Consider the following 72,089-nt stretch of genomic DNA (forward strand, 5'->3'; position numbering starts at 1 on the left):
AGGGAAGTTCTGTATTTTTATTTTTTTTTGCTATGGGGCCCCATGAATCCTAGCTACACCCCTGCACAACTGTCTAATGTGTCTGCTGGACTCCCCCAGTAACTGCCATGGAAGAGAAGGTTCAGGATTATTAATTTCCAGTGCCTAAACATTTTGTTTTTGGGGGGAAGTTCATGGAAGTATTTTGACTGTAAATGATAGTTGCAGTACTCTATATACCATAATTGTTTTATATTAAGCCTTATGCACCAAACTATATTGTGAATGTTAAATGCTGTGCTGTCATTTTTCTTGCCACAGTCTGTGTGCTGACAGCATTAGAGGCCAGCAGAAAATCAACATCAGCATTTCTGGTGTTTTCGTAGATTTTGGTGCTGATCTAGGGATTTGGGGATGACTAGGCAATTTTTTTGTCAGAAAGTAGAAAATCCCCAAGACCTGCAGATTGATGTCAGATTTCATCTTCTTGAATAAAATGCAATGAATCTGGTTCTGCAGTATGATGTGGAGATTTTTTTTTATAAATACACAGCAAATACTGCCCGTGTGACACTACCCTAGGAGTATGGGCAAAATGAGCGTTTTATGTTGTAATAAATTTGAATCTAATATTCACATATCTAAAATGTGAATTTGCCAGAGGTTTGATGCGGATTCGATTTACTTGCAGCTTAAGGCTACAGGTATGTTCCAACTATGGCTGCTACAAATGATCATGATTTGCATAATTTTCCCCTTAGTGGGAACATAGCCCAAAGCGAAATCCGCGCTGGAAAATTCTGTCAAATTTATCTAACTGGTGTAAAGAGAAACTGGCTCAGTTGCCCCAAGCAACCAATCAGATTCCACCTTTTATTTTTCAAAGAATCTGTGAGGAATGAAAATTGGAATCTGATTGGTTGCTAGGGGCAACTAAGACAATTCTACATTAGACCAGTTTCATAAATCTCCCCCTATGTGTCCACCTAACAGTCAATTTCCCATTGAAGTCAATGGAAATCAGATTTTACACAGACTTCACAATGATTTAACATGGAATATCTGCATCCAGATCTGTTGTGTATGAGTCCATGTATTTAACCCCTAGCCGCACCAGGACGTTATTGTACGTCCTGGCAGGAGGTTACTTTCCGCACCAGGACGTACAATAACTTCCCGGCTCCCGGTGCTCACTGTTTACACAAACAGTGACCGGGAGCCGAAACTAAACTGTCAGCTGATAGGTGTAGCTGCTGCTGGACCCCCTGAAGGTAACGATCGGTAACGATCCACTGTTGCCGGTGAAGCAAGCGGTAAATCCCCGGTCCCGGCCATCCCCCTCCCCTGATGGTATGTCCTCTGTTTCCCCTCCCCTGATGGCGTGTCCTCCGTTCCCCCTCCCCTGATGGCGTGTCCTCCGTCCTCCGTCTGCCCCCACCCCCTCTGATGCGGTGTCCTCCGTCTGCCCCCCCCCTCTGATGCCGTGTCCTCCGTCCCCCCCCCTCCTCTGATGCCGTGTCCTCCCCGATCCTCCCCCTGCTGCTGTGCCATCTCTCCCCCCGATCGCCGCCGCCGCTCCTCTGCCGGTACTCACCGGAGGGCCACAGTCAAGGTCGCTCCTTCCCCCTCCTCCTGGCAGCAGCACTGGCTCGCCGGATCCCGGAGCTCAGAGTGAGTTCCGGACCGGGGAGCCAGTGCTGCGAGGAGGTGGGGGAAGGAGCGATCTCTGCTGTGACCCACTCCTGCTGCAGCAGCATGTACCAGTGCCTGTGTAATGACGCTGGTACATGCTGCTATATACTGTGATTGGCAGCTCTGTGATCAGAGCTGTCAATCACAGTATCTGATCATGGATGCAGGTTCTGATCCCTGACTTTGTGAGCCTGCATCCATATAGTGTAAAACACACACACACACTAAAAAGTGCCCCCTCCCCTGTGATCTCCCAGTAATAAGGGAGATCTTACTTAGTGTCCGTCAGTCAGCGTCCGTTAGTATGCGTCAGTCAGCGTTCGTTAGTAAGCATCAGTCAGCGTCCGTTAGTATGCGTCAGTCAGCGTCCGTTAGTATGCGTCAGTCAGCGTCCGTTAGTAAGCGTCAGTGTCAGTCAGTGTCCGTCAGTATCAGTCAACGTCCGTTAGTAAGCATCGGTGTCAGTCAGTGTCCGTTAGTAAGCGTCAGTATCAGTCAATGTCCATTAGTAAGAGTCAGTCAGCGTCCATTAGCAGGTGTCAGCAAGCGTCGGTCCCCTTCCGTAAGTAAGTGTCAGCCAGCATCAGTCAGCGTCCGTTAGTAAGAGTTGGTCAGTGTCCGTTATTGAGCATCAATCAGCCTCCGTTAGTAATCGTCAGTCAGCATCTGTAAGTAAGCTTCAGTCAGCGTCCATTAGTAAGTGTACGTAAGCGTCAGTCAGTGTCCATTACTAAGCATCAGTGTCCGTTAGTTATTGTCAGTCAGCATCCATAAGTAAGTGTGAGTAAGCATCAGTCAATGTCCGTTAGTAAGTGTCAGTAAATGTCCGTGCATTTACTGCTAGAGCAGGAGAGCACACACAGACAGAGGTGCTCCTTCTCTTCTGAGCCCTGTTGCGCGCCCATACAATACTTTATGTTCACTAATGGGGTATTTCTGTGCTCAGGAGAAATTGTTTTACAAATATCGGGGGGCTTTTTCTCCTCCAAGTGTTTTGAAATTTGAAAAATTTGGGGTTTCACCAATGTATAAGTGTGAAAAATGTGATTTTTCATTTTCACGGCCCACTTTTGCAAAAAACTGTGAAAAACCTGTAGGGTCCAAATGCCCACTGTACCCCTTGTTACATTCCTTATGGGGTGAAGTTTTCAAAATGGGGTCACTTGTGGGGGGTTCCCACTGTCTCAGCACTAGGGGGGGCTCTGTAACTGTAACATGGTCTCCTACATTTATTCCAGCCAAATCCACACTCCAAAATTTAAAGGGGGCTCCTTCTCTTCTGAGCCATGTTGTGCGCCTGCACAACACTTTACGTCCACAAATGGGGTATTTGTAAAAACTGCAGATTCAGAGGAATAAATGTTTTATTGCATTTCACTTTTTATAGCTGTGCGGTATGAAAGAAATAGGATTGAATTGGAATATCTGCCAAGAAAATGGAAATTTTTACTTTTCACGCTTACTTTGCAGTTATTCCTGTGAAATGCCTAAAGAGTTAAAAACTGTTTTAAATGTCAATTTGAATACTACAAAGGGTGAAGAGTTCAAAATGGGGTGAATTATGGGGGTTTCTTGTATACAGGCCTCTAGAATATGCTTCAGAACTGAACTGGACCCTAAAAAATTCTGAGTTTAAATTTACACAAATTGCTACTAAACAATAACGGCCTCTAAAATCCTAAAAAAGTTAAAACATATTCACCAAATGCTGCCAACATAAAGTAGACATGTTCTAGATATGAATTAATCAATATCCTTTGTGGTAGAACTATCTTCCTTAATGGCAGAGACTTTCAAATTTAGAGAAATGCAATTTTTTTCAATTTTTCACAACATTTTAGAGTTTTTCACAAAAAAAGTTCAAGGTATCGGCCCAAATGTACCACTTACATAAAGTAGAACATGTCACGAAAAAACAATCTTGGAACCACAAGGATCAGTAAAAGCATTCCAGAGTTATTAATATATAAAGTGACACATGTCATATTTGGAAAATTTGGCCGTGTCATAAACACCAAAACTGGCTGTGTCCCCTAAGGGTTAAAAGTATCATTGTCATTATAGAAAACCTTTGGCATGTCATAGGTATGTCAAAAGTTTTGATTGGTTCGGGTCTGAGTGTTTAGACCCGTACCGATCGTGAGAAGAGCGCACTAGGTGAGGTTCTCTCCAGACTCGGTGTCACGTGATTAGCTCATAATGTAAGTCTATGGAGCCTGATTATGCTGACACAGAGCGGGGAGCGGACGCATTGCAGTGGTGGTCCTCCCTCCGCTTGTTCTCCCGATTGGTACAGGTCTGAACACCCGGACCGATCAAAACTTTTGACATGTCAAAAGTTTTCTCTGATGACAGTGGCACTTTAAAGTTTCGCTTTTACCCTAAAGTAAAAAATTTTCGCCATTTCATTACACTAGACTACCTGTGATATGATCCACCCCATGCTAGGCAGAAAGTAATAAGTAAATGTTAGTGTTCCTGAGCTCTTTTTAGGTCAACCCTGTAAGTAGAGATGGGTGAAATTACATTAAGTGCTCGGCATTTGACTCCAGGTGGCTGAGACAGCCCTAGGTCTGCATCCATTGGGAGTCAAATGTCGAGCATCTGGCATTTCATTAAAAGGCCTTTACTGTAGTCTTGCCCACTTCTGTCTGTAAGCATGGATGCAGGTCCTTTTTTTCACTGATACCCTGTGTACAGTAGCGAAATTTGATGGGGGGCAGAGGGGGCGGCCGCCCCCGGGCCCACTCTGGCAGGGGCCCACTGTGATCTCCAGAGATTTTTGGCCCAGCCAGTGAGATTATAATTTGACGCCGCTGTCCGCCATTGGATGGGTGAGTGCAGCCCCCCCCATGTCACTCCGCCGCGGCCGCCGCCATCTTAAGCTGATCAGGTGCACTGAGGTTGCGTATGGCCTCAGCGCACCACTGCTGGTACATGCGCCGCCCACCTGTCAATCACCTCCGGCGCCGCGCTGTCCCTCTGGGTTCCCTCTCCCGCGCTCGCACCAGGTCAGTCACTTGCTGAACAGCATAGGAGCCGGACGGCCGCCTATGACTGCTGCTGCTGCACACAGAACAGGGGAAGGCCGACCTGGACATGTGGAAAACAGGGGGTGAGGCTGGACATGTGGAAAACAGAGGTGTGCTGGACATGTGGAAAAGGGGGGGTGGTGCTGGACATGTGGAAAAGGGGGGGGTTGCTGGACATGTGGAAAAGGGGGGTTGTTGGAAATGTGGAAGGGGGGGTGCTGAACATGTGGAAAAGGGGGGAGCTGAACATGTGGAAACAGGGGGAGCTGGACATGTGGAAACAGGGGGAGCTGGACATGTGGAAACAGGGGGAGCTGGACATGTGGAAAACTGGGGGAGCTGGACCTGTGGAAACAGGGGGAGCTGGACATGTGGAAACTGGGGGAGCTGGACATGTGGAAAACTGGGGAAGCTGAACATGTGTAAATTGGGGGAGCTGGACATGTGGAAAACTGGGGGAGCTGAACATGTGGAAACTGGGAGAGCTGGACATGTGGAAAACGGGGGAGCTGAACATGTGGAAACTGGGGGAGCTGGACATGTGGAAACTGAGGGAGCTGAACATGTGGAAACTGGGGGAGCTGGACATGTGGAAAACTGGGGGAGCTGAACATGTGGAAACTGGGGGAGCTGGACATGTGGAAAACTGGGGGAGCTGAACATGTGGAAACTGGAGGAGCTGGACATGTGGAAACGGGGAGCTGAACATGTGGAAACATGTGGAAAGCAACCGAGCTTCAATACCACACACACACACAAGATAAAGGCAGGGGTGGTGTTTTTTTTTTTTCTAGAAGAGAGCAATCATGTTTTTCTTATCCTGAAGAACCTCTTTCATTTTATGTGTCTATATATGTAAATGTAGAAGCCTCTAACACTGCTCTTTATCTTAATTCACTATGAGTAATGGAGCAGAATATACCCTTTATTATTTAGAAAGCATTGTTGTTAAGTGAGGTTCCCTTTGGGTAACATAATCGGTTGGGGGCCCACTCAGACTTGCTCGCCCCCCCTAGGCTGAACCCCTAGCTACGCCCCTGCCTGTGTATATTTGGAAACTTGATCTGATTTTTTTTAAATTATTTAATAATGTTACAGTATAATATAAAAATATATTTTATTACAATAAATATCACAACATATACAGATGTTCAATATATTTATCCTTATACTCTCCCTGTCCTCATAAAACCACAATGACTCTTCACAACCGGTCCACGCTCCCTGCCTTGTAGGTGTAGTTAGATATTCCTCTGTCTTCCAGGTTGGATTCTGTCTTCATCTTGTTTTGCTTTCTTCTCAAAAGAAAGTACGCCAGGATGAACAATAATCCTGCCACCGCTGTTAGCCCTACACCGATTGCTATATATAGTGACTGCATGGTGGTTTGAACAGTCTTGCAAGGAGCAGCTGGTCGGTCCTCTACCTCACCAACCTGACTTTCTCCTGCCTCATTGAATGCTACCACACACACTGTATAGAGAGTACCAGGATTAAGTCTGTCAATGGTGTATGAACGAAAAGAGGTGTTTAGGTCTGGTCCTTTCTCCAGTGTTTTTCCTGGTTCTCCATGCAGTACTCTGTAACCATGTACAGTAGATGACGGGGAACACCAGTTTAAGGTCACCTGTGAATCCCCAGGCAGGACCTCTTTAAGGGGTGGAGAGTCAGGGGTAGATTTTGGACCATCAATTCCTGGACATAGACATTTGCCACCAGAATTCAAACGAATCTCCTCGCATGTGGATGCCAGGTGCTTGCACCCATCGTACTGGCAGGGAACTGTAGCAACAGGGAAAGTGGGAGCAACTGTTAACGTTTCATCATCATCGTAATCATATTCTTCCTCTGACCCTCCATAGATGAACTCAATCCTGCTCCTGGTGCTCTTTTGTGTGGTAAGTTGGGTCACAGATGTTTGGTTCTTGTCTAAGAATGGAGCAGCGGTGGTGAGAGAGCTGACGTTGCCGCCTGTTTGTGCTGAACCTGTTGTTAGAGCTAAGAAAGGCAGAGATAGCAAGAAGATAGCAAGTGGCGCCATCTGAAGGCAGAAATTATAAGTCACAGAGAAAAAAGAAATTAGGTGGAATGGGAGAAGCAAGAGGTAGTAAAAAATGTTATTATTTATTAGTTGTCATGGTTCATATTTTTTATTCTCATTTAAATAAACCTTTGACATGTCGCACAGACATGTCATTTATTTATATCAGTTAGGGTCTCAGTGCCTGGACCACCTGACATAGACAGGTGAAGCATATGGTAGCTGTGGGGCCAGTCTCCTTCAATCCGTCAACACACGCATCTAGCCAGGGAGTCACCTGGCTATAGCTAACAATGTGAGGAGTCTCAGCACTGACATCCCAACCAATCTAAACTAAACATTTATTTAAATGGCAGTAAAATCTTTAGTAGTGATCATCATCACACTGTGCCTTTCCTTAAATACATACATTTTCCATGCAGGGAGTGTGAATCTTTATCTTTGACACATTCTGTTAGGAATTTATTTTCCACTTCCTTAGTTGTACCCTACACTCTACATTTGGAGGATCTGCTTTCTCTAGAATATTGTATTCTATAGCCCGGTGGTGTTTAAGGAACAAACAATTACCACTGATGGCTCATTTACTAAATATAATCTATCAACAACCACAAGACCATGAAGACTTGTGCTGACTTTTTTTTTTACGTGTTATTGTCATTCAATAAAACTTTTGACATGCCATAAAGGCACATCAAAAGTTTTGATCAGTTAGAGCCCATTTACATTGAGTAAAACAGGCAGAAATCCCAAGCGGAATCACGCCTGCCTCTGTGTCTCAATGTAATGTGTTACATAACTCTACTCTCAGTTCAAAGAATTGACGTGTGAATGCTTTGAGCGGAGAGCGCAACACATTGCACAGAGACAGGTGAAATTTCTGCCTGTTTTACTCAGTGTGAACATAGCCTTAGGGTCCTATTACATTGAGCGGTTTTTAACCATTAACGACTAACGATAAACGATCGCAAACGAGCTTGCTTATCATTAACCTGAAATTGTTCACCATACTACACAGAACGATGGTCGTTGGTTACGATCGTTACTATGATTGTTATTGCGATTGCTATTACACTGAACGATTAGTGAAAAAACGAGGAACTTGAGTGAACGATCGTGGAATTACACCGAACGATTAACGATAATTTTAGGTTCAGATCTAAATAAACGATCGACATCCGAGCGGTTTTTCGATCATTGCCTGCAATTACACAGAACGATTATCGTTTAAATTTGAACGATTTAACTATTTTTTGCACGATTATCGTCCCGTGTAATAGGGCACTTAGGGCCCTTTTCCACCGGACGATTATCGATCGCATAATCATTAACGATAATCAATCCAAAGGACCGCTATTACGAAAGACCTGAAAAGACCTGAGATAATCGTTACTTATGATCGTTCTTGCGGTCGTCTTGACGTCGCTATTGCGTTCATCACTACTGCGAACGACTTCTTATTCAATGCGAACGATTTGCGAACGAGCAACGATAAAAATAGGTCCAGGTCTTATTAAACGATCATTTCTCATTTGGTCGTTAACTGCTATTCAAACGAATGATTATCGTTTAGATTCGAATGATTTAATGATAATCTGAACGATAATCGTCCGGTGGAATAGGGCCCTTAGTGTTAAGTGTTCAGACTCACACCAATCGCTAGAACAAGTGAGGAAAAGCATGTGGTTGAGCACTTCACTCCCCAGCTCGCTACTCTGTTTCCCTACAGAAGACGGGTCTATAGTAACTGCACAAAGGAGAACAGAAACTATTTTTCCATTCATTTGGGAGACAACTGACCTCCCTTCTTGTGATCAGTGATCGTCCCAGTGGTTGTACTCCACCAGTCAGTTATCCCCTTCGATTCATAGGATTTTTTTACCTCATGGCACAACTATATATATGTATTTTAAAGTCAGATTATATTCATTGGAATATGAGAGGAAATAATCATTGGTAATAATTCTGGTTATTTTACAGTTATAGGATCAGTAATGACCATGTGGCAATGATCAGATCACTGTGCTTAGCAGGTCTAGATCACATTATTCACACTTCCTGCATATGACCATATACACTGACGTTGCCTTGTAACATGTCCTGACAGAATTCAGGCATTCCTTGCTTTGGTAACAAAGATAAGCTGAGAGATAAGATGAGCGAACCAGGTTCGGGTTCGAGTCGATCCGAACCCGAATGTTCGACATTTGATTAGCTGGGGCTGCTGAAATTGGATAAAACTCTAAGGTTGTCTGGAAAACATGGATACAGCCAATGACTATATCCATGTTTTCCACATAGCCTTAGGGCTCTATCCAAGTTCAGCAGCCACCACTAATCAAATGCTGAACGTTCGGGTTCGGATCGACTCGAGCATGCTTGAGGTTCGCTCATCTCTAAAGATAAACCAAGCTGTTGTAAAGCAGTTAGAGATGTAGCAGAGCTGAGCATGTCACATGAGAATGTGTTATGCGTCACCTTACACAGGACTGCATGTGCATTTAAAAGGCATTATCTAAGAGACTTATCATAACATACAAGCAATATAGGCCAGGAGATTCAAATGACAAATTCAGCTTTGTCACATCTGATATACTACTATTACAATACTTGTTACTGTATGGTCATTCTAAAGCTCATGAGTAGTAAATCACACATAGCTTTTGCTCAGTATTTTTTAGCAAACAACTGGAGACGATCCAAAACCCTTAACAGGTGCAGATCCCCCAATATAATTCAACATTATAATACAATGCACCTATACAGTATGCTAAACTAGCGATATAGGTATTTTAACAGAAAACCTAGAGACCACTAGATACTGTACTACCTCTCCCACTATGCTCAGCGACAGCAGGTGCAGTTAACCAGAGCAACACCACTTGTATTACACCATGTGGTGCTGCACCTATTGTGTAACTATAATTTCTATCCCCAGGCTATCAAAATATACTGGGAGTTGTAGTTAAGCAATAACTAGGGAGCTCAGGTTACAACCTCATAACTTTTGCACTGGACTCCTTCTAAAGCTTCGACTGTCCAGTCCTGAGCTATGATGCAGAATACAGAACAGCCATGTCACTTACCTTACAGCGCACCACAAGCTTTTCCACAATGGATTGTGCTCCTTGTATATTTTAGCTGTGTGTGTTCTTGACAAGTCCTGTGTCTTTATATTAACAATAGTTGTGATGTCATTCCTGAATCACAGGCTGGGTATGTGGGAGTGGAGAATGACTGGAAGGTGAACGGGATGGACGTGATAGGAGAGGAATAAGGTACAAGTTGGAGAAAACAGATTCCAGGTCTATAGCACCTTGTGACGTGTGTGTATAAAGTAATGTGATCCTACAGAATGTTCAGGGTGTGTCCTCTGTTGTTTGTTCCCTTAGGATATCACTAAATATGTCGGGAGGTTTACCTGCAGGTCCACATTCATCACACTATCACAGGTTAATTTGTGGAGAACTACAGGAATGGAGGAAAGGGGCCCCCACCGGGCACAGTTCCAATAAATCTCATAGGAGGGGCCTGATATTTGTTTCACCCCTCCCCATATCTAGAAACAATGGACGAACAGGTTTACAACAGGAGAATGGACCAACTTGAACTGAATATTCTTCTTTAATATTATTATATGACCCAGTTATTATTCATCTTTATTATTCTGAATGACCCAGTTAGGACAATGCAGCTCAGACAATAAGTTTGCCATAAGCCACAATCCAATCCTAACAAACATGCATTGGAGAACAGATCTCTATAATGTAAATCTTGTCTCAGCCAGGCAACGATTCTAAACAGAAAAAGTATAAGTTCACTGAAAGCAACCCTAATGAATTGGCTGGCATTTTCTTTAGTCTTATAAAAATACTGTAGCTCTGCCTTCTGAGAGCCTAAATTCCTCAAAGTAGTCTGGACCAAGACTCTAGAACCAAAACACGTGGATAGAACATCTTGTACAAGGCTAAATGAACAGACAGTAAATTCTTTAGATTCAGGTCTCAGTGTAGATGAAATACATAGGATTCTAAAAATGTGATGCAATGACTGCCTAAACGTACAAAAGTACAATAAATAGAAAAAAAAAGTTGTATATGGCATGTGGTCAATAGAAACAGTCAATGGAAGTTCCAGGTGCAGCTTTTGCCCTCGTGCCCAGACTATCTGAGCTATGCCTCTACATGCGAAGTAAACATTACATGACAAATTCTCTCAAAGTCCTGGCTTGTTGCAACACTTACTGGCGTGTCATTTCCAGGCAGATTTGGCAAAAAAATTCCCAGTTACATAAGCTGCATGTTATGAATTGATTTCTTGCCGTACTATTTATATTTTTCAGCAGTTTTTCTTTTTTTCTTTTTTGAGCAGGGGGTCCACAAGCCACTGTAGTTTTTAAGTCAGAAGTGGATCCAGCAGGAAGGAGGGGTATAAGTCCATTCCTTTAGAATCAGGGCTGTGAAGTCAGAGCTCTGAATCCTGAACTTTATCAGGGACCAACTCCAGCTCCTTCATAAATGGCCAAACACCAGGGGAGTTATATATCTGGCTCAGCAGCTTCTTCCTAATATCCTTCATGATCCTGGGGTGACTTCTGAGTGAATAAGGCAAAGATATGAAGCAGATTCTCCTGTAAGCAGTGGATGCTGCCAGTCTCCAGCCATGTCCTGAAGAACTCAAAACTAGATTAGATGGACCAGGTGCTCTTTTTCTGCTGACAATCTTTTGTGTGTCTAATTAAATATTCACCATACACAAATAAAAGACTGCTAACAATGTCAGATTGCCATCATACCTTACCTTTTTGGGGTAAGAATATTTTGGGGGTAAAAATAGGGACCAAATAGTATAAAAATACTGCATGTAAGCCCAGCCGTAAGTTACGTTCCCATGTGATTTCAGCACAGAATTCATATTCAAATACAACACAATCTGGAACCAATGCATTCAAAGAGAGATTTCCACTATCCAATTCACACACAATAGAAAGTGTACTGACAAACAGCAAAATTGGCGCCTGATGTCTAGCTAACATGTATGGACCTTTATTCTCCTCTGCTGAATGATAGGCCCACTGTAAAACAGTAAGAAAAGAACCGATGTCAATAGCACATGCAAAATAGACAGGGATGGTGCAAAGTTTTCAAGAAACAGCACAAAGAGCTGACATTCACTCAAGCAGGTTTATTAGTGGTTTTCAGTAGTATCTACTGTTCACTGTATCGTGAATTCACAGTTTTATTTGTTTTCCGAAAGCAACATTTACTTATATAGTAACAATTCTATCTGGTCTGTGCATTCGTTTAGGAATGTTTTTATGTATATAGAGACGTTCTTCTATGTAGTGTACATATAGAGATCACAGTGAGCAGTTAATATTACGGTATGTATATTTGTGCTAAGATAGACTCGATATTACACTAAATGGTATTGCTAGGGTCTGCATATAAATATCTGTTATTTTAGCAGTTTACAGACCTAATGGTAGTCCCGGTTGAACTACAAGAGCTGTCATTTACCTGAAAAAAACCTACAAAAAAAAACACTGGTTACAACTATAAACTGTAACTATGGCTGATTCACCAAGTGAACCTGCATTAAAAGGGACACTATAGACGAGAAACAAAAACACATGTATCACTAGGTAGATGTCCTACAGACATTTAACAGAAAAAATAGAGCTCCAACCCTGTGAACTTCCATCTTCAGCTGGGTGTAACAGAAGCAGAGATGTAGATAAAATTGATGTCTTTCCACCTGTGGGCTTATAATATATGATTGTCTCCTGAGCTAGAAAAGTGGAGAAATCTCTTTAAGTGCCCCTCTAAGTTAATACAATTCCTGTGAACAGTGTAAATAAGCCTATATAGCCTATGAACAGACAAAACAGACACTAGACGCATTCTCAGGCATGTCATTGTCTTGTCTGGACACATTCTATATGTACCACTACATACCAGATCACTAAGGTGTGTTTGAATGGCTGCCAAATCGGAGAAAGTTGAAGTGATGGTAATAAGGAGGAGACTTCCTCTGTATGGAATGTGCTGCTGTGTAAGTGTTTGTTCATCTTAAGATTAATCACTTCATGAAATATTCTTCTGTGTGCTGGTGCAAGATAAGCTCGTAAAATCCACATAAAAAGGTGTGTGTTTTGGTGAGGGGGGTAAAAAGCTGTACGAAGTCCATAGCAAATATTAAAGGAAAAGAAAAGGGGAATATGTCAGAAACCTTGGTGGGTTGCGTAAACTTGCCCCCCTAAAAAAATGATGATGTTGCAGTGTGTTCATGTAAACTGCGGATAAGAAAGCCTATAACCGCCACCATAAAGCAGAAGTAAACAAGAAGCACATTTCAGCTTCAAGGGACAGTGTTTAGATTCTGTTCTACTACTCAATAACCTATGGGACACAGCTGTCAGGACATGCTGGGTGGTGTAGTCTGACAACAGATGAAAAGTCATAGGTTCCAGACCACTGCGGTAAGCTGTGGCACTAAGGCCGTGTAATATCAATACCTTGTAACAGAACAAGCTGAGAACAGTAGCCAGACTGTTACAATAGTGCCATATCTTATCAGCATCAGCTCTGCTACTCCAACGCTGCCAACACTCTGGAAGGATGTGGGTCAGTAAGTGCTATGTGCGAGTCATCAGTGGGCACTGCACTGAGTAATCCTCTGCCGCAGCATCAAACCAGTCCGAGTCTCATCCATAGAGTCGACAGCTTCAGACACGTCTATGTCCTCAGGTAAACTTATATCGAACTCCTCCTGGTCATAAGTCTCTTCTGTCACTCCTATAGTCCGAGGGGATGCACATAAACCTAAGAGAAACAACACTGCTCAAGAATCATATGTGCTAAACAATTTACAGAGAGACATGAACAGAAATAACCAGTGTTACTATCATTTACTATGCCAGTATTAACCACGGACAATGAACAGAAACTTGCAATAGTAAGATGAAAATAATAAACAAGAGTGTATGTTAGGTATTAGGGGATTATAATAAAGAACTTTTGTTATACATAAAGGTGTGGTCAAGCTCTGTTGTACAGTAGATGTGAGACGGAAATATGAAATCAGCTTTTTAGTGCATTATTATGGGAGCAGCCATCTTGCTTTAGGCTGGGTTCACACTATGTATATTTGAGGCTGTATTTGGTCCTCATGTCAGGTCCTCATAGCAACCAAAACCAGGAGTGGATTGAAAACACAGAAAGGATCTGTTCACACAATGTTGAAATTGAGTGGATGGCCGCCATATAACAGTAAATAACGGCCATTATTTCAATACCACAGCCGTTGTTTTAAAATAACAGCAAATATTTGCCATTAAATGATGGCCATCCACTCAATTACAACATTATGTGAACAGAGCCTTTCTGTATTTTCAATCCACTCCTGGTTTTGGTTGCTATACAGCCTCACAAATACAGCCTCAAATATACATAGTGTGAACCCAGCCTTAGGGTGCGTTCACACGTACAGGATCCGCAGCAGATTTCATATCAATGTAACTAAATAACTGAACACAGCATCAAATCTGCGCCATCAAATCTGCTGCAGGTACTGTACATGTGAACGCACTTTTAAAAAATATCTCCATGGACTTAGGCACAGACAATATTTCTAGGTCCTATTCTTTGTAGGGAACAGATTGCAAGCATGCTCTGTGACCTCTGTGCATTCTAGAAGGAAGTCAGGGCTGAACTCTTTTTGTCAAAAGATTCTTAAAAAGATGTTTAACAAAAACACAAATGTGATATATAGGTGTTTTCTTGGTTAAAGTAGTGTGTAAAAGGTGGGCCAATTGACTTCCCTAGTCATGGACTTCTACTAGGCTGTAAAATATGCATCCTTATTGCTGGACTGCATTGCTGATGGAAGCAAATAAAACCGGCCAGGAATGAGGAGAACGGCTGATTTGCTTCGGCAGCTTTGTGCAGTCATGCTATAAATTACCATGTTTAATCACATCATCTTTACCTAAACCATCTGGGTTATAAAACACCATAATCTGGTTGGAGAACACATCATGTGACATGGTCACAGTGTAACTTGTACACAGATATAAATCGGTGGTTCTCTAAAATGTGACAACCCCCTAAAGTGCTGCAGTAATAACTGCAGAACATAAAGGTTCTTACCAGAGTCAATTGAAGGGTCTTCCCTCGTGTTCTCACCCTGACCAAGAGTCTCTGTGGCTGGTGCCTCATCGCCCTCTGGGAAGAGAAACATTTTAGTTAGGACCATTGTTACGAATCATAAATAATACTGTGTGCAGCAGGGATTACACCTTCTAGGACATTACAAAAATTCTAATGTGAAGGCTTGGGTAGTGGAGCTTCACCTTCCCAAAGAATACTGCCTAAAGTGGGGAACCAGGCTACAAAAACTAAACAAAACCTAAAGGAATATTGTCTCATGAAGGCAAGCACTGTCTCTATGTTCTCAAAAGAAAACTCGCATAGGACTGATTTTTTAGGAGCCTGAAAGTGCGCAAGTTAGGTGCCACTTCTAGGAGAAAGCAGCCAGCCTAAGTCTGGATAACCCCTTATCCAGGCCATGAAGCTGCCAAACTCAGCAGCTCCCCTGGGATGTCAGCCAGAAGGCAGATTGGGCAGTAACGAAGGAATGCCGCTTCTGTGCTCCAGCAGCTTGTATTTAAAGCGACTCTGTACCCACAATCTGACCCCCCCAAACCACTTGTACCTTCGGATAGCTGCTTTGAATCCAAGATCTGTCCTGCGGTCCGTTCGGCAGGTAATGCAGTTATTGTCCTAAAAAACAACTTTTAATCCGGCAGCGCCGGGGCTTACATTTGTATATGCATTAGGCTGCCACAACCTCTCTGTCCTTCCTCCCCACCATTAGGAATGATCCAGGAACATTTACTGCTGTTTAAGCATTGCAACGATCCAGCCCATGTTCATTATGCACGCAGCTGAGGAATAGGAAGCAATCTGCCTGGATCATTCCTAATACTGAGGAGGGTGGGGAGGAAGGGCAGAGAGGGTGTGCCAGCCTAATGCATATACAAATGTAAGCCCCGGCCGTTAGACACAGCGCTGCCGGATTAAACATAGTTTTTATGACAATAACTGCATCCCCTGCCGAACGGACCCCAGGACAGATCTTGGATTAAAAGCAGAATGTTCCAGTGGCATTCCTAATGATGAGGAGGGTGGGGAGGAGGGACAGAGGGGTGGTGCAAAGTTAGGGGACAGATACTCCCGTTTGGCACGGGCTTCAAGTTTAAAAGTTGTTTTTTAGGAAATAACTGCATCGCCTGCCGAACGGACCGCAGGACAGATCTTGGATTAAAAGCAGCTATTTGAAGGTACAAGTGGTGGGGGGGGGGAGGTCGGGGGGTCAGATTGTGTGTACAGAGTCGCTTTAAGGCTTGGGTTCAACAGCAGCAGGACCAGCAGGTGGGTTACCTATCTGTGATTTACTACACTGAACAAACAGCCCCTTCCGCAGCACCCCGCTCGATGTCTGGGCTTGTAATAGCAGACAGCTAGCCAGAAACTAGGAGGAAGTGAGCGTTGCGCTTTAATACTGGGCCATGTAATAGGGCCCCAACAACATTGTACCTCAGCTTAGTAACTATATTTCCCAAACATACTTCTAATTCTTAGCCATCGTTAGCCAGATGAAGTGTAGCTAGTCCACACAAAACGATCGTCGCTACCCACTGTATGTCCGTGTGTACGTCCTCCCATTCACCCCCGTAACTTTTTGTACAAGACTGTTCCATCAATAAAGAAGAATTTGCTACAGAACGGTGAGTTGCCGCAGTTTCTCCTTTACTTCACTGGATTTTGTTTGATACTTCTAATTCTCCTTGTACAATCCCCATACTCCAAGAGTGCATTGGGGATCCCATATAGGGTACATGGGGCTTCTATTTTACCATGAGGCACACAGGGCTATTAAAGGCAATCCTAATGCGGCATGTTACAAAAGGGTATATCGTCCCTTACGATGGAGCCTCTCTGTGCTATTTATATAAAGGCCCTATTTCACGGAACGATCATCGTCCGTATTCGGCAGATATCGGCCGCTACGGGCGATAATCGTCCCGTGGAATAGAGTGCAACGATCAGCCGACATCGTTCATGTCGGCTGATCGTTGCAGTCGCTTGTTTTTCAACATGTTGAAAAACAAGCGATTGATATAGCAGCAATCTGCTGCAGTCGCGCCGTTGAATAGGAGCATCGGCAGCAGACGCTGCTATATCCTATGGGTTGCCTGGGCGATCAGCGATCCTCCGAGCAGCCCCCCCGCAGCTCCCCGCGAGTTCCAGTTCTTAAAGACCCGTGCAATAGGCCCTTAAATATTTTAGTAATATGCTAATTAGATCATTCAGTTCACACTGCAAGCTGTACTTTACCCCTAAGTGCACTGAAAGGGCTTATCTAGCAAAACCTCAGCTTCTCAGAGTAAATCATAGCATCCCGTCACTTCCGCCTGCATCACCCATTTCAGCTGAAACCTGCTGCTTGGAACAACCTATTATTTTCTATGGGAATACATGCTGCAGTTCACACTGAATTGTCATTTTTCTTTTTGTGTGCAAATGTGAAATATGCTGGAAGAAGTGACACATCACATACGAGAGTGATGAGTGTGTTCCCTGGGAATTGGCCCCACTGAATGGGACTAATCGACATCTATGACTGCAATTAAAAATGCAAAGTGCAAATAGTCACAGTACATGGCAGAAAGCCAGGGCTACTATATCTGCTGCATATTACACTGTCTAACTACCCCTCAGGAAAAATACATTGTGTGAGCCCACTGTGCCGATATCACCAAAGGTCCCCCATGGTGGCGAAAGAATGGGGTCAGATGAAGATGATACAGTGAACCAACCTCCTACATAAAGTATTCTCATTCATTCCATACATGCTGGAGATGTGACTCACATATGATTGACCTGCTTTACTCTAGATAACATGAAAATGCAGCCTCAGCTCCACAAGTTTTAATTGCAGATACATTATAAATATATATACATTTTATTCTGCAGCATTGGGAAACAGCCCTATGTAATAAACTAGCTGGTTCTCCATTGGTAAAAACATGTATCATACTTCCCAATGTTTCTGAGCAGTCAGTATTATGACAATCCTCTTTCCTATTGTCTGCTCCTGTGAACAAGCGCTGACAAGGAGGCAAAGTCATACAGACATTTACTGTCATAAGTTTGCATGCACAATATTCCTACACTAGAAATGTTATTTCACTGACCGCTCAAAACCCCGTTGTAGGACATGCTAGGTTTTTTCATAAATTTTTGTAACATACGGATGTAAATTCAGCCTTAACCCCTTCATGACGGAAGGTCATTGATGCACGGATGTCCGGGTCAAATTGAAGCAACATCACTCCTCGCTTTCTAAGAGCCATAACACTTTTTTTTTCCACCTACAGGGCTGGTTGGGGTGTCATTTTTTGAGCCATGATCTCTAGCTTTTCTTAGTATCATATTGGTGTAAAAGAATATTTTTGATCGCTTTTTATTAATTTTATTGTGATATATTATTTTAGAAAATCAGCAATCTTGTTTCCCCCCCCCCCCCCCCCCCCGTTTACGCCATTCACCGTGAGGGAACAATTTTGATATATTTTAATAGATCGGGCAATTCCACATGCTACGATGTATAATTTTTACTTTACATATGTTTTACAAATTTTTATAATGGGCAAGGAGGTCTTTTAAACTTTTATTGGGGGGAGGGGTTATAAGTGGTTTTTAATAATTTTGAAAACTTTTTTAAATTACACTTTTATTTTACCGTTAGCCTGGGTTCACACTACTTTTTTTTTTTCAACCGCTTTTGCAAAAAACGGATGGAAAAACAGATGCAATTGTGTGCATCCGTTTTTCCATTGACTTTCATAAAAAAAAAAATGCATCCTTTTTTAACGTACATAATAACGTACTTGATCTTATTTTCGTGTACAAATTTTTTTTTTTTTATAATGGAAGTCAATGGGAAAACAGATCAAAATGGATGCACACAAAAAAAGAATTGCAAAAATGTAGTGTGAACCCAGCATTAAATATGCAGTCACTAGTTTACATATACTAATACTGATGGCATAGCATAGATCAGTACTATCGGCAATCTGTACATAAAGTCTACCTGAGAGCATACTGAGATCGCCCATCTGACAGGACAGAAGTAAGTTTCTTACCCCTGCCTCTTGGTACAAGTGATCGGGACCATGCTGCGGGGATCCTGATCAGTTAGTGACAGGTGCTTAACCCGTCACTCACTTTCTTAAACGCCGGGGTCACAGCTGCCTGTCACTATCCCTGACACTGATGTGTGCAGGGGGTGCTCACACTGCAGCAGTCCCGCACACATCAAAAACCCCTGACCATCAGGAACGTATATGAATCAGCAGCAGGAAGGTATGTGTGTGTGTGTGTATATTATATATATATATATATATATATATATATATATATATATATATATATATATATATATATATATATATATATATACACACACACACATATACCGTATTTTTCGCTTTATAAGATGCCCTTTTTTCTTCCCAAAGTGGGAGGAAAAACCAAGTGCGTCCTATAAAGCAAAGACGGCTCCCAAGCAGTGCCGAGCACCGCAAGGAAGCCGCCCCGCCCGCCCCCTCTGTTGCCGCTCACTATGCATATGCATAGTGAGCGGCCCTGAGCGACCCCCTCTGCCTGCCCAGCCCGCTCCTTCTATCGCCGCTCAGCTGACAACCGATCAGAAGCCCTGTGCCGGAAGTGTTCTACAGCCTCTGTCATTCATGATAGAGGCTGCAGGACACTTCCGGCACAGGTAGTCTCTCTGTCCCCCGCTGTCTGCGCCGGAGGATGACGAGAGACAGGATGACGCGCTGCCAGGAGAGGAGCTGCTGGGGCCGGCGGACAGGTGAGTTACTGGTTTATTGTTTTTCTGGTCGGGGGCATTGGCTACTATGGGGGCACTATATGGGGGCATTGGCTACTATGGGGGCACTATATAGAGGAATTGGCTACTATGGGGGCACTATGTGGGGGAATTGGCTACTAATGTGGGCACTATATGGGGGATTGGCTACTATGTGAGGCACTATATGGGGGGATTGGCTACTATGTGAGGCACTATATGGGGGGATTGGCTACTATGTGAGGCACTATATGGGGGATTGGATACTATGTGGGGCACTATATGGGGGGATTGGCACCGATCACACTGCTGCTATCTCTAAACTGTGACAATGAGCAAAATATTTTTTTTTTCTATTTTTCTCCCCTAAAATCAGGAGTGCGTCTTATCAAAAGGTGCGTCCTATAAAGCGAAAAATACGGTATATATATATATATCTATGTATTGCTGATGCAAAGGGGTTAAACAAAATACATGGACCCACAATATAAACTAGTAGAGGGCAACAGTGTATCGTAGACAGCAGGGGCGGATAAAGGGTACCATGGGCCCCGGGCAGTCCAGAAATTGTGGGCCCCCTGCTAGCCACGCCCCAACTAAGGAAAAATGGCAGAGCAATGTCCTCTGCAGTCCTCTGCAATGTCCTCTGATTATCTTTAGGAGATGAGATTGAGGGGGCCTGGATGCCATAGACACAAATCCTAAAAGATTCTGTACTGAACACTATAGAAACCAAATCATCAACCTGACCAGATTACTTAGTATATTAGGAAACACATCTATTTAATACAATTATAACATAACTTTGTCTGGCTGTAGTTACTCTATGATTCCATTCAATACCCTTTGAATTGCATCTGCACCATGCAGACTGTACCCCAAACATCTCTATACATGTGCACAGAGCGCACAGGGGATATCCCATAGACCAGTGATTTTCAACTAGTGTGCCGCGACACATGGTCGGGTGTGCCGCGGGGAAAGTTCCCCAAACTATGGTGCCCCTGTGAAACAGGAGAAAACAATGGGGGAGAGAAACCTGGGGATGGGGGAGAAACAGGAGAGAGAAGCAGGGGGGAGAGAAACATGGGGATGGGGGAGAGAAACAGCGGAGAGAAGCATGGTGGAGAGAAGCACAGGAGAGAAGCATGGGGGAGAGAAGTTTGGTGGAGAGAAGTTTGGTGGAGAGAAGCACAGGGGAGAGAAGCAGGGGGAGAGAAGTATGGTGGACAGAAGCACAGGAGAGAAGTAGGGGGGAGAAGTATGGTGGAGAGAAGCAGGGGGGAGAAGTATGGTGGAGAGAAGCAGGGGGGAGAGAAGTATGGTGGAGAGAAGCACAGGGGGGAGAAGTAGGGTGGAGAGAAGCACAGGGGGGAGAAGTATGGTAGAGAGAAGCACAGGGGGGAGAAGTATGGTAGAGAGAAGCACAGGGGGGAGAAGAAAACAGGCCCAGGTTTCACACTGAGTGAGTATAAATACATTTAGAATCTATATTATTAACTATATGTATAATATGTACTGTTTTAGTGTCATTTTGTGCCATTTTGGTTGGTGGTGTGCCCCGGGATTTTTTAAGTATAAAAAGTGTGCCGCGGCTCAAAAAAGGTTGAAAATCACTGCCATAGACTGAGCATACGAGTTATAAGCTCCATGTATGAACCTTAATATATGCCCAGTCTAGTGCCCCATAAGGGCTTCAAATCTACACAGGAAGGAGAAAAAAAAATGGACAGACTTTGTATCTTTGCACTCTTTAGTGCCTTGCTTGTGCAGTTAGGCCTCTATTAGGTTTGCTGTACCAAGCTATCTTTGACAGTTTTATCTATATCATAAAAATCAAAGTCTGTCTGTCTGTCTGTCCTTCTGTCTGTCTGTCCTCTATAGACTTCCAAACGCCTGAACCGTTTGACCCCAAATTTGGCACACAGATACATTGGGTGCCCGGGAAGGTTATTGCGAAGGTCCCGTCCCCGCCAGATGTACAGGAGGGGAAAGAGAGGCGCCCCATAGAGATGAATTGGAAAATCTCCTCACTGCAAACACAGGTGATATAATTAGCTGCAGCAGACACGGCAGCTGGAGCCTTAGCAACCAATAGGATTACTGCTTTCATTTTCACAGGGAGCAATGGTTGCTAGGGAAGCTGCCTCACAACATCCACAGTAATAACTGGTAGACCCCCTACTCCATCTATACAGTACATGTATATACAGGACCCCCTACTCCAACTATACAGTACATGTATATACAGGGCCCCCTACTCCATCTATACTGTACATGTATATACAGGACCCCCTACTCCATCCATACAGTACATGTATATACAGGGCCCCCTACTCCATCTATACAGTACATGTATATACAGGACCCCCTACTCCATCTATACAGTACATGTATATACAGGACCCCCTACTCCATCTATACAGTAAATGTATATACAGGACCCCCTACTCCATCTATTCATTACATGTATATACAGGACCCCCTACTCCATCTATACAGTACATGTATATACAGGACCCCCTACGCCAACTATACAGTACATGTATATACAGGGCCCCCTACTCCATCTATACAGTACATGTATATACAGGACCCCCTACTCCATCCATACAGTACATGTATATACAGGGCCCCCTACTCCATCTATACAGTACATGTATATACAGGACCCCCTACTCCATCTATACAGTACATGTATATACAGGACCCCCTACTCCATCTATACAGTACATGTATATACAGGGCCCCCTACTCCATCTATACAGTACATGTATATACAGGACCCCCTACTCCATCTATACAGTACATGTATATACAGGACCCCCTACTCCATCTATACAGTACATGTATATACAGGACCTCCTACTCCATCAATACTGTACATGTATACAGGACCCCCTACTCCATCTATACAGTACATGTATATACAGGACCTCCTACTCCATCAATACTGTACATGTATACAGGACCCCCTACTCCATCTATACAGTACATGTATATACAGGGCACTACAGGACAGGTATACCAAACTGTGACTGGGTAACACCGCCACACCAGACCTGACCAATACCGCCATACTGGGACTGGATAACACTGCCATACCAGACCTGACCAATACCGCCATACTGTGACTGGGTAACACTGCCACACCAGACCTGACCAATACCGCCATACTGTGCTGGATAACACCACTATACCAGACCTGACCAATACCGCCATACTGTGACTGGAGAACACCGCCACACCAGACCTGACCAATACCGCCGTACTGTGACTGGATAACACCGCCATACCAGACATGACCAATACCGACACACTTTACTGAATAACACTGCCATACCAGACCTGACCAATACCGCCATACTGTGACTGGATAACACAGCCACACCAGACCTGACCAATACCGCCATACTGTGACTGGATAACACCGCTATACCAGACCAATACCGCCATACCCCCCTCGAAAAGACACCAGATTTTCTGGCAAGTCTGAACAGGAGGGTACTGCCCCTATGCAAGGTGCTACCCTACACACCAGACCATGGGTGCCTAATGGTAAATACGACCCTGCAGGTATACAGGACACTGACACTTTATACCCGGGCAGCGCCGGGTACATTTTCTAGTAGAATATAAATATAAAGAATATAAATGGAATGGATATGCCTTTACTTGACCACTGCCGCAAACAGGCACTGAAGACCCCAATTCTTGTGATCCACCAATCAGACACTTATCATTTATCCTGTAAATGCATAGGTGATCAGTTGCAATAATAGAAAATCATCCTTAGGGTAGCTTCACACGTACCGTATCGCAGCAGATTTGATCAGTGCGTATCCTCAGCAGATTTCATCTAAATAACTGAACACAGTATCAAATCTGCTGCGGATCCTGTACGTGTGAATGCACCCTTAACCCCTGCCACAATATGACATTCCGGGAACGTCATGTAATGCAGGTAGTTAATGCAAAATGACCTTCCCGGAACATCATTCTCTTCCTGCCTCCCCCCTCTGTACCTAACAACGATCGGGCAGCGGGGAGGAGGATGTGTCACACAGCCTCCTCCCGCTGCCACTGCCCGGAGGGGAGCCGCGCTCTCCCCCCCCCCCCCACCCCGGGCAGTTAACCCCATAGGCACCACGGTTCAGGCGACCGCAGTGTCTATGGGGCTTCCGGTGGGACTCATAAAATTTTTTATAAAAAATTATTAGGTTCCCACATGTCCCTCAGAATGGTAACAATGGAAACGTCAACTCAGCTTACACAAATATTTTGGCACCGCAAGGCCTCTGTGACATGGTATAATGGCTAAAAAAAAATCCTGAGATAAAAAAAAGCCCCAAAATTCCCCAGGTCTCTGTCATGTCTGCGGCGAGACAGGTGACACACTGTGGCCACATATGGAGGATTTCTAGAAACATTGGAATAAGGAATCAATAGTGAGTGGTATTTCACAGTTAGTATTTGCTGTGTAAGAGGGAAAAAAAATGAATTAATTAAAATAGAATATCTGCCAAAAAAAAAAATGAACATTTTTTATTTCCCCTCCAAGCTGCTTAAATTTCTGCAAGACACCTAAAAGGTAATAAACTTATGAAATGTTACTTTGACTACTTAAAGGGGTGCAGTTTTTACAGTGGAGAGATTTATGGGGGTAACATACAGGCCCCACAAATCCACTTCAGGACTGGTCCCTAATATAGCTGAAATTTTCATGAAAAAGTGAAAAATCGCTGCAAAGTTTTGAAGCCCTCTAACATCCTAACAAGTAAAAGGACGTTTACCAAATGACGTCACCATAAAGCAGACATGTTGTATATGGTGCAGTAATAATTAGTTCATGTGGCATGACTATCTTTCTTAGAAAAAGGGTTTTAAATATAAAGAAATGTAAATTTTTAAAATTTTTGCGCAACTGTGTTTTTTTTTTACAAAAAAAGTGTATCAACCAAAGTAAACCACAAACATAAAGAGGAATATGTCACGAAAAAAAAAAACAATCTCAGAATAACCGCGATAGTTAAAAGCATCGCAGAGTTATCACTACATAAAGAGAGACAGTTTATATACAATAGTTCCAAGGGACACTAAACATTTATGTTGGCCTTGGTCTCTGTCTAGCAGAGTTAATTCACCACAATTACGTCCCACAATATATCAAAATAGCTTTACCATAAAACAATTACACAACACAAAGCTAGATTATTAAATATTAGCAATTTTTATTAACATGATTAAAAACCACATAAAAAAGTTTTTTGTGCAAAAAGGGATCCAGTAATTAAAGACAGCCAAAAAACCAGGATTGTAGAAAGTCACATGATCATACCAACAAATATTATGTAAGCGTCCAAATAATTTATATATGGTCATGCAGTGTATCCACATGGCCTCCTAGATAACCTGCATCTGACTATACCCAAACAATGCGGTATCCCAAAAATTATAAAGCACGCTTACCCATCGTGGTATCTGGCGTCCACTAAAGAGAGACAGGTCAGATTTCAAAAATAGGCCCTGGGCATTAAGGCCAAAACAGGCTGAAGAGGCAAGGGGTTAAAGGGAACCAATCACCAGATAATTGTCCATCTACCTAAAAAAATGATGCAGTATAGCCCCCCATATAAGTATTTTTTATTTATTTATTTTTTTTAAATACTTGACATTTTGGTATTGGGAATTGTAATACTAAAGGATGTATCGGTATGGAATACAAAGTTCTGGTATCATGACATCCCCAACCCTGCACAAAATTGGAAAAATTGACCTAGTATGATCTAATCCAGGGTTTCTCAACCTGAAGTTCGCAGCGCAGGTTGAGGGGGTATGGCAGAAGGGTGAAAAAACATAGGATGCATAACTTAAAGGAGACCTGTCACCCCCCGCGCCGGGGTGACAGGCTCCCGACCCCCAGATAGATCCACTTATACTTACCTCATGTCGCCGAGTCCCGCTGCCGAAGCCGGTCCCGGGACGGAGACATCCCGGTGAGAAGCCGGCGTGCGCGCTGTGGAGATGGGTCCGGCGTCCATAGAGAATGAATGGAGCCGAGATGAGTCCGGCTCCATTCATTCTCTATGGACGCCGGACCCATCTCCACAGCCCGCGCGCCGGCTTCTCGCCGGGATATCTCCGTCCCGGGACCGGCTTCGGCAGCGGGACTCGGCGACATGAGGTAAGTATAAGGGGATCTATTTGGGGGTGGGGAGCCTGTCACCCCGGTGCAGGGGGTGACAGGTCCTCTTTAAATACTAACAGCACGACTGAAGCCCTCTACCTCTGCGCTGCTTAATCAGCAGCTGAGGGTGGTGGTGGGTGTCTGTAATTTTAATTTAGGGTGTGTAATCAGGGAAAGATACTCTTTCTGTAGTTAGTGGTCTCCTGCGTGTGCCGGCCCTGCCGAGCGCTGTGCCAGGCTAACTAGGAGGCTGCATACACAGAGACAGCTATCTCTAACAGAGTGCCAATACTACTACTAGAGTCCCGCTGTTCATCCAAGAGGATAAACTGTCTAATATCCTCCTACTGCCAGCCTATAAGGACGCTGTGTATTCACATTAACAGTGCTTGCTACTCTAAGCATTTTATAGGGCACTATGGTGTGACTTTGGTCATTGCCAATTGCTAGGATGTTACTGACTGATATCCCTTCATTGCCAATTTAAATAGCAACACAGTATAATGTGTAATTGGGAGAAGTATCTAATAAAATACCACACTGCCACCTAGTGACTGGACATATTACTACAATTCATATTCTATGAATTAAAGGGGTAGTGCGGCGCTAAACAATTATTCACTAAATAACACACATTACAAAGTTATACAACTTTTTAATGTATGTTATGTTAGTGAATGGCCCCCTTCCCAGTGTCCCCCCCATCCCCGGAAGTGTAGTGCTCTATACTCACCTGATTCGTGTCGACCCCCGTCCGCCATCTTGTGACAATGTCATCATCTTCGGGAAGCCGGCCGAACCTCTCCAGCCGTCCCTCATGCCGCCCCCCCTCTGCGGCGTCATAACTGTGCTCAGCACAATTATGCTCAGCCAATCGCGGCTGAGCAGCTGATGACGCGGCAGAGGGGGACGGGACGAGGGACGGTCGGAGAGGTTCGGCCGGCCTCCTGAAGATGACGTCATTGTCCCCAAGATGGCGGCCGGGGTCAACACGAATCAGGTATGTATAGTGCACTACACTTCCGGGGTGGGGGGGACACGGAGAAGGGGGCCATTCACTAACATAACATACATTACAAAGTTGTATAACTTTGTAATGTGTGTTATTTAGTGAATAATTGTTAATGGTCTCTGTGTTGCACAGCTGCTCCACAGCTGTGGCTAAGACCCACCAAGCAGCTCTGCGGACCTATTTTCTATTCATATAGTCCTTGGTATAAATCTAGTGGCACTTCACGTATATCTAGGGGGATCACCCCAAAGACACTTCTTTATACTGGCGTCCTTCTCTGGCATTCAGATATTGTACATATGTATTTACATCATCATTTCCCTGCACACCTTAGTTAATTTTAAAGGACAACTCCCGCGGGACCCCCCCCCCCCCAAAAAAAACAAACAAACACAGACACACACAGACACCATACTCACCATCCCTCCGGTGACGATCCCCACTCGATTTGCCCGCCGTCCCCCTCCGCTGTCCAGCGATGTCTCTGACTTCCGGGTCCAGGGGATGGGAAAGGCTGCCAGTGCGCTTGCGCACCGGCAGCCTTTTCATTGGCTGGAGTGCATCACATGGCTTCCAGCAAGCTCAGCCAATCAGGGAATTCCTTTTGGGAATTTTAATTGTTTTTAATGTGTAGGGATTTTTTGTTCCTCTGCCAACCTTTGTGTCAGTATATGTTATTTTTTTTTAGCAATTACTAATAAACATTTTTTGTATTGTTTTCTATTTTGGTGTGCTGATTCATATCACATACCCCTGTTTCTCTTTTTTGGTGTTGTGCACCCTGTGGTCAGCTAAGCATAGGACGTCACTTGGCGTTTCTACAAATCATCACTTAGTGCCGGAAGTGTGAGAAACCTTGTGGATACTTTCATTCATAGGAATGCTATGCGCTTCAGACCTTAAAGGGGAACTCAGGATAAGAAAAATTTGTTTTCTATTAAAAGTAAATTAAAAGTTACATAGATGTGTCTATACAATGTATTACTGTATCTGTACGGTTCTGCCACACTGGTAGCTGATAGAAAAAAAATGGCCTCTGTGCCAATTCACATTGTCTCCTGCTCCTTCTGCTCTCCCCTTAGGAGACAAATCTTCCATGCTTCTGTCTCACATTGTGTGTGTTTGCTGATGATACAGACAGGGGGCAGGGCGTGATGTCACAGGAGGCTTGGCTGGATAACCCAATCCCCTGAGTGATTCACCATCTCAGGCCGGCCAGAAGCAGGTGCAGCACTAATTTTTCTGATTGTAATGGATGGGGGCTGTGATGGTCAGCTGAGGGAAAGCATTGCAGTCTGGGAAATGCTAAACCAGGAAAGATAGAAACAAAATACAGAGCAAAACCCCCCAAACAAATGGATTTTTGGTAGTTTCAAAACTGGGATAGACAGGTAAGTAATGCGTTATGCTTCTGCATAAGTTTAAATTTTTTTTAACCTCTACCGGGAGTTCCCCTTTAATCCCAGGACCTTCATCAGGCTGTCTTTGTTTCATATCATATCATGAAGCCGCAGCAGTCAACTGACCTACTTACTATGAATAACACTCACTGATTTAATTATCTGTAATAGACAACATCCATTATAAATAATCTTTGGGAACGAAAAAAAAACAATCTAACCAAAGTAGCTAATCAAGGCAGGATATCATCCATTATATGTACAATTGTACATAGGGAATATTTGTTCATTTGTGTCTTCTTCCTTGAATAAATCCCAATCAAAAAAATATATATATCTATCTATCTATCTATCGTCCATAAAACCATTCTATCAACCAGCCAGTCATAGCAGGCAAAATCTTTTTTCTGCTCTAGGAAAAAAACAAATATATAACAAAAGAAAGTACATGGGTGGATGCATGTATTGGAAGTCCCACTCACCTAAGACTTCCAATACATGCATCCACCTATGTAGTTTCTTTTGTTATAATTCTTTTGTTTATTAACACTTTTTTCAGGGGCATCTGTTGTTTATATTATTTGAACCTTGTCAATCTGCCCCCCCCCCCCCCCAAACCGCTTGTACCTTCGGATAGCTTCTTTTGATCCAAGATTTGTCCTGGGGTCCGTTCGGCAGGTGATGCAGTTATTGTCCTAAAAAAATACTTTTAAACTTGCAGCCCCGTGCCCAACGGCCATGGCCAAGATTGTGTATGCATTAGGCTGGCACACTTTCTCTGTCCCCCCTCCCCGCCCTCCTCATTATTAGGAATGCTCCAGGCAGATTTTCTCCTATTTATCAGCTGTGAGAACACGGCACATGGGCTGATCGTTAAGGCACCTGTGCAATGTTTACTGCAGAGGAATAGGAAAAATGCTTCCAGTGGCATTCCAAATGATGAAGAGGGTGGGGAGGAGGGACGGAGGGGTGGTGCAAAGTTAGGGCACAGATACTCTGCAAGTTTAAAAGTTGTTTTTTAGGACAATAACTGCATCACCTGCCGAACGCACCCCAGGACAGACCTTGGATTAAAAGCAGCTATCCGAAGGTACAAGTGGTTTGGGGGGGGACTGATTGTGGGTACAGAGTCGCTTTAATTTTCTTATTGATTGATATACTTTGTGTGCAATATGTAATTATATGAATTCTATATGCATGTCCCCTCACTGTATGTTTTGTGTATGGTACTGCTTCTATGTTTCCTTTTATGGTATTTAAATTTTGATTATGAATTGAACAAGTAAAATACGTTCATTATATACTTTGGATTGTCCTGCATTTGTCCTCTATTTTTTTTTGTTGTTGTTGATTTGTATCTTTGGTGCGTAGGGGCGTGTTATTTTGGGTATTTTTGTGTTGTAGTTGATTTCTAAAGTTTTATTTGTAAAAAGGAAAAAATAAACAGCTCCTGTAAGACCATAAAACTATAATACCTTATACTTTAGTTGCCCATACCCACCGCTCACAGCAGGTTCAACAGTTGTTCCCTTTGTTTTGGGAGAGATAAGCCACAGCTATACAGGTTTGGCCACAGTCAGAGAGCTCTTAACCCTCCACATAGAGAACACAGAATTGCTCGCCCGTGCAAAAAGTTCGGGTATATGCACACAAAGTTTGGGTATATGCACATGCCGCTTGTCCCCATGCTCCTGCTTCCCAGGAGCTTTCAGACAGAATTACTCCCTGTGCATACACCCATAGGGTGGGTTCAGACTACAGAATTCTCGCGGATAAATTCAGCCAAATTCCGTTACCTGTACGCGCTCACCGCCGCACGCCTCCGCCCGTGCCATAGACACCATTCTATGTACGGGCGGATTCCACCGAAAGAATTGACAAGTCAATTCTTTCGGCGGATAGCGGAATCAGAATGGTGTCTATGGAGCCAACGGAAAGGCGCGCGGCCGTGAGCGCATTCTAGCGACGGAATACGGCGGAATTTTCCGCGAGAATTCCGTAGTCTGAACCCGCCCATACTGTGTGTGGGAAGGATGGGGGCCAGACCGGAGGGATAAGTTATTGACGGTTTATGTCCAGCTTTAGAAAGACTTCTGCCTGAGCCATTAAGAAATCTGACACATCTGTAGGCTGTCTAGTCTAACTTTCACTATTGGAAGATTATTCCCACGCTCCATAATACAACATAGATAAACAACCTCAGTACATGCCCACAAAGATTTAAACACTTACAGCTCTTCAGGCATCATATTGATACATAAGGCTGGGAGTCCACTGCACAGCTTCACGCTCTGTAGCCTCTGTGCATTTTGGAGCGCAGGAATAAGCCCTCTGTTGACCTACTTTACATTAGAATTGTGCACCAAAGTTTCAATACATTAAGGCTAAGCCCCCTTTTTAACTAATTTCACATCTGCCATCTAGATTTGCGGGGGGAAAAAAAGGGTCTAGAACAGGGGTGTCAAATTTAGGCCCTGCAGCTGTTTCAGAACTAAAATTCCCATCATGCCTGGAAAGCCACAGCTAAAGCTTTGGCTGTCCAGGCACAATGGGAATTGTAGCAAAAAAAAAAAAAAAAAAAAAGGTTTTATTTTAGTAAAATCCAACTATGTGGTAGTGCACCTAGGTTAAATGATACATCAGATCTAACAAAATAAGATTAACAAAGCATATTTCATACTTGGTACAACCTATGTATTTGTCTTGACTACTGTGGTATAGATAAAGATAGACTGCCACACTTATTAATAATCCATAGAGTAACAAGTGGCCTCACCTGACTGAGCCGATCTTTCTTCCTGGGTCTCGGCACTGTCCTGTCCCCTGTTACCAGCCTATAGAGAAGAGCAGTCATGTAGTCACAGTGCCATCTACAATCACAATGCATTTTGGGTATGCCATATATTGCTCATATTTCTCACTCACCCTCACACGAGATCGTCCAAATCCAAACTGCAGGTAACTGAGCAGCACAAGGACACTCAAGAAGACAAAGTTGCTGGTAATGCCAATAACAGCGGAAATGACAGGATAATTGTACAGAATATACCTGCAAACACAAAACACAGAGAGAAATTAGCTGCTGAACTAAGGAAACAGAAAACTAGGTGCAAGAGAGTAAATTGCAGACACCAATATGTAACATGTTATTGTAAATCTAACACTAAAATTGACAAAGAAATAAAGGAAAATGTGCTGTGATAACCAATCGAAATACAAATAGGCCACAGTGGTTTCTTGTTTAATACAATCTGCTTCAAAATCCACAGCAGCAAATCTGCACCAAAACCTGCACAATTTGGTGCACATATTCTGTTGTGGATTGTGGTGCAGAAATGCTGCAGATTTTACACTATGTACTCACCCTGTTTGGGGATATCCTAAATGTAATATGTGGCCATCATATGGCATCAAAGGCCCTACCTGGAATCCAAATAATAGGTCCAGATGATCACCACTGCCCTTATATATACACCGTAATACTTTTCATTCAAAAGTATAGAAGCATTATCAAAGTCAGGTGTGCACACTGACAGAGCATTCTTTAATGAATACAAGCTGGTTTTGGAAGTGAAAAGATAGAGAATTTAGTTTCTATGCTGCCGCCCTGTATTATTAGTGAAATTATTCCTGATCATAGTTTTATATCAAAGTATTACCATAGTTGCTCCCTTTGATTATGAATAATATAATATATTAAAAGGGGTATTTCCATCTCAACTAATGAAGTTAAACTTGTAAGGCTTGTTAAGTGAAATCATTTTCCCTTCCATTGTTGATAGCTTGTTGTCTTAGTTACCAACCACCAATCTGCTCTAAAAGCAATTGAGTGGCTGGAGTATATATATATATTCCATAGAGACGACTGCTTTTATAACAGGAAGAAAAGCATCCTGTGGGGACCAGCCTAAAACACTATGTTTTGCCTAAAACACTATAGAAATTCAGAGTAAATCAAGAGCTGTTTGTATCCAGGGACCTGTTAGGATTTTGTGCTGCCCATAGTTCAGGCAGTATGAATGTCCTGACAGGTTCTCTTTAAAGGAGAAGTCCGGCAAAAAAATGTATAGAAGTATTGTACTGCCCCCCCCAAAAGTTATACAAATCCCCCATATATACACTTATTATGGGAAATGCTTATAAAGTGCTTTTTTCCCTGCACTTAAAGGGGTAGTGCACCCAAAAATTTTTTCTTTCAAATCAACTGCTGCCATGAAGTGCCAGAGATTTGTAATTTACTTCTATTAAAAAATCTCAAGCCTTCCAGTACTTATCAGCTGCTGTATGCCCAACAGGAAGTTGTATTATTTCCAGTCTGGAGAGCAGGAGAGGTTTTCTATGAGGATTTGCTCCTGTTTTGGACAGTTCCTGACATGGACAGAGGAGGCAACAGAGAGCAGTGTGTCAGACAGGAAAGAAAACACCACTTCCTGCTGGACACACAGCAGCTGATAAGTACTGGAAGACTTGAGATTTTTTAATAGAAGTGAATTACAAATCTCTGGCACTTTATGGCACCAGTTGATTTGAAAGAAAAATTTTTTTGGTGGACTACCCCTTTAATACTACATCAAGCCTTCACTTCCTGGATAACATGGTGATGCCACGACCCGACTCCCAGAGCTGTGCGGGCTGTGGCTGCTGGAGAGGATGTCGGCAGAGGGACACTGAGGGACTCTGCCATCATCCTCTCCAGCAGCAACAGCCCGCACAGCTCTGGGAGTCGGGTCGTGACATCACCTTTTTATCCAGGAAGTGAAGCCTTGATGCAGTAGTAAGTGCAGGGAAAAAGCACTTTATAAGCATTTCCCGTTATAAGTGTATATTGGTGATTTGTATAACTTTTGGGGGGCAATACAATACTTCAATAAAAATTTTCACCGGACTTCTCCTTTAAATATACATCAATAGCGGATCAGTAGCTGCAGGTTTTTCTCTCTCTCTGGTTTTAAAAAAGTTTTCTTGTATAACATAGGGCAAAAGTAATGTGAGATCTAAGCATGAATATAACTCACCTGAGACCTGTAAAATGTGCATGGACCCGGAGCTCAGCACTGTATATTTGTATGTGGAGACTCTGTATCTGTATCACAGCCCCAGTAGTTGGGACATACTGCAAAAAAGGAGGGAAAAAAAGAGTGGAAAAGTATAGAAGAAAATGGGAATGGCTGATTCCAGAATGAAAAAAAAAATAAGCTGGGTTAAAGGGGTATTCAACTGATGGACACTATCTCAGATGGCCCCACCAATCACTTGAACAGGTGTCCCAAGCCTTCAGTTCTCTTTGGCGTGGTTATGCAGTAAGGTGAAATCAGAGGCTTGGGCCCCCCAGTGCTAAAGACTGGAGTGATGGTCAAGCAGTGGATTCCCCGGTCACCATAGATTCTTGACTTAGGCTGGGTTCACACTAGCAAAAAGTTTAAGGGTATAAACCCACACACCGTATATGCAGCGTATTTACTGCTGCGATACGCAGCAAACTCGCAGCAAACTCGCAGCAGATTAGATCTAAATAACTGAACACAGCATCAAATCTGTACCAACAAATCTGCTGCGTATTTGTTGCATATCTGCTGCGTATACGGTGTATGGGTTTATACCCCAAGGCTGCGTTCACACTACGTATATTTCAGTCAGTATATGTATATTTCAGTCAGTATATTTCAGTCAGTATTGCAACCAAAACCAGGAGTGGATTAAAAACACAGAAAGGATCTGTTCACACAATGTTGAAATTGAGTGGATGGCCGCCATTTAATGGCAAATATTTGCTGTTATTTTAAAACAACGGCTGTTATATTGAAATAATGGCAGTTATTTACTGTTATATGGCGGCCATCCACTCAATTTCATCATTGTGTAAACAGATCCTTTCTGTGTTTTTAAGCCACTCCTGGTTTTGGTTGCAATACTGACTGAAATATACTGACTGAAATATACGTAGTGTGAACGCAGCATAAGGCTGTATTCACACAGTGATTTTCAAGGTCCGTGGATGAAGCCCACTACCTGCCTGCATGATCTGAGAAAAAAACATCCATTTTCCATCCACATCAGTGTTTTTCAAGGATCTGTTTAAAGCTTTTTAAATTACACTAATTACATCACATGCATGTTTTTCACGGATTGCACGGAAGTACACAGTTGTCAGATCCATGCAATCGGTGAACAACACAGATCTCATAGGATTCTATGGGGGAATCTGTGCCTTAATGTTGACCGAGTTATAACATATAAACCGATAAGAAAAAACTGAACCTCTAAACAATCAGTATACAAAAAAAGATATCTTTATTAATTAAAAAACACAATCAAAATAATGCCAAAAGAAACAGTGAATCACGACTGGAAAGATGTTTAAAAACATCACAGGCATGACACCTTTACCATCTCTACTTTGGTAATATACTGTGTACTACTATTTCTTGCATTGTTATACTTACCAGCTTTGGAAATATTACATGTGTGGTCCTGGTCCACTTGCACTACCCCCCGCTTGTATGTTCGTTGTTGTCGTGATTCACTGTTTCTTTTGGCATTATTTTGATTATGTGTTTTTTAATTAATAAAGATATCTTTTTTGTATATTGATTGTTTAGAGGTTCAGTTTTTTCTTATCGGTTTATTAGTTTGTAACTAGAACACAATATCTTTGTGTAAGCACTAAACACTAAGTCCTCCATCTGCAGTACTAGGATTTATGGTCCCGGGTTGGGGGAGATCTGCGAAACTTATGTTTGGTTTATATCGAGTTATAACAGATCCTATTTTTAACTTAACAGATCCGTGAAAAAACAGAATGTGTAAATAACCCCATAGAAAGCAGTGGACTATAAAATTGTTCAGTCCATTTCCAAAAATATACTGTTATTTTTCTAAAGATAAGCACAAGTCGAGCATGCTTGAGTTGGATCACTCGGTATTTGAATACCTGTGGAGTGGAGTGGCTGAGGAAGTTGGATGCAGCCCTAGGGAGTCCTGGAAAACATGGTTACAGCCTATGACAGTCTCCATGTTTTCCAGGACTCCCTAGAGCTGAAGCCAACTTCATCAGCAACTGGTATTCAAATGCTGTGCGCGCTCATCTCTATTATTTTGTGAGCCTGAAAAGCACAGTAGACCATGTCCATGAGCCTTATCCTATGGAAAGGTGATAAATGTCCTTTGTGGAAAGCCCCTTTAACTTAAGACTAACATAAGCTACAAAACATCTGCATCCTCCTAACAATACTGACCGAATCTTCTCGATATTCAGAGTGCAGCTCAACTTCAAGAATTTGCTTCTGTTCAGAAAGTCCTGAGAGCAACATAGGAAATGCGGCCACGGTCTCTAATGTCTTCAGGAGGGGAGATTTGTAGTGCAACATTGCCTGTTGAAATATTACACAGTCACAAGAATGCTAAAAGAACAGACGTGCACAGGGACAAAGACAAGACTACTAATAACTCACAGATCGAGCAGTGTAAGAAATCTCCTTCCCCCCTCGTGTGTAACATGACATTGCAACCATGAACATCCCAACGTCTTGGTTGACTGTAGACTCAGGCACCTGAAGCTCTAGGGTTATACGATATGGCTGTCCATACATAAGTACCTAAAGGAGAGAAGCGCAGATAAAAGAATAAATTAAGAGGGCACTACCCATGCATGAAGAGTAAGAGTTGGTAGATCTATAGTCTTGGTTGCTACTTATAACTCGTGCCTTTTGGACTTTCACTAAGAGCACGGAATGGGCAAGGCGGTGTGGTGACTTCAGCCATTAGAGCCTGCCCATCTAATCTTAAGAAAAAAGGGGCAGTTCACACGGAGTAAAATCGGCGGAATTGTGTCTGCCTTCTACAGTGGTTTGCTATAAATTAGAATATCAACAAAATGTTTTTTTTTTTTTTTTTCAGTAATTCAATTCAAAAAGGGACCTCATATATTCTATAGAGTCATTACATACAGAGTGAACTTTTTCAAGAGTTTATTTCTGTTAAAGTTGATGATTATGGATTACAGCCAGTATTTCAGAAAATTAGAATAATAAAAAACAAAACATCTGCAGTCAATCAACACCAAAGTCAACACTGCCATCTACCAGGAAATTGTAGAGCACTTCATGCTTCCCTGTGCTGAAAAGATTTTTGGAGATGGAATTTTCATCTTCCAGCAGGATTTGGCAACTGTCCACACTGCCAAAAGTACCAATACCTGGTTTACTAACCACAGCATCTCTGTGCTTGATTGGCCAGCAAACTCGCCAGACCTTAACCTCAGAGAATTTATGGGGTATTGTCAGGAGGAAGACACCAGAGCCAACAATGCAGACGAGCTGAAGGCCGCCATCAAAGCAACCTGGGCTTCAATAACACCTCTGTAGTGCCATCAGCTGATCGCCTCCATGCTGCGCCGCATTGATGCAGTCATTCATGCAAAAGTGCCTTGACCAAGTATTGAGGGAATTTACTGTACAGACTTTTCATTTGGTCGACATTTCTGTGTTAAAAACATTTTTTTCAGTTGGTTTTATATAATATTCTGATTTTCTGAAATACTGTCTTTTGGGTTTTTCTTGGCTGTAATCCATAATCATTAACTTTAACAGAAAAACGCTTGAAAAAGTTCACTCTGTATGTAATGACTCTATAGAATATATAAGGTCACTTTTTGAATTGAATTACTGGAAAAAAAAAGAAACTTTTTGTTGATATTCTAATTTATTGCAAACCACTGTACCTGTGCCGGGGTGACAGGCTACCGACCCCCAGCTAGATCCCCTTATGCTTACCTCATCTCGCCGAGTCCCGCTGCCGGAGCCGGTCCCGGGACAGAGATATCCCGGTTAGAAGCCGGCGCGTGCGCTGTGGAGATAGGTCTGGTGTCCATAGAGAATAAATGGAGCCGTGCACGCGCTGCAGAGATGAGTCCGGCTCCATTCATTCTCTATAGACACCGGACCTATCTCCACAGCGCGCGCGCCGGCTTCTGGCCGGGATATCTCCATCCCGGGATCGGCTCCGGGAGCGGGACTCGGCGAGATGAGGTAAGTATGAGGATCTAGCTGGGGGGCGGGAGCTTGTCACGGGGGGTGACAGGTCCTCTTTAAAAGTTTTTTTTTTTAGGACAATAACTGCATCACCTGCCGAACGGACCCCAGGACAGATCTTGGATTAAAAGCAGCTATCCGAAGGTACAAGTGGTTTGGGGGGGACAGATTGTGGGTACAGAGTCCCTTTAATATATACAATAAGGCTAAACCTAACTTGCAGGTTACTGTATGTAGCAGCTCACCCGGTCACGGTTATTTTTCAAAAGTGATACATTAGCTGTAGGGAATGAGCACAGGATACCAGGTGATGGGTTACATGTAGAGCTGAAAAAAAAGAAAAGGAAATTAGATGGATGGAGCGAAACGTTTTGTAAATAGCATTACGAGAGCCACTGATTCCATTACACAGGGGGTTGGGGTGACCATACTACAGCTCAGTTATAGAAGTATATAAAGTTACACCTCAATCCTGACTATACTGAACAAACCTGGAATCAAAGCACAAATCACTCAATATTCCTCTGTGCTATATGAAAATGGGTTTGTTCCCGGTCATTGATACAGACTGTCACTGCAGCAGCCTGATTTAGTGTTAAAGAGGCCGATGGGGTCCTGACTATGACAACAATATTTTACAACAGCACAGATTTCCTTCCATACTTGCATAACGGATGTGCAGCTGTCAGAAGGCATTTAAAGAGCTTTTTGCCACCATGTATTGTTTATACCATGGATAGGGGATAAGTGTCCAGGTATAATCAACAACAAGAAGCCCCCTGGGATCTCAAAAACAGGACTCCCAAAACGCCTGCCTGAATTGAGTGGCAGTGCAAATACCCTACTGTGTCATTGTCTCTGGAAGTGGGAGGGACAACCAAGTGCTATCATTGTGGCAACAGGAGTAATAGTTGTTTTCCAGCTGGTATTCAGGGTACATGGATAGTTCAATGTCCCCTGTACTTCAAAAAGCTAGCAAGTATAATATTCTGGTGAGCCACTTATGTAATAATTATGTCTTTGACACTAAACTATTTAACGTCCCATAAATTTTTGTGGCAAACACGATTCCACGCTATATTATATTTGGCTTTACACAATACATCAATGTACCACCCAAAAAATCAATGTTTTAAGGAACATTATATGACAGGTCCCCCTGACATATAATGTGATCCATCATGGTGTCTGTCTCAGTATGCAGCACTATTCTTTCCACCAAATATGACAGACTGATGAAGAATTTGCACAGAGCCTCTGACACAAGTGCCAACAGAGCTTTTCACATTGGGTTACATAGTACTATTGTTTTTGCACACATATTTACACCTTACCCTGTCTATAGCTTAAATAGATACAGACATATCCTAAAAGCAGATTGCTGTCTATAGGTCACACATACATACCTATATTGATAATGCACCGGAGTGAAATACTTGACAGTCGGCATATAGGAGAAGTAAAAGCTGCCATACAGGAAGACTGACACCCAGAGGAGCAGAAGGAGGACACAAAGCAGAATCCCAGTCTGGAGAAGCAGCCGACGGGTCCTCAGGAACATGACTAAACACATGTCTTCCACCCATAGGAGGAGAGGGGGTGACACTCCGTGGGACATATTGAGCTATAGGGAGTCCTCACAGTTGTTAATGAAGGGTTTGTGCTGTGTGGCTCCCAAGCAGAGCTGGAAACATTAGTAAGTGTCTGTATGAGAAGTGTAACAGGCTCTGTTGTATATACCTACACCATAGATAGTATGTACGTAGCACCATGTATACATAGCCAGCACACAGACTCTACTTATAGGAGACAGCATGCACATCACGTTCTGCTAATGCCCATATCAGCAGCCTGGATCCTGCTTCCAATGTCAGGCTGTATGAGGTTTGCCTGTGTGTGTCACATTACTGCTCAGTGTGGAAATCAGAGTTATCTGTGGAGAATACAGAACTGGGTGAAAGAGGACACAGTATATGAGGGAAGCTGAGCAAGAAGAGGGGCAGTGATGGTCGACAGCAACGCCAGCCTGTGCAGAGGTTAAAAAAGAACAAAATGAGAAAATCCAGATGGCAATTATTAGTGATACTATACTACACTATATATATATATATATATATATATATATATATATATATATATATATATATATATATATATATATCCTCATAAGCAATCCTTGGATGGAAAAATAAAGTTATACACATCAGAATATGATGATTCCAAGAATGTTTAAATAGTTTATTCAAAAGTGGTAAAACATAACAAAAACTATATATTGGGCATTGCTGAAATCATACAGACCAGAATAATAACAGTAACACATCAGTTTCAGAAGCATCTAACCTGCCCTATAGGGCGCAGGGTGCTGAAGGGTGCAGCGCCATTTTCATGATATTGGGATTTTATCTTCTATACTAATTAGGTGTTTTCGTACTGCTCCTCAGTGCGCCAATCCTCCTCCTAATATCAGCAGAGCAGGGCGGCCAGGGGAGGATCGATGCACTTGGGGACAGTACTCCTGCCCCAGGTGCACCAAAAATTAGCATAGAAGATAAACACCTAATATCACAGAAGCAGCAGCACATCTCTTACCTTCATCCTCAGCGCCCTGTGTGCTATAGGGAGATATCAGAAGGTTAGATGCTTCTAACCTGCTGACAGTCATTTCACAGTACAATGATGGTATTATTGCAAAGTATACATGGTCCTGAAAAAAACTGCCCGGGCACATTACCCCTACTTTTTATTCTGGACATAAATACAGAAAATGGCTTACTCAGTTTGCTTCCAGATAGCTACAGCACAAATGTGATGGAACCCCCCAGTGCACGGCATATTACTATTTCTTTCCCAATTACTGTAATACTTTAGCTAGAATAGCACAATAACACAACACAGCTCATCAGTCGCCTGCTGCCACAGGGAGAGCAGGGTGTGAGACTGTACAATATAGAAAAACACACATAGCCTAAAATGTTATCGATCTGGACAGACCATCAATATCGGATTGGGCAGGGTCCGGCTCTCAGCGATCGGCTGTTTGAAGCAACCACAGCCGCTTATACAGGAACCACTGCCTCTTTAGTGTTCACACCAATGTAATATTAGTAACGGACCAAGGAACTGCAGCCTTACCCCATTTAAGTAAACGGGATAACATGTCAGTTCCTTGCACCACTGCTACCATATAATACGGACCCCTCCAACAACTGTGTGATGGGGTGGGGGTGCGGAGTCAGACCCTTATACTCTAATAGTGATGGCCTAAATCCACACATAACGGACATCCTGCACATACACTATCCTCAGCGGCTTACAGATGGATTGTACAGATCCACATGCTGCAGACTATTTCCACCTATCAGTATGCTGCAGACTATCACACCCAGCCCTGGTCTCTCCCAGCACTCACTACCCAGGCTGCCTACACTCCTCTCTATGTACAGGTCATGTCTTATGTCTCTGAAAGTGGCAGATTTGGTGAAAACCATGGTAATGTGACCATCCCCTTGTAAGTATACAGAAGTCCTACAGCAGCCACCGGTGACAGACACTCAGCCCTCTATAAGGCATGCGCAGCACCGAACTGTAATTGTAAGTAATTGTGGACCGTAAACTGTTCCAGCTCATTTATAAAACAGCCACATGCAGCCGAGTGCCGGGGCTCCTAGTCACTGACTACAGCGCTGTACGGGACAAGGTTACCTACCCCGAGCAGCCTCCAGCATCTACAGCACCACTACACACTCCACTTCCGTGCTACATCTAGCCCCGCCCACACGCTACATCTCAGCCAATGGGCGGGTTACTCGCTGCCAGCCAATACGTGCAAGCTTCTCTCTGAGGTGACAAAATGAAACGAGGAACGTGATTGGCCAGTTTGTTATGTGGGCGGTGCCGCTTGTTGGGCGTGACACCGCGACAGATGGTCCTGTAGTATAGGACGCTGCAGCAGCTGTTATATGTACAGTAGTTCGCTTTACTGCCTTATTACGTTGATTTATCATTGCTGGGATTTGTAGTCCCCCGTGTTCTGCTATGTAGGGCGTAATATCAAATAATTTACCACACAGTGTAGATCAGTGATTTCCGATCCGTGGGGAAACTACAAATCCCATCAGTCCCTTACAGGCTATTGATCCCCCACACAGCACTTTTGTTTGGCGATTTTTACACCCTCAAAAAAACGCATGAAAAAACGCCAATGCGGCACATAGCATTTTTATCATGCAGTTGTGTTTTATTTCTGTTTTTTACTTTACGTGTAATGAATGTGTTTTTTGTACTTTGGGCGTTTTTACCTGAACATGGACTGCTGAAGTCTGTGTTCGGGTCAAAATGCCGACCCAAATGCACCGGCTTCCGAAAGGAAGGGGTTAGTGACTCCTTGCTGGAGCAGGTTGCAGACACGCACACAGAGTTAAATGAACCCCCTTTTGGCCAGACTGCTCCATTTCGGGAAGTGGGGGAGTGGATGGTTACCCCTCCCCCTTTGCGTCTTCTTGTAGTCAGTGGCTGAACAGGGACCCTGCTTGAGCCACTGACTGGCTTCTAACACTTCTGCCTTGACCTCTCAGCCAATCAGTGGCTGCAGTGATGTCCCAGCTGCAGCCGCTGATTCCTGTTTTCAGATTTGAGGAGCCAGTGACCAGGCTCTGGTGAAGAAAGAAGACGTCTGTGCAGGGGCGTAGCTAGGGGTTCAGCCTAGGGGGGGCGAGCAAGTCTGAGTGGGCCCCCAACCGATTATGTTACCCAAAGGGAACCTCGCTTGACAACAATGCTTTCTAAATAATAAAGGGTATATTCTGCTCCATTACTCATAGTGAATTAAGAGCAGTGTTAGAGGCTTCTACATTTACATATATAGACACATAAAATGAAACAGTGACTTACAAGGGGTGTCTTCTCATCGGAGTCGCTCACTATCCCAATGTCATGGATGTATGGGCAGTATAACAGGTTCACCTGAGATCTGTAGTTAAAACTGTAAAAAAAAAGTTAAATCCATTATGCAAAGACTATTATTTTCCCTATACACTGACTGACCCATATACCATAGAGGTAGATAATTTGCATTCTGCCTAAGACAGGTGCATCACTCACAGGGAGGTACCGCAGGCTCAATCACTAGCTGCCACTACAAAAGACCTCAGGCTGCTGCACCCTGCTCTCTGTGATCCGAATCACAGCTTTCTGATTTAAACATACTTGTCCCTTATCCTGTAAGAGACTGGGGTGGGGGGGTCGGACCTCTGCCCCCATTCCCCCCAGGATCTCCAGATCAGCCCCCAGCTCCTCTATGAAGCTGCCAGAGAGAACTGGGCCAAATAGGGTTAAATCAGAAAACCACTGTTTTCCACATGTCCAGCTCCCCCTGGTTTCCACATGTCCAGCTCCCCCTGGTTTCCACATGTCCAGCTCCCCCTGTTTACCAGCTCCCTCTGTTTCCACATGTCCAGCTCCCCCTGTTTCCACATGTCCAGCTCCCCCTGTTTACCAGCTCCCCCTGTTTACCAGCTCCCTCTGTTTCCACATGTCCAGCTCCCCATGGTTTCCACATGTCCAGCTCCCCCTGTTTACCAGCTCCCTCTGTTTCCACATTTCCAGCTCCCCCTGTTTCCACATGTCCAGCTCCCCCTGTTTCCACATGTCCAGCTCCCCCTGTTTCTACATGTCCAGCTCCCCCTGTTTCTACATGTCCAGCTCCCCCTGTTTACCAGCTCCCCCTGTGTCCACATGTCCAGCTCCCCCTGTGTCTACATGTCCAGCTCCCCCTGTTTACCAGCTCCCCCTGTGTCCACATGTCCAGCTCCCCCTGTGTCCACATGTCCAGCTCCCCCTGTGTCCACATGTCCAGCTCCCCCTGTTTACCAGCTCCCCCTGTGTCCACATGTCCAGCTCCCCCTGTGTCCACATGTCCAGCTCCCCCTGTGTCCACATGTCCAGCTCCCCCTGTTTACCAGCTCCCCCTGCGTCCACACGTCCAGCTCCCCCTGCGTCCACACGTCCAGCTCCCCCTGTGTCCACATGTCCAGCTCCCCCTGTGTCCACATGTCCAGCTCCCCCTGTGTCCACATGTCCAGCTCCCCCTGTTTACCAGCTCCCCCTGTTTACCAGCTCCCCCTGCGTCCACACGTCCAGCTCCCCCTGCGTCCACACGTCCAGCTCCCCCTGCGTCCACACGTCCAGCTCCCCCTGCGTCCACACGTCCAGCTCCCCCTGCGTCCACACGTCCAGCTCCCCCCGTCCAGGTCGGCCTGTTTACCAGCTGGGTTGTCTGTGTGCGGCCGTCCGGCACTGACCTGGTGCGAGCGCGGGAGACGGAACAGCACGGCGCCAGAGGTGATTGGCAGGTGGGTGGGCCAGGGCGGCGCACGCACCAGCAGCGGTGCGCTGAGGCGGCCGTACGCATCAGATTAAGATGGCGGCGGCCGGGGGAGCTGTGGCAGCAGTGCAGCACTTAAGATGGCGGGCGGCTGAAAAAAATTCAATAGCGATCTGAGTGGGCCCCTGCCAGAGTGGGCCCGGGGGCGGCCGCCCCCCCTGCCCCCCATCAAATTTCGCTACTGCGTCTGTGGTGAGTATAAATAGGGCTTCCCTTCTCCCCCCCACCTCCCCCACCCCTGCACCCATCCCAGCAAGAAAGGGGGGCACCTAACCTCCTTCCTTGCTGGGATGGGTACATTGTGACATCTTTTTTGCCCCACTGGGGTTAAGTTAGGGTGGCATACGTCGTCACTTAACCACCTGAGGGCCACATTGTTCAGTCTGGCACACAAAGGGTTTGTTTTTCCCTTTTGTTTATTAGATATCGGCATCCGGATCAGTAACCAATCAGGGCTGAGCTAGCTGGAAGCCATGTGATGCGCTCCAGCCAATGAAAAGGCTGGCGCCCGGGAGAAGAGGACGGTGACGACCGTAATAGGTAATGTATACTTTCTTTAACTTCCGGGTGGGGAGGACGGGTCCAGACCTATTATTCAAACACATTACAAAGTTATATAACTCTGTAATGTGTGTTAAATAGGCCAAAACATTTTTTCGTGGAAGTTGTCCTTTAAATAATACAACCCCCACACCCCTCGTTCACAATTTTATTAGGAAAAAAACAAAAAACGCTGGTCATCAATGTAGTCCACCGAATCTGCCGCAATCCTCTGGTTACCAATATCTGAAAAACAAGAGCAGAACATCCATCATTTTGACAGGTGTTCTGCAGATGCTGCTTACAGTCTGGCACACAAGGTGTTAAGTGAGGATGCATGACATCCACATTTAACCCTTTGTGTGCCAGGCCAAACAATGTGGCTCCCAAGTGAGGATGCATGCCATTTGTACCCATATCAGCAAGGAAGGGGATTAAGTGCCCCCCTTCCTTGCTGGGATAGGTGAAATGCTTGGGAGGAGAAGGGGGGCCCTATTTATACTCACCAGTGGTATATACACAAACTGGCATTTTTTCTCTCACACCAGCCCTTTGAAATTAGGTACAAAGGGGGTGACTGCCCCCAGTAGTATATAGCCCCCTGTGCGCCCCCCCCAGTAGTATATAGCCCCCTGTGTGCCTCCCTAGTAGTATATAGCATTCTGTGCGCTCCCCCAGTAGTATATAGACCCCCGCTTTGTGCTCCCCAGTAGTATATAGACCCCCTGTGTGCTCCCCAGTAGTATATAGACCCCCTGTGTGCTCCCCCTCCCATATAGCCCCCCTGTGCGCTCCCTTAGTAGTATATAGACCCCCGCTTTGTGCTCCCCAGTAGCATATAGCCTCCCTGTGCTCCCCCTCCTATATAGCATAAGAAAACCAAACTCTTATACTCACCTGGGTCCGGGCGTCTTATCTTCCCCTCTCGTGGCCGCACTGCAGCAGTCACAAGAGGCCGCTATCCCCTTGTCCTGGCACTGGCGCTCCAGTGACGTCACTCAAGCGCCGGCACCAGAGACAGAGAGTGGGCTCGTGTGACTGCTGTGGCCAAAAGAGTGACTGACAGGGAGGGAGCCAATGGCTCACTACAAGCACTCAAAGTTACTGTGCAGAGCACAGCTCAGTATACAGGTATACTGAGCTGCCGCAGGGGTCCGGACAGTTGGCCTCCGCGGTCCACGTTCGGACAGTGGTCCGCCAATTGAGGACCCCTGATGTAGGGGGTGGACTGTTTAAAGGAAGTACAGAGTAGAATCCTTCCCCATACACATACAGAAAATGTTTTTCACCTGTTCCCCACATTTCTCTGTATCCATCCTCCTTCTCCCCTAGAGTCATCCCCCCTAAAGTACTAAACCCTTGGGCTACACAGTGGTTTGGGCTATGATAGGAGATGTGTCGCTATGCAGGAGATCATGCTGTGTTAGGTTAAATGGGCACTGTCACATCAAATTACTAAGGGCCAGGGTGGGGGCAAAAAACGGAATGTTTGCCCTGGGCGCATGAAAGGCTAGCTACGGCTCTGCCTTACTGATTAGCAGACGTCACAAGTCCAGCCACGGCACTGAGGGTGGAGGAGAGGAACTAACCACTGCGGGAGGAGGGCGGCCAGGGGTGCTCTGGCAGACAAACAGCTGCACACCTAACTTAGTAATAGAAGTTAGATGTGCTGTCTGTCTGCAGGAGCGCCCCAAACAAACCACCATGAGGTTAGGATGGGCGGCCAGCTGGGGTGGGGGGAGCCCTCCAGCAAACAGACAGCACATCTAACTTCTATTACTAAGTTAGGTGTGCAGCTGTCTGTCTGCCGAAAAGACCCCCAACAAGACCCCCCCCCCAGCTGGCCGGGAGTGAGGCTCCCTGTGCAAGCGCACAGGTCGCACACCCCAAAGGCCGGCCCTGGCGGTCATGGAGCCTCGCCCCGGGTGGCACACTCCACCAACGTGTAATAGGAGTGGCTGCAGAAGTGGCGCCGCTATCTCCTATGGGTTACCGGGACTATCTAAAGCTCATCCGGGCAGCCCCTCTTGCTGCTCCCTCCCCCCCCCCATGCTCAATGTTGGTGCGTGTATTAGTAATAGGAAGACACTGAAAGAAAAAAAATTCTGGTTGTGGTGAAGAATAACGTCTTGAGGGGAAGCCAGCAAGCTGCTTAGCAATATAAAAATGACACATAGTTTTACACTTGTAGTATTTAGATTAATGTCCCTAAATAAATCCCAAAAATTTGTTTTAGGCAAAGTCTGACAATGGCTATCATGTCTGAGTTATGTGAGAGACAGCCAAACAATGAATCACTTCCATTGCTACCCATGATACTGCCATGGCAGCAACCTTAGAAGCCACTAGGGGGTGCTCACATACAGTTTTAGACAGCTTGGATTGAGTCCAATGTCAGCAGTATGAATCCAATACATACTATTAAAGGAACTTTCAGCATGTCACACCGGCATATCAAATGTTTAAAACGATTGGTTCTTGGTGCAGTTACCCTGTGAACTCCTTGTATATTGCACTGATAATGTGCTTATATAATAAGTGAAGACTGTGAGAAGAGCTGCCAGCCCTGTCCCTTGTGTCTATGTGTTACTTGCTGGCTTTGTCCGCTGATCTCCATGGTGCACTATACTGATGACAATGGAATGGACTTCTGTCTACAGACAGATCCATCGCTGATCATTGATGTATACATATTTATTTGATGCCCTTAAAGTGAATCTGTTACCCCCCTGATCGTCTAATATGCAGCAGTATATAGAGATGAATAAAAATATTCAGAAAATATCTCTGTTACCTTTTTCTGTATTTTCATAAATAAAATTCCTTTATTCAGGCCATGAGTAGTGTCAAAGAGGCGGGGATTATTAGTCCCAGGGTCGCAGCCTTACTGCGATTATTCTAAGGGCCAGCAAACAGCACAGTGACGTGGCAATGATAAGCCCCGCCTCCTTGACACTATTCATGGTTTGAATAAGAGCATTTTTTTCACGACATTGAAAATACAGGCAACATAGGTATTTTCTGAATGCTACTATTAATATCTATCGAGTGATGCTACCAGCTTGGTAGGCGGTCAGGGGGTGACAGATTCACTTTAAAAGATATGTCCAGCAAAAAAAGTTTTTAATGAAAATGTGCTCAGTCAGCTGGTCAGCATGAAAAAGTGATACTTACCTTTACTTTCTACGCTTCCTTGCTGTCGCAGCTCCCCCATGCACAGAACTTCTGGGATCAGGATCAGCGGAGGTAGAACAGTGATTGGCTAAGCAGGCAGTGTCTCACTCCAATCCTAAAAGTACTGTGTAGCAGGAATAAATAATTTTGCCAGACAACCCCCTTTAATAATTTTCAGCCAGGGGCACATGGCCAGCCCATACACCCATCACTGTCCTGATGACACCTTTCCACCCTGACATGCTGCTGTCTAGGCTAAAAAGTATGGATGCAAGGGAGGGAACTCACTACTACAGACATAAGACACAGTAGGGCAAATTTAAGTTGATTTTTTTTTACATGAAAATGTGTGCCACTTCCCCAGCAGTACATGTGATAATGACATTTCACCAGATCAGGGCCGACTCGAGGTTTTTGCGGGCCGTTGGGCAAGAAAGCCTTAGCGGACCCCTTTGTGGACCAAATCACTTTGCCCTTTTGAACTGTCTTAATGCCCCTGCAATAGCGGTCGTTTGGATCGTTTATCGTTAACGATTATGCGAACGATAATCGACCTGTGGAATAGGGCCCTAAGGCTGGGTTCACACTGTGTTATTGCAAACCATTTTTCCATTCGTTTTTGCAATAACGAATGCATTTGTGTGCATCCGTTTAGATCAGTTTTTAAAAAACGGATCTGCTGTGATGCGTTTTTTTTTTTATAATAGAAGTCAATGGAAGATCAAAACGGATGCACACAAATGGAAAGTTATAGCAATAATTGGCTGAACTATGTAAAGTGCTGCGGAATCTGTGTGCGCATTATATGTTAGAAAACACTGCACTAAATATACTGTCCCACAAATCACTGTTTCCTAAGAAGTGACTCTTAGGCTGTTGCCATAATACAACTCCCATCATGTCCTGGTGATTGGAGTTGTAGTTTTGCAACAATTGAAGAGTCACATGGCCTCTAAACAATCCAAAAACCACTGCTCCCCTCCTCCCTCCTTCTTTGTACACTTCCCTATCTCCTGGCCCAGGAGTTGAGCTGCTCTGCTGCCCTTGACTGGTTTAGTCAGGTCTGGCCAGGGCAGAATGATGCAGGGAGTACAGATCACCTGTCTGCAGCATGGAGGAGGCTCCTGGCTGGCCGGGCAATGGGGGATGGATGTCCACAGGTCCAGACAGTTCTCCATTATGGCATTTTATTGGTGTTTAAGAGCCACAACTGTATTCACTGTAGATATCATGGACGTCTCCTGGTGCTGACTGAGTAATGAAAAAGGCCTTAGCGGGACTGGGCCCCTAGAGGCGCTGTGGGCCCTGGCACCTGGTAAGCCAGGTTCTGACCCCGGTCCTGCACCAGATTGTGAGTATTATATGGCAAGAGATGACTGGAACACTATAAGGCTATGTTCACACTGTGTACAGTGGCGTAGCTACCATAGAGGCAGGGAAGGCGGTTGCTATGGGGTCAGTGGAGGGAGGGGGCCCGGGGATGCACAGGGAAGATGAGAGCCTCCTGTGTCCTTTTGCTTAACCTCTTATGTACTGCAGTGTGTAAGTGACCCAGTGTTCTCTTACATGCTGCAACACAAAAAAGGGGTTAATTTGCTAAAGACAATTAGCTCTCTGCCTCACTATTCTAGATTACCTCTGAGCTCCTGCAGAGGTCAGGGGTTATCAGTGCAGGAGAGAGCTAATTGTCTTCTGTATTAACCCTTTTTTTGTGTTGCAGCATGTAAGAGAACACTGGGTCACTTACACACTGCAGTAAATAAGGGGTTAAGCAAAAGGTAGTCTGCTCCTGCACATATGTATGTAACCTGAGGCTGATAATAGGCTGCTTTATTCACACACCCGTAGTGCAGTCCGTGGCCGCGGACCGCACTACCGTATGTGTATCCGTAGTGCTCCGTGCTTCACGGAGCACTACGTTCACACATTACCCCAGCGATCCGTGCCACAAAAAAAGGTCCGCATTACAACATGTCCTTTTTTTTGCGGCACGGATCGCGGCCCCTTATACACGTACGAACGTGTGAACAGGGCCATAGGATAACATTGGTTTTATGTTCTGTCTGCAATTGCGGACAGAACGGATGTGTGAATTAGGCCTTATAGTTACATGCAGTGGATGGACAGAACAAGCAGACATTGGCTTTCTCCTCTACCAGTCACTGTTGTGGCTGCACGCAGGATTCTGCCTCTGGCCACAAGAGAATACTTTTTTTGGCCACATCAACCAGTATGTGTGTATATATTGTGGGAGGATTTGCTCAGTAGAGTGCAGGATTGCAGTGTGAACAGCAGTCAACAGGCTCAAACGAATGAAGTCCAAGTACAGGCTTTGCCTGCATTTATTATCCAATATAAGAGCCTTGGCTTTAGGCATAACACAAAATAAACTCTGCTTGTCCAGCACTAACTAAACAGAAGACGGCCCTGTCTATACGCTACGACTAGCTGCAGTCGCACGAACATAACATTGTATACAGTCCAGTATTTACCTTGGTCAGGTATATGGTTTCTCCTGAGGCTGCAGCCTTCCAGCACACTCAGCTGCACCCAGCCTCACTCTGTCCATGGCTCTGCAAAACTTTATGAAGCTGCTGATGATCCAGCCTCAGCACCTGTGGCGTCTGACACCAAAACAATATCTGGAGTGGAGGAAGTGGAATGGACAGCCCCACTACCAAGCCTGCCACCCATCCCTAAAAACCAGGCCCAAACACATTTTATCAATACATCCCCAGCAACTACCTTTGCTGGAGATCCCCTCACATCCCTGGTTTTTCCATGTCTCAGATAGTGAGACATGAACTTCCCTCAGTCCTAGTAGGTGTAATAGCTGAACACAGGCGAAACATAGCGACCATCCAGGATTAACCCCTTCAGTGTCTCACTATATATATATATATATATATATATATATATATATATATATTTATATATACATACACAGTGGTGCCTTGGATTACGAGCATAATTCGTTCTGGGACTGTGCTTGTAATCCAAATCCACTCTTATACCAAAGCAAATTTTCCCATAAGAAATCATTGAAATGTAGACAATTGGTTCCACACCCCAAAAATTATTTTATAATCATTATAGCAGCAGTGTGTATAGCTGAGTGTGAGTGCAAGCACATTATAGCAGCAGTGTGTATAGCTGAGTGTGAGTGCAAGCACATTATAGCAGGAATGGACAGGATGGGAAACACAAGGACTGATAGAGACTGCAGGGAGCATGAAGGAATGAGCAGGGCAGACGTGGACACAGTATAGCAGCAGCACTCTCTGTCCGGGGAGAGAGGGGTTAAAGCTATAAAGAGATTACCTCCACAGTCCTGTACCCTGATGCAAGCCCCAGCGTGAAGTGGATCTGCTATAAATTGGATGGTGAGGGTGACTTCCTGGGTCAGAGTACTGTGCTGCAGACCCCGCTATGCAGGCCATGCCCCTCCCCCACTCACGCTCCCACCCAATACCAGGAGCTCTTAAACCAAGTCACAATTTTGAAAAACTGTGAGCTCTTCTTGCAAAATGCTCTTAAACCAAGTTACTCTTGAACAAAGGTACCATATTATAGTGTATAGGGGAGGGGGGCCCCATACAGTTTTTTGCTATGGGGCCCCATGAATCCTATCTACGCCCCTGACTGTGTACAAACAACGGCCGCTGTTTTACATGTCCATCCAGCTGATACTGCATGATCGGCCGGATGAACATTATTTTAAAATCATTACAATCCGGACGCTCTATGGGTGTGTCTGGAAATCAATAAAATATTGATTGCCAGGCACACTACAGCCTCAAGACAGCCACACGCTGTGTGTACTGTCAATTACTTTCGGATGACAGGTTCATTATTTCCACGGCCGTTGTTCAATACACTGCGTGAACAATGCTGTTGTTTCAGTTGAATTCAATTATGTAAATTTTTTTATGACAAGAACGGCCATTGTTGTAATCGGCACCAACGGCCGTTCTTGTCATAAAAAATACATTGTGTGACCATAGCCTAAACCAGCAAGTAAAAATAATTTTAATACAATTTTGAGTATTTCCAAAGTAAAGTGAAAGATTTGTCTTACTCATAGAGCACCAAAATGTACATAATTCAGCCACAAGGGGGAGCTAATGCACTGTTCTCTCCTCAATCCTGTTGGCAGAAGTCACAATCTTACCTCTACAGGTGGCACTGACATCTGTAAAGACATTGGCACACTGAAATTGGTTTTATGCATATTTAGCGAGAACCCACTTCCATGCAAGAGGAAGAACACAGAAAACCACACAGGACACTACACAAGGATGTTATGATTAATAATGTTCTTATCCAAACACCTAAACCACCATCCCATGTATTAGGGCGGGATCAGACTACGTAATTCTCGCGGATAAATTCCGCCAAATTCCGTTTCCTGTATGCGCTCACGAGAATTCCGTAGTCTGAACCCGCCCGTAGGCTGCAGACAGATAAGCTGCAGACTTACATGAGACTTTATTCCATGGTTTTGTAGCTTTTTTTACTATACAGATGGGACATTTTCACCGCAACCCAAATTTACGCCGTCAGCTGTGTCTGCATGTGGAGGTTTCATGCACTGTTATAAATCTGGGACTGCCATTTAGGGTGCCTTTACACAGAGAGATTTATCTGACAGATTTTTGAAGCCAAAGCCAGGAACAGACTATAACCAGAGGACAGGTCATAAAGGAAAGACTGAGATTTTTCCTCTTTTCATATCCATTCCTGGCTTTGGCTTCAAAGATCTGTCAGATAAATCTCTCTCTGTAAAGGCACCCTTAGCCTTATATTTTTAAAAGGAACCCATCATGGTGCCTGAACGACTGGTCATTGGTACAGCCCCAGGTGGTTTCTTCCTATCTCACCTTCTTTTATTGATTGACTTATTCCTGTTTAGTTATGGGGAATGACTTATAATTTAAAGGGGTAGTGCGGCACTAAACAATTATTCACTAAATAACACACATTACAAAGTTATACAACTTTGGCACACACTGTTGTTGGTATGTTGGCCCATTCCTCCATGCAGATCTCCCCTAGAGCAGTGATGTTTTGGGGCTGTCGCTTGGCAACACGGACTTTCAACTCCCTCCAAAGGTTTTCTATAGGGTTGAGATCTGGAGACTGGCTAGGCCACTCCAGGACCTTGAAATGCTTCTTACGAAGCCACTCCTTCGTTGCCCTGCCGGTGTGCTTTGGATCATTGTCATGTTGAAAGACCCAGCCACGTTTCATCTTCAATGCCCTTGCTTATAGAAGGAGGTTTGCACTCAAAATCTCACGATACATGGCCCCATTCATTGTTTCATGTACCCGGATCAGTTGTCCTGGCTCTTTTGCAGAGAAACAGCCCCAAAGCATATTGTTTCCACCCCCATGCTTTACAGTAGGTATGCTGTTTGATGGATGCAACTCAGTATTCTTTATCCTCTAAACACGACAAGTTGTGTTTCTACCAAACAGTTCCACTTTGGTTTCATCAGACCATAGGACATTCTCCCAATACTCTTCTGGATCATCCAAATGCTCTCTAGCAAACTTCAGACGGGCCCAGACATGTACTGGCTTGAGCAGTGGGACACGTCTGGCACTGCAGGATCTGAGTCCCTGGCGGCGTAGTGTGTTACTGATGGTAGGCTTTGTTACATTGGTCCCAGCTCTCTGCAGTTCATTCACTAGGTCCCCCCGCGTGGTTCTGAGATTTTTGCTCACTCCAAGCTGGTTGCCTATTGCAGATTCAGTCTTCCCAGCCTGGTGCAGGGCTACAATTTTGTTTCTGGTGTCCTTTGACAGCTCTTTGGTCTTCACCATAGTGGAGTTTAAATTTTGACTGTTTGAGGGTGTGCACAGGTGTCTTTTTATACTGATAACAAGTTTAAACAGGTGCCATTACTACAGGTAATGAGTGGAGAAAAGAGGAGACTCTTAAAGAAGTTGTTACAGGTCTGTGAGAGCCAGAAATCTTGATTGTTTGTAGGTGACCAAATACTTATTTTCCCCCATAATTTGCAAATAAATTCTTACAAAATCAGACAATGTGATTTTCGGGACTTGTTTTTTCATTTTGTCTCTCATAGTTGAGGTCTACCTATGATGTAAATTACAGACGCCTCTCATCTTTTTTAGTGGGAGAACTTGCACTATTGGTGACTGACTAAATACTTTTTTTCCCCACTGTACATTACAAAGTTGTATAACTTTGTAATGTGTGTTATTTAGTAAATAATTGTTTAGCGCCGCACTACCCCTTTAAGGCCGGCTGGTCAGGGAGAAACATCCAGGGACTGCCCCAGTGGCTCTTGGTTCAGGTAGCATTAATGTGATGACAGGTCGCCTTTAAAGTGTACTTTAAAGGCAACCTGCAAGGAGCAAGGAGACGACCACGTTGGTGGTGTATATGTGACCTTTTGATCACTTTTTAATGATCTTTTTTCTGGGATGTGATAAAAAATCAGCAGATTTGGACTTGGCTTTTTTAAGCTTACACTGTTTACTGTGCGAGATCTGGAATGTGATCATTTTATAGTTCGGACAATAATAATTCAGCTATGCTGGGGGTTGCAGTTATGCTAATATTTCAGCTGTCAGGGTATGCTGGGGGTTGCAGTTATGCTAATATTTCAGCTATCAGGTTATGCTGCCATTGTAATTCTCCAGCAGCCACAGGTTGGGCGGTATGGGCAAAAAAAATGTTTTAAAACATTGTGGAGTCTCAATTTAAATCTTGTTTTCTATTTTATTTTTTGGTGCTAAATACCTCAATTCTTATCTCCCCCCCCCCCGAGTGTCTGTGTATACTGTGAGATGTAAGTGCCTCAATATATTGTGGCACTGCGGCAGGTCTTTACACCGCACCAGGACTGGCACAATGTACATGGGGGAGACTGCCACAGAATATTCAGACACTGCAATAACATAGATAGATAGACATAATATAGATGGATAGAGATAAATTATTAGAGAAGAAATAGAAGGTGTATGTAAGAGCTCTGTCTGTGGAAATCTTGTAACTAATTTGTGTTTTTAAGCATTTTTGTTCCAGGCTGTAAACGCCACTGATATTTTTAGAGGAAACATCTAAGAACTGTATTGACCGTCAGATTGTGGACTCTACGCGATTCTCTACACAGGGTAGATGTGAGGAGGAGGAGGGAGGAAGCACACAGGCCAGGCAAAGGTCACAGGTTACCGCACTGCCCAGCACAGAACTGACTGCCTCATATACAAGCCAATAATTTGTGCAGGGCCGCTTTAACCAGAGGGCAAATGGTGCATGTGCAGCGGGCCCATTGGTTAAAGGGGCCCACCCTGAGCAGGGCCGGCCTTTGCTCTGTGCGACCTGTGCGGTCGCACAAGGCTCAGGCCGACAGCCTGTCAGGGGGGGCGCCATCGGGATCAGTAAGTTACCCATCCATGGTGCCCCCTGCAGGGCCCCCCCTTGCCCCGCCTGCTGCTGCGCTCTGCACTGTAGCTATGAGCGCTTGTAACGAGCGCTCATAGAGTCGGGCAGCAGCAGAAGGGTGACCTGCCAGTCACCCTTGTGGCCGCAGGCAGTGCTTAACCTGCGGTCACAAGAGGCCGCTCTCCCGTTGTGGTATCGGCGCTCGAGTGACGTCACTCAGCACTCCCTGCTGCTACAAGAGTAAGGTGAAGAGAAGAGGAGACGTGCGGACCCAGGTGAGTGTAAGTGTTTTTTTTTTTGTTATTTGCTATATGGGAGGGGGAGCACAAAGGGGGGACTATATAACCGGGGGCAGCACACAGCAGGGGTCTACATACCACACAGGGGGCTATTTACTACCGGCGGGCGCACAGGGGATATATATACAACTGGGGGGTGCACAGGGGGTATATATAACTGGGGGGCGCACAGGGGAGTATATATAACTGGTATATATAACGAGAGCGCACATGGGGGCTTTATACGGTTCAGGGAAGAAAAAGAGTGCTGCACCTCACACCTATGGCTGATACTAGTACCTCTCGGCTGCATAAAAAACATCAGAATTCTGTATGTGAATTGATCAAGCCACACTGCCCCATGTACCTCGTGCAGGTATCTGATACACATGGGTCCCTACACTAAGTCCACACTGTGCCGGTCAGTGACCACCACCCCCGCAGGCGTGCACAGTCAGGGAAGGGAGGCCATGGAACGGCCCTGTAACCCCCATGCCACAGGACCAGTCCCAAAAATGCCACACCAAAACCCAGCCAGCACCACCGGCGGAGGAAGCTGCCCCCAAACAGCACAAGTCTGGATAAGGTATTGCACTCACCATAGCTATCAAAGATAGAATGGGACAGACAGGAGGGATTAAAACCATGAGCACTCAGGTGTCTCCTGCTAATTGCGGTCATGTGGGTCTCACCAGGAGGAGTGCAAAACACGGAGAAAAGAGAGAAACAAAATACGGTTCAGGGAAGAAAAAGAGTGCTGCACCTCACACCTATGGCTGATACTAGTACCTCTCGGCTGCATAAAAAACATCAGAATTCTGTATGTGAATTGATCAAGCCACACTGCCCCATGTACCTCGTGCAGGTATCTGATACACATGGGTCCCTACACTAAGTCCACACTGTGCCGGTCAGTGACCACCACCCCCGCAGGCGTGCACAGTCAGGGAAGGGAGGCCATGGAACGGCCCTGTAACCCCCATGCCACAGGACCAGTCCCAAAAATGCCACACCAAAACCCAGCCAGCACCACCGGCGGAGGAAGCTGCCCCCAAACAGCACAAGTCTGGATAAGGTATTGCACTCACCATAGCTATCAAAGATAGAATGGGACAGACAGGAGGGATTAAAACCATGAGCACTCAGGTGTCTCCTGCTAATTGCGGTCATGTGGGTCTCACCAGGAGGAGTGCAAAACACGGAGAAAAGAGAGAAACAAAATACGGTTCAGGGAAGAAAAAGAGTGCTGCACCTCACACCTATGGCTGATACTAGTACCTCTCGGCTGCATAAAAAACCCAGGTGAGTGTAAGTGTTTTTTTTTTTGTTATTTGCTATATGGGAGGGGGAGCACAAAGGGGGGACTATATAACCGGGGGCAGCACACAGCAGGGGTCTACATACCACACAGGGGGCTATTTACTACCGGCGGGCGCACAGGGGATATATATACAACTGGGGGGTGCACAGGGGGTATATATAACTGGGGGGCGCACAGGGGAGAATATATAACTGGTATATATAACGAGAGCGCACATGGGGGCTTTATACTACTGGGGGCGCACAGGGGATATATATACAACTGGGGGGTTCACAGTGGGGTATATATAACTGGGGGAGCGTACAGGGGATATATATACTACTGGGGGGCACACACAGGGGTCTATATGCTACTGGGGGGCAGCACACAGGGGTCTATATACTACTAGGGGGAGCACAGAAGGGTCTATATATGTATAACTGGAGGAGCGCACAGGGGGGCTATATACTAGTGGTGGGTGCACAGGGGTATATATAACTGGGGGAGCACAAAGGGGGCTATATACTACTGGGGGGGTGAACGGGGGGTATATATAACTACAGGAGCACAGAGGGGGCTATAGACTACTGGGGGGCAGCAACACGGGTCTATATACTACTGGGGGCGCTCAGGGGGTCTATATATAACTGGGGGATCGCACAGGGGGGCTTTATACTACTGGGGGGTGCACAGGGGGTATATATAACCGGGGGAGCACAGAGGGGGCTATATACTACTGGGGGCAGCACAATGGGGTCTATATACTACTGTGGGCAGCACAATGGGGTCTATATACTACTGTGGGCAGCACATAGTGGTCTATAGTACTGGGGGCAGCACACAGGGGTCTATGTACTACTGGGATCAGCACACAGCTGTCTATACTACTTGGGACAGCACACAGGGGGTCTACACTACTGGGGGCAGAACACGGGTCTATACTAACATTGGGGCTGCACAGAGGTGCCTATATTATATAGGAACTTTACTACTATATTATGGCACAGAGCATACCTAATTATTAAGTGGGAGCACAGAGGGGTGTAACTACTATATAAGGGCACAGAGGGGGGTAACCACTATATAGGCACTATATAAGGGCACAGAGAGGGGTAACTACTATATAGGGGTACAGGGGACCTACTGTAGGTATTGAAGCCTAAAATGTTTCTCTGGCAGATTCTGGAGAGAGGATTCACAGCCGGGGAAGACTTAAAGATGGCCCACGCTGGATGGAGTGAAAGAAAAGGTGAAAGACTCAGATCAGAGAAGACGCCACCTGTGATTCACTGGATGTAACTGCACTCTTCTATAGGGTTGTAGTGATAGTGGTCATGGTGTGGCAGTATTATGTAATAGTATCATTGGTGATATCTTTATAAAGTTATAAGGTAACTACTGTATGTATTGGGGCTCTTAATACAGTGTGGGGGCACTTTCAGGGTATTATACTGTGTGTGTAGCAATGATTCTAATAACACTGGGTTGGGGGGGGGGGGGTGCCAAAAAGGGAAGGTGCCCACTCTTGAGGGCTGTGCACCGGGCCCACCGATGTATTAAAAAGACCCTGGATTTGTGTCATGATATATAGCCAGAGCAAGGATGATCCACCAGTCACCCCCACATTACTAATGTCCACACTGGCAGGGTCCTGACAGCCCGGCCTGCCTACCCCACCTCACAGCCGCGCTGGATATGTAGTGGCTGCATCTCCTCCTGATCTCTGCACATCCAGCCATACCGAAAATACCACACTGACCGATCAAAACTTTTGACCTGTCTCTTTGAAATGTCAAAAGTTTTTTTCTAATGACAGGTACACTTCAGGCAATCAAATAGTTTTGAATGAAAAAAGGTTTATTTCTTTTTGGAAAGAATTTTTGAAAAGAGTTGTCAGAATTACAACTTGCCTAACAATTTTGCACAATGGGGGAGATTTATCAAACATGGTGTAAAGTGAAACTGGCTCAGTTGCCCCTAGCAACCAATCAGATTCCACCTTTCATTCCTCACTGACTCTTTGGAAAATGAAAGGTGGAATCTGATTGGTTGCTAGGGGCAACTGAGCCAGTTTTACTCTACTCCATGTTTGATAAATCTCCCCCATAGTGTGAGTGTATCTACACCTTATATCACAGGCGGGGAAACCTTTTTCTTTCAATATTTAGAATATAATTTGTGGGCCACACAACTTAAAAATAGGCCTAATAAGAAAAGTGATGTTTCCAGAACAGGAAGTATCAGTTTATTATTAGGCTTAGAGGCCAGAATGAAAACGGCAAGATTTCAGGATTATTATTAAATACAAATAGTAAAATGAAAAAGTAAAAAAAAATGTCACTGATTATTTTTAAAATATATGTTTAACATAAAAACAACAAAATGGGTCATTCTAAAGAGCTCACTGATACCAGAGCAGTACTGTAACAGTATGTCACCACTCCAACAGGTCAGTTCCTGAAATATCAACTCCTATTGAGAAGTGGAAGTGTTCCGGAACCACAGCAACAAAGCCACAAAGTGATGTAATGTTACAGAAAGGGGACACCAAGTGCTGAGGTACATAAAAGTCACCAAACATCTGCAGAGACCAAATCTCCTCTGACTTTAAAATCAATAACTGTTCCCAGCTTCATGGTATGGGTTTCCATGTCAGAGCAGTTGCATACAAGTCTACATGACCAAGCACAATGCCAGTCGTCAGATGGAGTGGTGTAAAGCTGCTACCACTGGACCCTGGGGCAGTGGAAATAAGCTCTGCGGAGTGATGAATCCCACTTCTCTACATGGCAGCTGATGGATGAGTTTGGGTTTGGTGACTTCCAGGAGAATGTTACCAGCCTGACTGCATTGTGCCAGCAGTAATGTTTGGTGCAGGAGGGATAATACTATTAGGTTGTTTTTCAGGGGTTCGCTGAGGCCTCTTGGTTCCAGTGAAGGGAAACCAAATGCACCATCAGAGCTGTACTACGGAGATATACACACCATTCTGTCGGCGCTGACTTGTACAATCTGCTGGCGTGGAGCATTTTTCAATTCGCCACTTGGTTGACGTTATTTTCGGCACTGAATGGATATACAAATGAGCTGAGGTGAAGCCTTGTAGCCTTGCTATGCTAATTCATTACGCCGGTGTCATGAAAGGGCGGCTGGGCCGAAAACAGGAGGCAAAGCTGTGTGGCACACTGTAGGACCTCCCAGATTAGCATAAAAGGCGTTGCTATATTAGATACGAGGAAGCGACGCACCTCATGGGCAGGGGGAGGAGATGAATTTGAATAGCCCGCCTCCAGTGTATCACCCCGGCTCATTTGCATAACCGTTCAGCAGCGAAAATAACAGTGACCGAGCGGCAAATTGAAAAATGCTCCACACCAAAAGATTGTACAAGCCAGCACCGACAGAATGGTATGTATATCTCCATATTACAGCTCTGATGGTGCATTCTCTTTGCATACGGAGACATTTTTGACAACGGTATAATTCCAGCTCTGTGGGAACAGTTTAGGTTTGGCCCTTTTCTCCTCCAGCATGGCTGTGTCTCGTGCACACAGCAAGGTGCACAAATGCTTGGTTGGGTGAGTTTCACACAGCCTTAAATTTTTGCTAAAAACACCCTGGCATTTATTTGAGCAAAAATGCTCACGACCAAATATTTGCTGTAAGTCATTGGGATTTTTTGAAATGCCATAGATACTTTTTTTCTGTTGCGTTTCTCTCCTCTCTTTTCTCTATGGCAGTTTATCCAAAATGCAGCATGCTGAGGGTGTAGCTTTTTTTTTACGCAACCTTTTTTTTGCAGGCCAGAAAAAACGCCACAAAAAAGCTGTGTGTGTGTGTGTGTGTGTGTGTGTGAAGCCACCTGAAAGCTATGTTCCCACTACGTACAAACAACAGCTGTTCTGCCATGAATTGCCGTTGTTTAATGCCATTGTTTAGGTAGCATTAAACAACAGCCATTTGTGTCTGAACAGCTGTTTGTGCATAGCGGGAACATAGCCTTATGGTGCGTTCACACCTACAGGATCTGCAGCTGATTTTCTGCAGCAGATTTCATTTAAATAACTGAACACAGCATCAAATCTGCTGCAGATCTGCTGCAGATCCGCACCCGGGTGCGTTCACACCTACAGGATCTGCAGCAGATCTGCAGCAGATTTGATGCTGTGTTCAGTTATTTAAATGAAATCTGCTGCAGAAAATAAGCTGCAGATCCTGTAGGTGTGAACGCACCATTAGGGTGGCTTCATTTAGTTTTGGGGCACTTGGTCGATGCCAGCCACATTCCTTTAGTACAGGAATTCTGACAGTAATGATGACAATTCAATAAAGCAAAGGAATCTCAGTGGGTGATGAAATACTGAGGCTTGCGGCTTGGCTTAACATTGCATAACCAGTTATTCGTTTATCTGCAAATAACAGAGGAAGCTAATAATCCTGGTAAAAACCAATGATGCAATGAAACTCATCTACGTTTCATCAACACATCTCGGGAAACGAAACTGAAAACAGAAAAATACTTTCACAGGGCTAGCCCTTCCTCCATCCGTCCCTCCCTCCATCCCTCCTCCCTCTCATCTCCCTGCCATTGATTCTTCTGTAGTGCAGCCAGGGGTGATATAAAGACTTTAGGCATCTACAGAGAAAAGTGGAATTTCTGCTTGTACACTCACTACTTTATTACATGTTATAGCTCCATAATGGCCACAGGCAAGTTGCAGGACCAGCACTAAGAATAGAAGCTCCGGCTTCTTTACTATTTAACCTTTTGCTTCAATACTGCACATTTCTCATTCCAGTCTCAATAAACAATAAATGTAGGGGTAAAAAAAATTACATGATTTTTTTCACATATAAAACTTATGGGCACACCTAATGTATCCCCATTTTTTCGGTTTCAGACAAGCATAATATGTTTGTCTAAAATTGGCCTTTTTCCCAAAAAGCAGTGTAAGGGTTAAGGACTAAGTTAGCATATTGTAGAAAAGGGATTTTTATCGTGATTTAGAATATGTAACTTTATGGCTATGTTACACAACAGGACAGCCGTCTTTTAAAGCAGTGTTTTTCAACCTTTTCGAGCCAAGTACCCCCATATGATGAGATGCTGCAACCGAGTACCCCAAAGGATGCGATCGATTATAAACATTAAAGTGACTGTACCACCAGGCCCAGGCTGAAGCACTGGAGGCGGCCCGACCCACCCTTAGTGGGAAGAAACCCCAGCCCCTCCATGAGGTGACTCCATTAGAATCAATGCAACCCTATCATAGAGGAGCTAGGGTTTCCCCTCAGGCCCAGTGCTTCAGCCTGGGCCTGGTGGTACAGTCACTTTAAGGCTAAGATCATACTGCAGCCATAGGTTCTGTATAAAGTCTCTGTCAGCAGTCCCAGACTGACTGATCTGTAAGATGGTGAAGTTGGTTTCTTATTCACAGGATTTTTTAGCTTTTTTTTTTTTTAAACAAAAATTTAATCATAATTTACCCCTAAGTGAGGTGCCCTGAAGATAATGCAGTAGAAAATGGTGCAAACTACTCAGTGGTTGGCATAAAAATGGGCATCAAAGTGAAAACACTAAATTGTGATTTAAAAAAAAAAAAAAACTTACTTTGGGCCCATTTTCAACTGCACTCACAAGGACACTTCTCTTAAGGGTAATACAAATTTTCTATCAGAAAAAATGGCAAAAAATTAAAAAGAAAAAAACTGTGAATAATACTAAATAAGAAACCAACTTCAGTATCATCTGATCTGTGGGACCCAGTACTAATGCAGTGTCAAATAATGCCCCCTGTAAAAATAATAATGCCCCCTGTAGAAATAATAATGCCCTCTTCCCTAATAATAACGCTCTCAGTGGCCAGTAATAATGCCCACCCTGTAGCTAGATGCAATGCCTCCTGTAGCCAGATATGGCAGTAGCTAAGTATGCCCCTTGCAACCAGATATGCACCCTGCAGCCAGGTATGATCCATACAACCTAGTAGCTGTAAGCCCCTTACTTTTAAGTATGCCTCTTGCAGCTGGATATGTCCCCATGCAGCCAGATACCTCGGCCCATGTAGCCAGATACCTCCCCCAATGTAGCCAGATACCTCCCCCCCATGCAGCCAGATACCTCCCCATGTAATCAGATACCTCCCCATGTATCAGATACCTCTCCAAATAGCCAGATTCCTCCCCATGTAGTCAGATACCTCCCCATGTCGTCAGATACCTCTCCAGGTAGCCAGATTTCTCCCCATGTAGTCAGATACCTCCCCATGCAGTCAGATACCTCCCCATGTAGTCAGATACCTCCCCCCATGTAGTCAGATACCTCCCCATGTAGTCAGATACCTCCCCATGTAGTCAGATACCTCCCCCCATGTAGTCAGATACCTCCTCATGTAGTCAGATACCTCTCCTATGTAGTCAGCTAGTTCCATCCTCTGTCTTCTGCAACTGTGCCAGGACAAGGCTAGTCGGCAGAGTTGGGGGAAGGTGGGCTCAGCAATCACTGAGGATCAATCAGTGATACCCCCTGCAGCATCACCAAGCCTTGCCCTAAGGAAAGCTGGAGTCTGTTGTTGAGATAGAAGGTGATTGGTTGGGGTATTGCTGAATGATGGCAATGTCCTGGCGCCAAATTTTTGTTATCTTTTTTCTTGGTTAATTGCACTAAAGTTGGGATGGCTCCTCCTGTCACTACACCCAGGGTACAGTCACCCCTCCTGTCACTTCACCCAGGGTACAGACACCCCTCCCGTCACTACAGCCAGGGTACAGTCACCCCTCCTGTCACTACAGCCAGGGTACAGTCACCCCTCCTGTCACTACAGCCAGGGTACAGTCACCCCTCCTGTCACTACACTCAGGGTACAGTCACCCCTCCTGTCACTTCACCCAGGGTACAGACACCCCTCCTGTCACTACAGCCAGGGTACAGTCACCCCTCCCATCACTACAGCCAGGGTACAGTCACCCCTCCTGTCACTACACTCAGGGTACAGTCACCCCTCCTGTCACTACACCCAGGGTACAGTCACCCCTCCTGTCACTACACCCAGGGTACAGTCACCCCTCCTGTCACTTCACCCAGGGTACAGACACCCCTCCTGTCACTACAGCCAGGGTACAGACACCCCTCCTGTCACTACAGCCAGGGTACAGTCACCCCTCCCATCACTACAGCCAGGGTACAGTCACCCCTCCTGTCACTACACTCAGGGTACAGTCACCCCTCCTGTCACTACACCCAGGGTACAGTCACCCCTCCTGTCACTACACCCAGGGTACAGTCACCCCTCCTGTCACTACACCCAGGGTACAGTCACCCCTCCTGTCACTACACCCAGGGTACAGTCACCCCTCCTGTCACTACACCCAGGGTACAGTCACTACACCCAGGGAACAGTCACCCCTCCTGTCACTACACCCAGGATACAGTCACTACACCCAGGGTACAGTCACCCCTCCTGTCACTACACCCAGGGTACAGTCACCCCTCCTGTCACTACACCCAGGGTACAGTCACCCCTCCTGTCACTACACCCAGGGTACAGTCACCCCTCCTGTCACTACACCCAGGGTACAGTCACCCCTCCTGTCACTACACACAGGGTACAGTCCAGTGGTGTCGCTAGGCAGTTTTATCCGGGGCTCCAGCCTGCTGCCCCGAATGTTTTCTGCTCCTGCTTGTAATAAAGGCTGGCAGTGAATACACTCACACTGAGTGCAGTCAGAGTAAGTGTGCGCCGCTGCAAGCTGTCATCTGACTGGGCCCTGGTTCAGGCACTTACCCAGTCAGATGACAGCCAGTGCGGGGCCCCTGCTCCTGGAAATGCTCACTTGCTGCCTGGGGTCAGGACACAGGCATATTGCCGCTGACATCCTGCACCAGGCCAACTTGTCTCAGGGCAGGGGCCCCCAGCCCAGAACACTGCACCCTGAATCTGACTGTCCTGGCCCAGCAGCAGGATGCGCAGCAATCAGTGTGTGCAAGCTGTCAACTGATGGGGCCCTTAAAGGGGTAGTGCGGCAGTAAAAAATTATTCACAGAATAACACACATTACAAAGTTATACAACTTTGTAATGTATGTTATGTCTGTGAATGACCACCTTCCCCGTGTCCCACCACCCCCACCCGTGTACCCGGAAGTGTAGTGCATTATACATACCTGATCTGTGCCGACACGCGTCCGCCATCTTGTGCCAAACGTCATCTTCAGCCGGCCGGCCCGAACACCTTCGATCTTCCTGAGTGCCGACCGCGTTATCAGCTGCTCAAACGCGATTGGCTGAGCATAACTGTGCTCGGCCAATCGTGGCTCAGCGGCTGATGACGCGGTCAGATGACAGCCAGATGACATCCAGTGCGGGCCCCCTGCTGCTGGGGGGGCCACTAGGCTGCCTCATGCTGCAGTCTGGGGTCCAGCTCCCTCACATGATGAGTTTCCTGCTCTCCTCTGCTGTCAGGAGGAGGGGGAGGGGCGGGAGGACATAGCTGGCACCTGGAGGCAAAGGAAGGGTGGAGGCTGCACAGGAGCTAATGACAACCTGAAGTTTCCTCATAAATAGTAAGTGTGTGTGCTGTGTATGCCTGTCCGTGTATGAGAACTGTGGATGTCTCTATGCAGTGTGCAAGTGTATGTTTGGAAAGTGTGCTTATGTATGTAAGGTGCACAGTGTGTGTATTGTATGTGTAAAGACTGTATGAATGCATGTACAGTATATGATATATGTGCAGTAAGTGTATGCATGTATGTGTATGTATGTATGTGATGTATGTATATAGTGTATGCATGTACAGTATGGGTTTATATGATATATGTATATGGTGTATGCATGTATAGCTCTCGGGACCGGGACCCTGTGCAGCAAAGAGAGGTAATGCATATACAGACACAGCGGAGCGGGAACCGAAGGAGTTAAGGGGGCGACAGAATTACTACAGTATGTAGTGACAGGGAACAGCCAGGAAATGCCAGACTTGTAGCGAGATTTAGGTAGGTATGAAGGCACCCTTCAGACTGGGCCAATGGAGGACACAGGCCCCAGCCTCACACACGTGTGGCACACTGTCAGGCAGCAAGGCCCCCCGACAGTTATACAGTGATGTCGCACTAATGGGGCACCCCAGCTATCCCCCAGCCACCCAAGCTATCCCGTTACCCCCAGCTGTCCCCCTGTCACCTCCAGCATCCCCAGTCACTCCCAGCTGTCCCCCTGTCACCTCCAGCATCCCCCTGATCACCTCCAGCAGCCCCAGTCACCCCCAGCTGTCCCCCTGTCACCTCCAGCAGCCCCAGTCACCCCGGCTGTCCCCCTGTCACACACAGCATCCCCAGTCAACCCCGGCTTTCCCCCTGTCACCTCCAGCATCCCCAGTCACTCCCAGCTGTCCCCCTGTCACCTCCAGCATCCCCCCGATCACCTCCAGCAGCCCCAGTCACCCCCAGCTGTCCCCCTGTCACCTCCAGCAGCCCCAGTCACCCCGGCTGTCCCCCTGTCAGACACAGCATCCCCAGTCAACCCCGGCTTTCCCCCTGTCACCTCCAGCATCCCCAGTCACCCCCAGCTGTTCATCTGTCACCCCCAGCTGTCCCCCTGTCACCCCCAGCTATCCCCCATGAATAGCTGGGTGACCTCACTTATACAGTATATATTGGATAGCTGGGTGACCTCACTTATACCGTATATATTGGGTAGCTGGGTGACATCACTTATACAGTACATTGAATAGCTGGGTGACCTCACATATACAGTATATATTGGATAGCTGGGTGCAGTTAACATACAAACCGCGGCGGCGCTGGGGGCATATCATCAGGGGTGGGGCTTGTCGGACAAACCGGGGACCGGCCGGGGGGGCAGGTAAATCAGTGGGCCCCCAGTCTTTAAGCAACCCCCCAAATCACCCTACCTACCATCAGAAGTGGTGCTCCCCGGCATCCAGCAGCTCCACCAAGTCCACAATCAGCCACCTCTTCCCAGGGAGACACTTGTAGGCTGGATGCTCTTGCCGGTGGCAGTGTCTCCTAAGCTCCCCCACTGACAGAGCCCGTACATGTACTGCACGGTGACCGGAGTCCACAGGAAGCTGCTGCAGCCAGGACACCACACCACAAAGCTTCCTCCTCCTTCCCGACCACTAACAGCATCAGACTGCTGCAGCAGCACATGAGCTCAGGCACCGTGCACAGACATGTGCGGCTTCAGTTCCTTCACTGCCGCCCTCTGCATCTACTCCCACACTTCTTCCAGCTGGGCTCCCGCGTACCCCCTCAACCTGCGCCGCGTACCCCTTGGGGTAAGTGTACCGCAGGTTGAGAAACCCTGTTTTAAAGCGACTCTGTACCCACAATCTGACCCCCCCAAACCACTTGTACCTTGGGATAGCTGCTTTTAATCCAAGATCTGTCCTGTTGTCCGTTTGGCAGGTGATGCAGTTATTGTCATAAAAAATTACTTTTAAACTTACAACCCCATGCCCAACGGGAGTATCTGTGCCCTAACTTTGCACCACCCCTCCGTCCCTCCTTCCCACCTTCTTCATCATTAGGAATGCCACTGGAACATTCTCTCCATGCTGAACATTGCACAGGTCCTTAACGATCCAGCCCATGTGCTGGGCTAAACAGGTGGGGAATAGGAGACAATCTGCCTGGAGCACTCCTAATGATGAGGAGGGCGGGGAGGAGGGACAGAGAGGTTGTGCTAGCCTAATGCATACACAATCCAGGCCACTCCCGTAGGGCACAGGGCTGCCAGTTTAAAAGTAAATTTTTAGCACAATAACTGCATCACCTGCCAAACGGAATGCAGGACAGATCTTGGATTAAAAGCAGCTATCCGAAGGTACAAGTGGTTTAGGGGGGTCAGATTGTGGGTACAGAGTTGCTTTAATAAATAATGGTCGCAAATAATTCATGAACATTACTTAAGGTATAAATAAGGTATTTAATACAAAGAACAATACTTAGCTGTAGTTACAGATGGTACAGATGCATAGATGTTTCATCCACAATGAAATGGGGAGCCCCTTTGTATATTATGCACTAATATACGCCCATCTCCCTCGATGACCTCCAGGGTGCTGGGCACCTTCCATCCATGGTCCCAGCTGAGGCTGACTAGAAACTACATACCCCCACCTTTATAGTAAGTTTGGGTGGGGGTGATGTGCTTGTATGTCTTTGTAGACCACTGATGACCATGAATGGAAGTTATCTGATGTTTCCCCGGCCTTGTACATATTTACCAAGCACAATAGGGACCCAGTTTTACAATTACAGCTACAAGTTCTTTTAGCCATACAATAGCAACAAACAACTGTATCCTCCAATGTTTACACTATTGTAAAGGTATATGGCTGGACAGTTGACATAGGTGTGACAGTATACATACACACACACAACTACAATGACTTCTACACACATAGCCATACAAATATATATATATATATATATATATATATATATATATATATATATACAAGACATTAAAATAATAAATTCCTTCTCATCGCATCAATAAGACACTTTAATATTCTGAAATAAACCCATCTGGTTACATTATTATCAAATAATGTCCATTATTGTAAAAACATTAGCTGTTATTTAGACTAAATGACATTGTGGAAACATAGCCTTATTGCAATCAACTGCCCCAGCTTTGAGGTATAAGCCTTTAAATAATAGGCTAATGAGGTATAAAAGCCCACAGGGTGTTTCCCAGCACTGCAAAGCCCAGCTTGGTTCTGCCCCTTCCCTCATAAGTAACAACCCTAGACTCGCTAGTCCATAGTCACAGCCTACCCATTGAGCACAGCCCATGTATTGAAATGTTAATCATGCACTTTGCATGTAATGGGGAACATATGAGTGTTCATGATATCTTCTTTTAGCATTCTCAAACTATAACCTGCACCTGCACAGCTTGGCCAACACAGATAGTCACTAAAGGCGTTTCCTGGTTTCGCCCCAAACTCCCAAAAGTTATAAGCTAAATGGCTTTCTATGCAATTTCCTACTACTTGTGTCTAAGATTGGGAAATTAGATTGTTGCCCCCACTGGGAGGGATGTGCGTAATGACAGTCTCTGTACATTTCTGTATACTATGTTCCCACAGTACAAATAACTGTATATTTTTGTTGTCAGTTTGCATAAGACACATATATAGTCTGCACTGGCAAGAGGACTTTTTACAGTTAGGGTGGTATTACACGGGCCGAGCAGGGCCCGATAATACCTGTAAACGAGCAGCGATCTACTGGACCTATTACACGGCCCGATAATCGTTTGACAAGAGCTGCAAGGACATCGTTACCGATGTCCTTGCAGCCCTTGCTAAACTGGCATACATTACCCATCCACGTTCCAGGGCTGCTCCTGCGTACGCTTCTCCCTGCGTCCCGCGCGCTCTCTAGCGTCACAGCAGCCTGTCAGCTGGTAGGCCGCTCAGCCAATCACAGGCCGGGATCGCCGCGGCCTGTGATTGGCTGAGCGGCCTATCAGCTGACAGGCCTCTGTGACGCTAGAGCGCGTGCGGGACGCAGGGAGAAGCGGACGGCAGGAGCAGCCCTGGAACGTGGATGGATAATGTATATTGTTAGTCGCCGGCCACGCACCGCTATTACACGCAGCGGTGCGCGGTCGGCGCCCGACGAAAATGGGTTCTAACCTATATCAACGATCAGCCGATGATCGTTGTCATCGGCTGATCGTTGCATTTATTACACGGAGCGATAATCGTCCGAATCGGGCCAATTCGGCCGATTATCGTTCCGTGTAATACCACCCTAACTCCCACGGTTACCAAAGTCGTCAATTTTGATGAAGACAACCTAATAAATACATCTTACTAGAAAATGTACCCGGCGCTGCCCGGGTATAAAGTGTCAGTGTGTTAATTAGATTTGTTCTAAGGTGCCCAGGAGGCCAAGCTAAAGGTATTGTTTCATTTGAGTTAATCAGTGGAATTAGTGTATACCTGTAGTGCATAGTTGGAGGAGTTCTGTATACCCACAATGTATAGTTTTTAGGGGTCTCGCATATCTGTAGTGCATGGTTGGGGGGCTGTATACCTATAGTGTATAGTTGGGGGGTCCTGTATACCTGTAGTGTGTAGTTGGGGGGCTGTATACCTGTAGTGTATAGTTGAGGGAGGTCCTGTATACCTGCAGTGTACAGTTGGTGAAGGTCCTGTATACCTGTACTGTATAGTTCGGGGGTCCTGTATACCTGTAGTATATAGTTGGTGCTGTATACCTGTAATGTATAGTTGGTGGAGGTCTTGTATACCTGTAGTTTATAGTTTGAGGGTCCTGTATACCTGTAGTGTATAATTGGTGGAGGTCTTGTATACCTGTAGTATATAGTTCGGGGGTCCTGTATAACTGTAGTATAGAGTTGGTGGAGGTCCTGTATACCTGTAGTGTATAGTTTTGGGGTCCTGTATACCTGTAGTGTATAGTTTGGGGTCCTGTATACCTGTAGTATATAGTTGGTGGAGGTCCTGTATACCTGTAGTGTAAAGTTTGGGGGTCCTGTATACCTGTAGTATAGAGTTGGTGAAGGTGATGTATATCTGTAGTATAGAGTTGGTGGAGGTATACCTGTAGTGTATAGTTTTGAGGTCCTGTATACCTGTAGTGTATAGTTTGGGGTCCTATATACCTGTACTATATAGTTGGTGGAGGTCCTGTATACCTGTAGTATATAGTTGGTGGAGGTCCCGTGCACCTGTAGTGTATAGTTTTGGGGTCCTGTATACCTGTAGTGTCCTGTATACCTGCAGGGTCGTATTTACCATTAGGCATCCATGGTCTGGTGCGTAGGGTAGCACCTTGCAGAGGGGCAGTACCCTCCTGTTCAGACTTGCCAGAAAATCTGGTGTCTTTTTGAGGGGGGTATGGCGGTATTGGTCAGGTCTGGTATGGCGGTGTTATCCAGTCACAGTATGGCGGTATTGGTCAGGTCTGGTGTGGCGGTGTTCTCCAGTCACAGTGTTTCAGGAATTGGTCAGGTCTGGTATGGCGGTGTTATCCAGTCACAGTATGGCGGTATTGGTCAGGTCTGGTGTGGCGGTGTTCTCCAGTCACAGTGTGGCGGTATTGGTCAGGTCTGGTATAGTGGTGTTATGCAGTCACAGTATAACGGTATTGGTCAGGTCTGGTATGGCAGTGTTATCCAGTCACAGTATGGCGGTATTGAACAGGTCTGGTATGGCAGTGTTATCCAGTCACAGTATGGCGGTATTGGTCAGGTCTGGTATGGAAGTGTTATCCAGTCATAGTATGGCGGTATTGGTCAGGTCTGGTATGACAGTGTTATCCAGTCACAGTATGGCGGTATTGGTCAGGTCTGGTATGACAGTGTTATCCATACACAGTATGGCGGTACTGGTCAGGTGTGGTATGACAGTGTTATCCAGTCACAGTATGGCGGTATTGGTCAGGCTTGGTGTGGCGGTGCTAAATGTAACGTGTGGAGCTATTACCTACCTATCCTGATGCTAATTGGTGAGTGAAGATGGGGCACCTTCAGGTTTAGTGCTTAGGGCCTTAGGGGCCCTGTATACATGTACTGTATAGATGGAGTAGGGGGCCCTGCATACATGTACTGAATAGATGGAGTAGGGGGTCCTGTATACATGTACTGTATAGATGGAGTAGGGGGTCCTGTATACATGTACTGTATAGATGGAGTAGGGGGTCCTGTATACATGTACTGTATAGATGGAGTAAGGGGTCCTGTATACATGTACTGTATAGATGGAGTAGGGGGTCTACCAGTTATTTCTGTGGATGTTGTGAGGCAGCTGCCCTAGCAACCATTGCTCCCTGTGAAAATGAAAGCATTAATCCTATTGGTTGCTGGGGCTTCCAACTGCAGTTTACTGCTGGAGACATGCAGCTAATTATATCACCTGTGTGTGCAGTGAGGAGATTTTCCCATTCATCTCTATGGGGCGCTGCTCTTCCCCCTCCCCCTCCCCTCCTGTACATCTGGCGGGGACAGAACCTTCGCAATAACCTTCCCGGGCACCTAATGTATCTGTGTGCCAAATTTGGGGTCAAACGGTTCAGGCGTTTGGAAGTCTATACGGGACAGACAGACAGACTTTCTTTTTTATGATATAGATGATGTGTGCAACAATTTTGCCACATGTGGAGCCAAAATTTTGGTGTATCGGGCATAAGACATATGGGCCACAGTGTTTTTGGAAAAATGTCTGGGCAATTTTTTGAGCCAAAGCCACAAGTGGATCCAGTGGGAAGGAGAAGTATACATCTTTCCTTTATATTTCCTATTCCTTTGAATTCACTTCTAGTTTTGGCATCAAAAACTACATTGTCATTTTTACAGAAAATGCTTTAAACTCCAATAAAAGGGGTTTTTCCATTGATAGACATAGTCAGGTCACACACTCCCCTGTGGGAGTGGGTTTCCAATGACAGATGTAGGCAGGCTGTTATGGTTAGTCCCTCTCCAGCTGCGGGCCGCCCACTGACCTGACTTATATGAAAAGTCTATCATTGGAAAACCCCTTTAAAAAATTCTATTGGAGTCTGCAATGCAACCTGGATTAAAAATAACAAGCAAGGCAGAGTGCCAAGCCTGGTAGTTTCAGTTTCGATTCCTGCTGATGAAACCTTATCAAATGGTGCATAATAATAGTTATGGAACTTCCTGAT

The 72,089-nt window shown here is 45.2% G+C and overlaps 2 protein-coding genes across 4 annotated transcripts; both read right to left on the reverse strand.

Moving 5' to 3' along the window:
* Positions 1–5,803: 5,803 nt before the first annotated feature.
* LOC138788027 (LRRN4 C-terminal-like protein) lies at positions 5,804–10,086 on the reverse strand. Its single transcript, XM_069965471.1, has 2 exons — positions 9,831–10,086; positions 5,804–6,744 (listed from the first exon to the last, which is right to left on the reverse strand). Exon 2 carries the CDS (start codon positions 6,742–6,744, stop codon positions 5,908–5,910), a length of 837 nt encoding a protein of 278 aa, XP_069821572.1. The 5' UTR covers positions 9,831–10,086; the 3' UTR covers positions 5,804–5,907.
* Positions 10,087–10,363: 277 nt separating this feature from the next.
* BSCL2 (BSCL2 lipid droplet biogenesis associated, seipin) lies at positions 10,364–42,223 on the reverse strand. Of its 3 annotated transcripts, none has more exons than XM_069965470.1 (10): positions 42,205–42,223; positions 38,718–39,337; positions 37,557–37,638; positions 35,734–35,877; positions 35,518–35,652; positions 33,298–33,395; positions 31,208–31,331; positions 31,059–31,116; positions 14,895–14,969; positions 10,364–13,568 (listed from the first exon to the last, which is right to left on the reverse strand). In XM_069965470.1, the coding sequence occupies exons 2-10, from the start codon at positions 38,927–38,929 to the stop codon at positions 13,396–13,398; spliced, it is 1,101 nt and encodes a 366-aa protein (XP_069821571.1). In that variant the 5' UTR covers positions 38,930–39,337; positions 42,205–42,223; the 3' UTR covers positions 10,364–13,395. The 3 variants fall into 3 exon arrangements, with proteins under 3 accessions (XP_069821571.1, XP_069821569.1, XP_069821568.1); XM_069965468.1 differs by lacking the exon at positions 42,205–42,223 and adding an exon at positions 41,613–41,632; XM_069965467.1 differs by lacking the exon at positions 42,205–42,223 and adding an exon at positions 41,021–41,095.
* Between the last annotated feature and the right edge of the window lie 29,866 nt (positions 42,224–72,089).

This window comes from Dendropsophus ebraccatus, chromosome 4, assembly GCF_027789765.1.
Source record: "Dendropsophus ebraccatus isolate aDenEbr1 chromosome 4, aDenEbr1.pat, whole genome shotgun sequence".
Taxonomy (NCBI): domain Eukaryota; kingdom Metazoa; phylum Chordata; class Amphibia; order Anura; family Hylidae; genus Dendropsophus; species Dendropsophus ebraccatus.

Bases quoted from the DNA above. Each gene is read 5' to 3' on its own strand.
- BSCL2 (XM_069965470.1), bottom strand. From the start codon at position 38,929: ATGTCCCACGGAGTGTCACCCCCTCTCCTCCTATGGGTGGAAGACATG. The intron at 33,396-35,517 runs GTCAGTATTGTT...CCTTTTTTGCAG, and splicing joins CTGAATATCGAGAAGATTCG to TATGTCCCAACTACTGGGGC. The intron at 31,332-33,297 runs GTGAGTTATATT...TTGTGTTTGCAG, and splicing joins GCACATTTTACAGGTCTCAG to GTATATTCTGTACAATTATC.
- LOC138788027 (XM_069965471.1), bottom strand. From the start codon at position 6,744: ATGGCGCCACTTGCTATCTTCTTGCTATCTCTGCCTTTCTTAGCTCTA.